The sequence below is a fragment of the Amblyomma maculatum genome, chromosome 4, assembly GCF_055883805.1.
Source record: "Amblyomma maculatum isolate TAMU_Amacu chromosome 4, ASM5588380v1, whole genome shotgun sequence".
Lineage (NCBI taxonomy): Eukaryota > Metazoa > Arthropoda > Arachnida > Ixodida > Ixodidae > Amblyomma > Amblyomma maculatum.
In genome coordinates this window covers 142084119-142151725 of record NC_139347.1, presented here as the reverse complement: position 1 = coordinate 142151725, position 67607 = coordinate 142084119, and the positions used below count along the sequence as shown (strand labels likewise).

At 44.9% G+C, this 67607-nt stretch overlaps 4 pseudogenes; 1 reads left to right on the top strand and 3 right to left on the bottom strand.

The window, feature by feature from the left end:
- The window catches only part of LOC146193216 (uncharacterized), a 2365-nt pseudogene extending 590 nt beyond the window's left edge, over positions 1-1775 (bottom strand).
- An 8646-nt stretch (positions 1776-10421) lies between these two features.
- On the bottom strand, positions 10422-16909 carry LOC146193215 (uncharacterized; annotated as a pseudogene).
- A 309-nt stretch (positions 16910-17218) lies between these two features.
- Positions 17219-27773, bottom strand: LOC146193214 (uncharacterized; annotated as a pseudogene).
- A 283-nt stretch (positions 27774-28056) lies between these two features.
- On the top strand, positions 28057-65344 carry LOC146193213 (uncharacterized; annotated as a pseudogene).
- Positions 65345-67607: the final 2263 nt, after the last annotated feature.

Sequence of the window (67607 nt, the reverse complement as noted above, 5' to 3'; positions counted from 1 at the left end):
GCAGAAGTACTTTGAAACCTGATTTCCATACATGCAAGCTTGGCATTTAGAAGAACTCCTACCCTGTACATTTTGGTACAGCCTGCAATAGCAGCTTATGATTTTTTTTTGAAATCTAGAAACGCAAACTGCGCAATAATTCTGCCAAAACCCCATTCTACAGCCTGCTGGCTGTGCTCATAGCAGCATTGAAATTTTGCTGAGCACTTGTGAGGTGTGCATCACCATATGGCTTCATGAGCAGGGGCCGGAGGGGATAAGCAGGGCCCCCGTATACTACTGCATCATTACCTGGGGCCAGCTGCTCCAGTTTTTGGTACAGGTTGCTCTGTCGCAAATTCCTGAAACAAAAATGTAAAAAAATAAAGCATATCCTTTGTCGCAAGACAACATGGCCAGCACAGAATGCTCTACGCAATACACCAGGTACAATTCTCACTGAACACAACATTTGTCTGCAAGGAAGGTACCATGCTGCACAAGGGAAGCGAATATTTGAAATTTCAAATAGCCAATCGAAAATTTTGACAATTCAAGAAAATGGAATGATTTAGATTCAAAAGTGTTTGTGGTGAATCGAATATGCTCTGAGCTTCTAAACTTTCCAATAATTGGCACAGAATACAAATAAGCCAGGTGTAATTTTCTTTGACGACAGTTCTGAAAACAGCTTATGTTCGCACTAGTAGCGAAAAGTCTATCATTTAGACGCCTATTCTATTGTCTAAAGCACTATTTGATTTGGCTTTGAAAAGGTAGTATTTCCACATCCTTTCTGCTGCCATATCCATTAGAATATTTTTGCTCGTTGAATGGAAGAAAAATCAATTGAGCATACAAGAACATCAATGACCTCATCAAACACTGTGATAGAGTTTTGATATTCCCCTTCATGCTTTCCTCATACTTGCAGTGCAGTGAAATGCAGCAGTAGGAAACATGAATACCCTTAACATGGTACTCACCAGCATCATACCTACTGCTTGGATATGGCCCATCAAGTTCACAGATGAGCCCGTTAGGGCACATCAGTGCCTGGTACTTGAGCGCATGTACCCTCTTGTGGCCGGAAAAGTAGAGCCGCTGGTTCTCGGATGGCCGGCAAATAGGTCGTGTCGTCCCATCTATGAAGGCCCAGCAGTCCTGCAGTGGGGCTTCTTTAAGATGAACTGCCTGAAAGCAAGTAAATACAGAGTGCTTAAATGTTTCTGCATACGTTCAGGTTTATGTCAGCATTTAGATAGCATCAACCAAGAGCGTGCCTGGGTTCTACTCAAACATCGTATGCTGCATCATTTCATTTCATTTTATTGAATTATTTATATACTTACGTTGCCCATGTCCCTCAAATCAGCCGGGGTCAGCCACTGGTGGCAAAGCAAATCATCGAGCAAGAACCTAGTCCTGTTGGTGACACTTGATACGACAGAATAGTGCCGTCCGAAGAAATCTTGCAGGTTGCAAAGCCGGTTCGGATATGCCAGCCGTCGCAAGCACATGCAAAAAGCTTCGTGCCCTGGCACTCGTACTCCCTGTGCGCTGATAACGTATTGAGGCAGTTCTATCCCCTTCACAAGCACGGGAAAGTCTGCCTTTTCGAAACGAAAATGCCTCCGAAATGCATGATCTGTGAGGGTGTCGACGTTCAGCAATGCATACCGCGAGGCATTTAGTCGACGCCGTGGCTCTCGTTCGCGCATCATCAGCGCTTTGATGTTGTTCCAGCACAAATATGCTTGGCAGTACGGGGATGAAAGGAGGCCGGTACGCACCATGACGGCAGTACAAGATAAAACGTACGCGGCAATACCAACGTTGGGCAGCACAACTACAGCGCATACAACCAAACTGCCGCAGCAAAGAAACTGGCTGAAGTCCTGGTGCGACTTGGCTAGTTTTGGCTTCCGAGTAAAAAAAAAAAGCCTGAATGTGTTTTTTTAATTTTAAATCTAGATGTCGCCACCGTAGTTAGCGTTCGCGCTTTCGTACGGCTATCTAAAAGCGCCCATGCAACACACGGAGTGACGTCCCATAATTTGCTGGCGTTTATCGTACGAAAGCGTCCGTACGCTATACTAAAAGTCTCTATTACATTTTTATTCTACTCTTTTACACACAGAGCTTTAAACAGTAAATGCTTTAAGTTTGAACTGGTTTACTTGCGAAGCTCAATAAAATAAATAGAGAACGGCTATTAATCGAACCAGACTATTGAGATCGAATTTAAAGGTTTGTCGATGCCCGGAAAAGGTACCGCTAAACCGTAGGGCGATAAACCACAGACTGCTGGGACTGCTGATAATACCTAAACCTTAGCAAAGTACATATAGGCTGTCAGGAAGTACTGGTGTTACCTTAAGCAGAGACTTCAGTGCGAAATGAGCGAACGCGCCTAACTCGTGGTTGCTTTTGAAAGTAAGAGAGAAAACAAAGAAAAAAACATGTCCGATGGCATTTGTCATGACAGTGACAGCTCTGCCCCTAAACCAAGTCAAGCATGTAGCTACTTAGATAGTGCAAATAATAATAATAATAATAATAATAATAATAATAATAATAATAATAATAATAATAATAATAATAATAATAATAATAATAATAATAATAATAATAATAATAATAATAATAATAATATAATAATAATAATAATAATAATAATAATAATAATAATAATAATAATAATAATAAACAACGAAGGACCCTATCCACTCACTGAAATTTGTCAAAATTGCTGGAGGGAAAGACAAATTAGCAACGAAATGTACGGAAAAATATCACATACTGGCAATTACCATCCAATTTACTGATTGGAAAATACTTTTCTATCAAAATAATAAAGTGAACAATATCCTGAGGCTGGCAAGTGCTAGTTCCCGACAAGAAGTCTCACGCTCACGATTTTGGTGATCGGGCGTGAAGATGAGGCGACACGATGAGGGTGCGATCCGCCTCCAGTTTCTACACAATGGTGAAGATTTGGCCGGGGCCACCCAGGGCAGAAGTCCCGAAAAGCTCAATCGACCATCAGATTCGCTGCCAAGGCAAGGGGAGGCAGCTTCCACCCGCAGTTGGACACGGTAATTTCCTCTGTGCCGAAGGTCAGACTGAAGCTCTTGTAGGTTTTCTGTCGCAGTTTTGTTACATGCGCACAGCTAATAGCGAACAGGCGCTGGCACACACACACACAAACCAGCATACACAACATCCAGCACGCCCGCTAGACGCACCGAACTCCGATGTCTGCCACCGAAAAGGAACGAGGCAACAAGTGCTTAGGCGCACGGAGTTGAAAGGGAAAGGGAAAGAAGCAAACACACACAAAACGGAGAGCTCACGGCCTACGCGGTAGAGCGTGGCAGCTAGGAGGAGAGATGAAAATCGTGTCCACGCAGGGACCGCCGCTGTCTGAGAGGGAAGAGGGGAATGCGGGAGAAGAGGAGTCACTGTCTAGCCAGTGCGGCCCTCGACGCAGCAACCGCCAGCTGTCTCTGAGGGTGAGTCACCGTCCAGACAGCGCGGAGGGGGCCATATACTGAACTGCCATTATTTTCTTGATATTTTGAATCGCTCAACTTAACCGACCATGTTTTTGTGCAGCGGACTGCCGCCGCATTTTAAATGAAAATGCAAGTTAGTAGGCGGAAAGAGGAGCATGTAGCCATAATCCAGCGCCCTCCTGGATTAAGGAACACATGGTATAATTATAGTGCAGCGAAATCTGCAGAATATTTGAAATTTTAGGAGTCGTGGCTATTTTCTAAATTGGATACAATTAACACTAAGCATGCAGGCCGTGCTGAGTGTAGAAAAATTGAAGCTCGACCACATGATGCCAATATTGGATATTTGCAGAAGGTAGACGCAGGCCATATATTGCTAATATACAATCACTATTGCGCCTACATAATTAAGGCCCCGATGAGGCTATATAAAGTCCTGTTGACGCCACGTATATGGCCCTGGTCTGTCTATATAAGGTCATGAAGACGCCATATATGCCCTTTATCAGGCCACATAAGGTCGCGAGGATACCATATATCCCCTGATCAAGCCATATAAGGTCCCGTTACCGGTTCATATATGGATTAAATTTTTATATGGTCAAATCTGAGCCATATAAGGGCAACATTTTGCACATATATGACCTTATCTGGCCTAAATTTCAACTTGCTTTGCCCAGATAAGGTCTTATTTGCTGCCTTATATATTCGTATCTGGCAGCATATGTTCCACATCTGGAGCAGATATGAAATTTCCGTGAGGGAGGAATCTGTTATCTACCGATGTTGTTCAACTTCCCACCGAGGAGGGAAGTTGAATGCGATCTTTAATCACAGTTAACCAATTACGGTAATTAGGACCAACAGAACCATACTTGATATAACCTACCTAAAATATAAGACGATGTTGTAAAATTTGAAATTGCAATGATCTAATTAATAGTAAATAACTAGGGCCTACAATTTATCCAGTGAACAATGGATGATATAAGCTATTCAGTGGCATATGGCTTTACGATGTTGTTCTGTATTGACTAAAATTTAGTCAATTACAACGCCTAAATGGCAAAGTAGCAAGTCATGTGGCCAGGTACCAGTTCATCACAGCACAATATACTAAATGAGACCTGTCGCTAGGTGCGTACGCGACGTCCCACTTCTTTGTTTGAAGGTATTTAGACCGTTTCCAAGCCTTCCCCAGAGGTGGGCCTGAAGCAGTTAAGCTGTCGCTCTAAAAATACCACGTCACACGCTGTTTTGCGCGCCGCGATTGCATTGCTCTCTGACGCTTAGCTGGGTGAAGTGCCGTTTGAAAAGTGACAATTCGGAGCAGGCATTGCATCATGTGTGATACGTACGCCAGTGACTCGTATCTACGCTACATAAAGTCACTCAATGACGTGTCAGTTCGTGGCCGCGGTAGACATACCATCGTGTATCGGCTTAAAAGGGGGATCATTGCAAACACAAGGAAAGCAAAAATGGACAGCACGCTGTATGGTTATTGAATCGTGAGCAAATCTGAGATGCCTTTTTCCAATGAGGAAAAAGCAGTCACGATCCTAGCCCTAGAAGCAGGAGTTGGACAGAGACGCCAGGCTGGAAGAATATTTTGAAGCTGGCACCCTAGCAAACGACGTAGCCCGATGAAAAAAGTGCATCACTACGAGACGCTGAAGTAAACCGGCAGCTTCACAAGACAGACGGGTCCAGCCACATGTAGTTAGGTACGTTCAGACGTTATTGTGATTCTTGGCGACTAATCCACACGCTGTCGTGTGTGACGTCAGTGCAGGGACCGGAGTCCCGAGATTAACAGTGGAATATTTTGAAAACTGCTGGATTGCATTCCTATAATCTACATTTGCATCAGAGCCTTGACTCTAGAGATCTTCAAAACCGGCTCACTTTCGTCAACTGGAGTTTGATTCAGGAGAAGCAGGACTGTGTAAATCTTAGCAAGGTACTGTGGTCTGACTAGGCAAACTTTTCACGAAATTGCCAAGTAAATGTCCACTGCGCACACTTCTGGAACGATCAAAATTCCCACTGGCTAGCAAGACCCCCGCCATCAATATAAATGGTCCTTTGGAGTGCAATATGCGGGGGCACCATCATTGGCCCCCTTTTTTAACAAAACTGATCGGCAAGAGTGAGTGAGTGAGATCCTGAAGGGGCCGGTTGAAGACTTCCGCGATAAATGCCGCTGGCACAGGATGGCGCAATGTGGTTTCACCGCAACGGGGCTTTAGCACATAGCTGTGGTGACGCAAAATAATACCTTGATATTACCTCTCCACGGCAGAGGATTGAGATATTACCTCCCCATGGTAGTGGATAGAGAGGAACGGGCCTGTCCACTAGCCGGCAAGGTCGCCCGACCTTAACCCTTTTGACTTTTAATTGCGGGGATATATTAAGAATCGCGCATACAAAACGCAAACGACTATTCCAGATGCCTTAAGAAGAACATAGTTGAAACCTGCTGCAGCGTTTCACTAACTGAAAGCAGCGACAGGAAGCCTGAGAAGACGCCAGTACTACACAGCAGCAGAAGGTGACCTGTTCAAGCAGGGGCTCTGAAACTGCATGTTGGTAAAAAGCGTAACTCTCAGTGATAGAAAGCGTGCGGTCATTTGAGCCACAATTACTCCATCAGTGGGCGTGCATCCACATTTCAGGGGCTTAATTACGGAGGCTCACACACACAATCACCCTATTGGCCAGCGGCGACAAGGCAGCAGTGGCGTTTCTTTAAGTCATCGACAGCTGAGGTTTACCTCATGAACATACTTGAAATGATGACGTTGGCGACGGGCTGATTGCGAGCGGTGGTTGTGAGTGACGCGAGCCACTCACAACTCGTTTGTGAGCACTCACAGTGAAAATGGACGCCTACTGTGTGCGGTGGCTGGCGTGGTAGTGAGGCGGCCGCGGCGGCGCCGACGCGTACAACGAAGGAGGGTGTACGAAGAAATCTTTGACTTGCCCGACGAGGTGTTTCGATGGACGGTCCGTATCGAGGTCGAGATAGTTCAGTGGCTGTGCGACGAGCTCGCCGATGAACTGAGAAGTGTGCGGCCGGGTGCGCTGTCAGTGCAGCGGCAGGTTCTGTGCAAGGTCCTGTGTGCGCTGCGTTTCTTCGCCACAGGAGGATACCAAACCGCCGTTGGTTATGAGGTATACATTGGCCTCGCGCAGTCGACCGTGAGCAAGTATGTGAGACGGGTGGCGGAGGCTATTTGTAAGGTTTGCGCACATAGGATTCGGGTGTGGTTCCCCGTATACAACGAGAAGGCGGCGGCGACGGAAGCCTTCCTTCGCCACGGCAGCATCCCCGGCGTCGTCGGCTGTGCCGACGGCGCGAACATTGCAATTACTGCTCCCGGGTGCAATCATCATCATCATCATCATCAGCCTGATTATACCCACTGCAGGGCGAAGGCCTCTCCCATATTTCTCCACTTAACCCGGTTCTGTGCTAGCTGCATCCACATGACCCCTGCGAACTTCTTAATCTCATCCGCCCACCTAACTTTCTGCCGCCCCCTGCTACGCTTTCCTTCCCTTGGAATCCAGTTTGTTACCCTCAGCGACCATCGGTTATCCTCTCTTCGCACTACATGTCCTGCCCATGTCCATTTCTTCTTCTTAATTTCCACTAGAATGTCGGTAACTTGAGTTATTTCTCTGACCCACTCTGCACGCTTTCTATCTCTTAATGTTACCCCTACCATTTTTCGTTCCATAGCCCTCTGGGTTGTCCTCAACTTAAGTAGAACTCTCTTGGTTAGCCTCCACGTTTCAGCCCCATAGGTGAGTACAGGCAAGATGCAACTGTTGTATACTTTCCTCTTGAGCGATACCGGTAAGCTGCTAGACATAATCTGCGAGTGCTTGCCAAATGCGCTCCATCCCAATCTTATTCTTCTTGTTATTTCCTTTTCATGGTCCGGATCTGCGGTTACTACCTGTCCTAAGTAGACATATTCGCCTACTACTTCCAGTATTTCGCTACCTAATGTAAACTGCTGTTCCTTCCCGAGGCTGTTGAACATTACCTTAGTCTTCTGCATATTGATTTTCAAGCCTACCTTTCTACTTTTTCTGTCTAGGTCATCAATCATTATTTGCAGTTCATCCCCCGAGTTGCTTAGCAAGGCAATGTCATCAGCAAATCGCAAATCGCCCCGGTGCAATGCTGCACACAAAGCCGCTTTCAGGAGCCGCCAGGGATACAACGCCCTCAACATCATAATAGTGAGTACACTTTTCTTGACCACACTGCTTGTGTACAAGTCTGCTCCCGTGTAGCAGAAGTTAACGATGAGTACGCTTGTGTTGTAGCTGTTTCAGATCTGTGACGCCAACATGAAGATCATAGCTGTAAACCTCCGTTGCCGCGGATTGTGCCACGACGCTTTCTCGTGGCGCTATTCATTGCTGCATGAAGAGGTTGAGGCAGGCCTGCTGCGTGACGGCGAGTTTCTTTTGGGCAAGCAGTGAAGGAACCTTTCGGTCGTCGGGCGATGCATTAGTAATGTCAAAAGTAACTCACTCCCTGTGAAGCTACAAAAAGCAAAGAAATATGGCTTACCAAGATACTTTGTTGGGCGAGTTGGTGCTTATTCATTAATTATTTAAACAGCGCGAACACGAAGACAGGTGTTGTGTACAGGCTTCCACTTTCTTGTGGAGCCTTTTATATAGGACAAACAGGACGATGTATTAATAATTGACTACAGGAACACCGGAACAACTTGGAAAATGGCAAGAAAAAAACGTTCCTGGTATCACATTGCCATTCATGTGAAATAATGAAGATGGAGAAGAAGAGGTGCACTCTTAAGTTTGACCAGGTTAGGATTTTGTATCGCCACAAAAAGAAGATGAGAGAGATAGTGAAATCATATTTTATTTCAACAGACAATAAGTGTGTCAGCAAGACTTCTCTTGCTTTTTTAAACAAAGAGGTGTCTTTTGAGTGACATTTTGTGCAGCAGGTGAACCCAGGGGTTGTTTTACGTGATTGTTCCGTTTTTTTTTCATGTTTATTTTCTGGGCCTTGAAGTAAAGGGCTTAGGCATAGTTGTGAGCCAGTGCTTGTATTGTGGCTTTCTTTTATCTTGTCCATTGTCTTCGTGTTTGGGCTGTTCAAATTAATAATGAAATAGCAAAAAAATGTTAAATTACGAGCAACATGTCTGAAATGCATCAACGTCTTTGGATTGCTTCTATTGCACTTGAAACATAGGACACTACCCAGACAACGTAGGTACATTTTCAGGACGTCTCGAGGATGCTATTTCGAGAACGTTATGTTGTCCTCAGGATGCACTATAATGATTCTTGAAAGGTCACGAAAGGCTCTGTTATCCGGCCTCAGCACGCCCCAAGGATGTCCTCAAAATTACAACAAATGATGTTTTTAATGCATTTTAGGGATTGTCTCAGGATGCACTGAAATGATCCTCAAAGAGCTGTCAGAGATGTCATGTTGGAAAGCCTCAGCACGCCCTGAGTATGTCATCGAAGACAACCAAGGAAGTTCCCAGTGCATTTTGGGGATAAGCTACATAGGCCTGCTGCCCACAAGATACGCAAGATGGCAGGCTTTATGTTTAGTAAAGCTAAGCTGAAGTTGTCTGTGATGTGTTGCGTAAACCTCAGCATTTATTACCATCGACATTTGCACATAATGTTAACAAAACTGGGACAAAAAAAGCCACGTGGTTACACGGAATGTTGAAGTCCAATGTGTTGACATTTTATTAATGACAGCTGTTTTTAAATTTACATCTCTTCGCTCGTCTTGTTGCTTTGGGGAGAATCTTATCGGAAGAGTCCAGCAGCATGTTGTCCTCAGGATGTACTATAATGATCCTTGAAAGGTCACAAAAGGCTCTGTTATCCTGCCTCAGCACGCCCAAGGATGTCCTCAAAAGTATAACAAAAGATGCTTTTAGTGCATTTTAGGGATTGTCTCAGGATGCACTGAAATGATCCTCAAAAAGCTGTCAGAGATGTCCTGTTGGCCAGCCTCAGCCCGCCCTGAGTATGCCATCGAAGACAACCATGGAAGTTCCCTGTGCATTTTGGGGATAAGCTATATAGGCCTGTTGCCCACAAGATACGCAAGATGGCATGCTTTAGGTTTAGTAAAGCTAAGCTGAGGTTGCCTGTGATGATGTGTTGAGTAAACCACATCATTTATTACCATCGGCATTTGCACAGAATGTTAACAAAACTAGGACAAAAAAAAGCCACGTGGTTACACGGAATGTTGAAGTCCAATGTGTTGACATTTTAATAATGACAGCTGTTTTTAAATTTACATCTCTTCGCTTGTCTTGTTGCCTTGGGGAGAATCTACTCGGAATAGTTCAGCAGCATGGTGGAGGCTAGAAGAATCAGTAGAACGAGTTAGAGGCTAGAAGAATCGGCCCTGAATTCTGCACAAAAGGCAATGCGGACTGTTAATCAGCTTCATTTGCCTAAACCTACTGCTCCTAAAAAGTTCATCTACCATCACTGACTACAACACAGGTTACTTAATATGTAATGGTACATATCGAAACATCCGATACCCTGCAAGACTAGGTGTACACCAAACATGACGGCATGTTCGGTATTTACAGTCAATGATTTCCATCAGCAATGTTAACATGAAAGCTAAGAGTGGGCATTTATGAAAATTTGGTAGACTTTACAATGTATTTAATTTGGAATTACCCATGCTCCTGAGCATATAGGTGGTAAAAAAGTTTGCCCTCGAAACTAATGCAACTTAACTTTCCATATGGGCTGAATAAGCCACACACTCTCCTGACAACCAGTACTGCAGTTCCAGACCACATATGCTTGTGCATTTCTTGCTCTGCTTTTGTAAAAACTCACCCTCATGCTGAACATTTGCAGTCTTTAACTGTAGCTTTTTTTTAGTTTTTCACCTCAGTGACGCAGCCACACTTTGATGATACTCTCGACTTCACTCTTCGTAGTTGCAGCAAAATTCTGCGTTACTGCCTCTGGAATATCAAGTTGCAGTTGTATACATAGCAAAAAATAAAAAAGTGCACAAATGATGACCACACACAAGTATTACGCAAGCAAGGTATGTCGAACATGCTGCTTCTATTGTCTGACTGGCTAAATTGAAGTGGAGCAAATACATAAAATTTTCAGCAGAAGATTCTGGCAAAGCCTTGGTAAGAGTAATTTAATATTTTTATTTATTTTAAAATGCTTCAGGTCGATGCTTTATATTCATGTCTCGCAGAATTATATTCAATTTCTTTCTGAATGACACAAATTAACCTTAAGAATTAAAGACGTGAAGAAGCCTGAATTAAATTTCAGTTGAATTAAGCGGTAACTGCATGAGGCGACAATCCTTGGCGACCCGTCGCACGACGCCGCCGCCGCCTGTCGTTGCCGCTGGTGCAAACCGCACGGGAGCGATGGGACTCGGCGACAGAGGCAGGCTTTCGGCATTGCTTTGTTATCGCCGCCTCGTCTTTCAATCGGGGGGGGGGGGGGGGAGGGGGCAGTATATTTGAGCTATATCCCATTTTTAACACTAAATAGCATGAAGTACAATAAAACACTAATGAATTTTTTTGTAATGCATTGCGTAAAAAAGTCACAGCTCAGTGGTGCACTACTACACTGCAATGCGGACTTGCATTGCAAGAAGTCTTTCTCCTGCACCTTTTGAAAATCAACAATATTTAGCCACCCTAGCCTTTGTTTTTTTTAACTACCCACCATGCTTTTACTGAATTGTCTCGATGCGCTCATGTATGCACGAACCAGACAAAGTGAGCGTCCGCAGGTTCTTCGCTCAAACCGGACTAGGAAAACAAACTTTGGCTCGCAAAATAGAAGTAAGAACGGAAGTTGAGCACCCCAAGGCCTTCCGCGATTGGCTGCCTCGCGATTTTCTAAGAACCCAGAACCTGAGCGACAGCGACAATGCTTTGGCGGCCCTCAGCCCATCGCGCAACGGTGTAGCACGGCATGTTGCCGCGAATGGTAGCCTCATGCGGTTAGCGCTTTAGACTTGCCCGATAGCATGCTCCATAAAATTTTCATATATCTGAAAAGGTAGTCGTGTCTTACTGCAAATTATGTTGGCAACATTCAGTGTGGAAAAATTTCTTCTGCCTTTCTGTCCCAGCCAACTGAATTTTTCTGCCTCTGTGGCTGACCAGCATGGCTAACATCCTTCTGTAGCCGATCCTACTGACGTTCCGCCTAGACCAGCAAGCTGATGCAGCTCTAATGAAGGAATCCAATTATTTTCACACCCACTCTGAAATATTGAACTGGTATGTAAATGCGACAAAAGAAAACGAAATGCCATACCAGCCTAGTTTTCATCCTTTCATCAGCTGATAAGTGGAATTCAAATTTCTCAAATGACGCAAAGTCGTCGAATGGTTGTGGTAACACATCGCTAGTCATGTTGCTGCTCTCAGGTATGTTCCTAGTCAACTTCTCCGTAATAGCATCCAGCTGTTGCCCCTGATGCTCAACACGCCTCAAGATTATCTGCAGCATGGCTGATTTTGTTTGCTGGAGCTCTGAGAATTGGTACAAATTCTATTATTTATTTTTAGGGGCGAAACCAGCATAAACAGAAGATGCACAAGATAGAGTTATTGGCAGCATTACCACCCCTTTATTGGCAGTAGTGTATTAAAGCGGGTTCAACGAATGCATGTACAATCAGGCGCAAATACTTTTTTAAACTTCTCACTTCAACCTTACCTGTCAGAACGTGGCTTCGTGCGAAAGGGAATTTTGTGCCATGGTCAGTAGACTGTCGCCTGTGTCAGCAGCCAGAAACTATAGACCATTGTTTTGTGTATTGCCGTGATGGAGTGTTTTTTTTTGGGATATTCTTCAGCGGACTCTCAAAAAGGACCGATATTGCGCTCTATACTATAAGGTTTTTGCCTACAGAAAAAGCTACTGAGGGGCCATGTGACCTTTTTGTGCTCATGGGACTTTTTGGCCTGTGTAAGAGCCGCATGACCGATTGTTACGCAGAGGAGAGCCAGCATGTTCATCGAAGTCTCTGTTCAAAGAACAATGCGCTATGGCTTGGTTGATATATGCTGCGCAGGATCGACCTGCCTGGTTACATTTACTGGATGCATGTATATGTCTCCCGGAATTTTGATGTGTGATCAAAGTGAGAGCTCGATGCTGGTGTACCTGTGTATTGACAGGTTGCGGAATGCAACCTCGTTAAAGTGCTCGAAGTGCTTCCATGCAATAAAGAAAAAAAAAACCTGGGGTGTGGCACAGCGGTAAAGCGCTCGGCTGGGGATCCAAGAGATAGAGATTCGATTTCCGGATGGAAACAAAAATTTTTTTAATGAGGATGAGTCACACACCTCTTAAGCGTTGCTAGGCAAATCCGGCAGAGCTTGGCGAGGGGGCTGCACAGCTGGCCTTGGCTGTGACGTCACTCGGTCGCAGCATACCACATACGCTAAGCTTGGCTCCGACCTCGTAGCGAAGCTTTTAGCTTGAAAATAGTGCTCGTTGCTACCTCTGAGTTCTCTTCATATTGTCAAACTATTCTTCAACCCATACCATAATTTCGAGATTGCTGTGAAGACAGCAGTGAGCGATGTGGCTGTGCTGCCTTTCTTTGCACCCTCTGTCTTGCTCCTAAGAAAAACTTCCCGTGAGAAAGCAATAAAAGACTGAGGAATCGGAACCGAATGTGTATACTTTAATATTTAGGTATCAGCAATCAGAATGCACGTCTAGAAAGCAATAACACAAAGAAAACTCTCACGAAACAGTTGGATGTAGTGTTTAAATAATGTGGGCTCTTTACCCCATCATTTTGAACTACTAGTTTTAAAATGTCCTACCAACTCCACAGTCTACAATGATTACCTGCAAGTATGAATGGTAGATTTAATTATCTGCAGCAACCAATACTAGCTCATCATAGAAATTAGTGATGCCTAACTACCTGCATGTGTGTTCAAGATACTAAAGGCATTAAACTAGGCCGAAATAATATTTTTACATTTGTGCCAGCATTAGATCTCTTGAAAGCAAGAATGCATCGAATCAATGCAATATCTTCAAAACCTGCCATCAAATGTTGTACAAGATAAAGAAAAATTATCATCAATTGCATGCTACGTAAAATATGCTACAAAAATATTGCAATCCACTGACAACGTACAAGCAACCATAGGCATCGGCAGAATTTTGTCTTGGAGGGGGCACTCATTGCATCTCAGTGGAGAAGGAGGAGGGGGGGGGGGGGCAAGTGCCTTTCTGTACTCCCCTGCCAATGTCCATGAAAACAACAAAAAGAATTTTTATCAGGGGCAGGAGTAGGCTCGAGCATTTTGGAGCAACTGCGGGAGAAGCAATAATGCCATTCCGGAGAAGCCCTGGAGCAATTAAATGAGTTTTGGAGCACATTTCCAGACACGATACCAATGAAAATTGCCATTTTATATTCCTAAGCTACAAAATCTCTAATATGATTCCTTTTTACGCAATGTTCAATGCTTTTCTGACTATGCGCGCACCTCTGAAATAACAAGGCAGAGACAAGACAAACAGCCAAAACATGTAAAGATGTTTAAGATAATGCAGGCTGATGTAAGCAACAATTCGGAACAGACTAGCAGCAAATGTAATGCTTATATGCTTCATAACTGAACACCATACATGGCCTACAGCTTTCATCTATTTTGACTTGATAGATTCAAATGTGGAGTCTTTCTTGTGCTCAAGCAGCACCACTAGTTTGGAGTTAATATCAACGGGCACATTTCCATTCTCTATCTTGTGCATATCTTTTCTGACCCCTCGCCTGTGCTGATAAATTCTCAAGCACTGATTAGTAGTGCCTTCTGGAAGGACAGGCAGCACAGGTTAGCCTTTTCATCCTTCAGCTTCTTTACTTCACTGCCTTCTGCCAATCTCTCATTTCTCCTTGAACGATGCTGAGGCTTCAGTTTTAACATTTTGGCAACAGGTCTTCTGTGGCTTTCGAATACCCTTCAGGAGGTTTCTAGTGATTGGCATCTTCGATTCATCACCTCATAATGCTCCAAGCACGTTTTTGTCTGACGTAAACCTGGCATGCTTGTCATTGACAAATAAGCTCGATGGTGAAGCGCCTGCTTTTTTCACAGCAAAAGCATTAGAACAATTCGTGTAGCTTTTGCACCCGGACAAGTTTCCTAATGGCTCGCGGCAGTTTGCACTATGCTTCACTTTCTGCCCTCACTTCCCTATCAAAGATTCAAAAGGTTGGAAATAGGTGCTATGTCACATGAGCAATGCATTTTTCGCAGTTAATTCTCTCCAATTGCTTATGGCTCATATTATATTTACTTGCGAACAAATATTTATTATTCTCCGTACTTCCCTAGTTTTAGAAAATTGCTTTGGAGCAGGATGGAGCAATTGGAGAACCATCTTCACCCGTTTTATTTTTATTCATATGAAATGAATAACTATCCTATTCTACAAGCTAGGTAAATTATTTGGAGGCGTGATGTGCAAACGCTGCATCAATGGGCAAGTGCATTCAGTAAATGAACTATGAACACTTTCCTTGCAGCAAGTTTAACACTGAAATAAAAGAGCAAAAAAGTCATTACTTTCGATCATAGACATTGGTGGTGATGGAGGCTGACTATATGCCTCTTCCTCATGATCATCATACTGAACGAATCTGTTTTTCTTTTTTTTTTTTTTTTTGTCGTCCATGGTCGCTGCCACTTTGGAGGTCGGATGTCTCTTCTGCACTCCTAAGGCGCTGACGCGCTTCAGCATACGTATCTAAAAGAGTATTTCCATTCCTCTATTCAAAATACATTTTGCTGAAATGCTGTGGATGCCTAGCGTAAATTCTACAACCTTGTAGCCTTAATCTGCAGACACGAAAGAGTACCTTCACAAAGTAAACCATAATGCATGCCTTAACAAGTTTTATTCTTATCTCGAAGTGCAATAAACAAAAAGTGTCAAATAAACAAAACTATCTTTTACCACAGAAAGAACTGACATAAAGCAGACAAACTGGATTGCAGGTTTATTTTTCATGAGGAAAGTGAGTGCAGGGCGTGAAATTCAGCGTTATTAGCTCATTGAATATTTAAATTACTGGTAGATAGATACTTATGTCTGTTGGAGAATGATGCCACTCAATTAGAGCAGATATCAAATTTTGTGCAAAACGCAGTTGCCACAAAATGTTAAATACTGCTACCCTTTCGCAGATGACAGTTGTCCATGCTATATCAATGTTCAGCATGCCAAAGGTAACAAGGACGCATCCTTTTCTAACAGTGCCATGACATTCCATATGTAGTATATGCATTCAAGCCTGTATGTTGTGTTTGCATTCCAGTATTTGGCAAATGAAGTTGCTCTCTCACCACGGAACCCCACATGTGGTTTTTCTTGGTAGTGTTGCAACAGTGCTGTGATTTAATGGTGTTTTCAATGACAGTTACTAGCTAATGCGCATCTGCAACCTTGCACAAGCAGTGTAGAATGTTTAACCAAAGAAGGCTGTTTTTCAGATTCAGAGAATTCGACACAGCTGTGCAAATGGGCTATTTAAAATAACTGGTTGTTTTTGTGCTCTTGACATTGAAAATGCATGTCCTGAAATTGGTAGAAAGGTGCATTTTGGTGCCTGTTGGCTTAGCCTGCCACAACAAGTTAGACACTTAGCAATTAATTGCTACTGCTGTCTCATGTCTACTGATTGGCGCTTATTTAGAGGACACATGATTGGCACACATCTAGAGGACACGCCGCCACAAGCAAATACAGTGATTCTTACCGAATGCTTCGACTGTAGTGCATGGCAGTTCCTTCCACTCAGGTCCTGGTGTTGCACCTGCTCTCAGCAAGCTTTCAATGTGCTTCATTTCTGGAGGCCAGAAGCACGAATCATCCAAAAACCACCTATTGTGCACAATGGCCAAAGAGTCATCTTATTCGGGAAATTTTACTACAATGTGTTGACCGACCCTCTTGTTCAAGGAAGAAAAACAGATTTATGCGCAAGCATATATACAAAATGCAAGAGTAAATTAACACTTATACTACCCATGAAAAACAATTATATAACAATCACGAACCAAAATACCACTGCACTCTACACAACAGGACTGCGGGCACAAATAAAAGCACAAGCTACATTTATGGGCCTTACATGCACAATAACAATCAGCTTAAAAGGTTACGAAATGAAGCACTGCAAATACATAAAAAGAATTGCAGTCATGTTTCTGGAGTGAGAATAGGCATGAACATTTTTCAGGAATGGCAACTAAAGTGCTTCAGTGGCATGTAGAAGTGGAAAGATGATTGTGTCACGCTTGAAGAAATTTTTTCGACATTTCTGGGAAATATCCCGAAGTGGCCAATACATCAAGCTGGAAGGCTGCGCTACTATGTAAATTCCCAGTGTCGATGACGCAGAAGGTGATGAGTATAAATCCCTGCGTTGCAAGAATGGGAAGTGTGCAAAGTTTTCTACAATAATTATCGACCCGTCTGCCAGCAAGCAGCAAATGTTTCGTTTGCCAGTTGCAAGAATGACATTGGTGGGCAATGTGGCTTTCAAGAATTGTAGAGCTTGACAGGAAAAAATTAGTGTCCCGGAATCGTATTCCATTACAAACAATGGGCCCCTTATTGCCGTCTTTTCAGCAGATTACTGTCCCTTTCTCAGCTAACCTATTACACAGCTGCTCAAGGGGATGTTCCGGGTTCTTCACCGGGGCTTTCAAGCTAGACATGAAGTTTTCGAATGGAAACGTGCGCTCCACTCATTTAATGTACCTAGGTGCTCCACATCCCATGCCAGATAGGACAGATAATGAACATTGTGTGATGCATGCTCCTGGCCATTGATTTCAACAAAGCTCACTTCACTTGCTGTGACACCATCTGTTGAAAGTATGTTAATGGCGAAATGCAAGGAAAGAAAATTCTTCTACATCTGGGAAGGAAGTACCGAAGAGAGCACCACAGGGCCTCCATATAGCAAGTAGAACCGTAATTCTGTTGCCTTCCAGCGCTTTAAATCTAACATACTTCGTTGCTTTCGGTTAAAATTGCAAGGAATATATTTCGCTATATTAATGTTCCTGTTCGACATTTCAATGAGCGCCTTGCGCCCTACCCTAATTCCCTTAGGTCCACATATCCACAAAAGCAGGAGCTTACGCATTACACCTAGGCAAACCAGGTGCATGTAGTCCAGAGGTACATCCTTTACAAGGTCTAGTGGAAGCTCCTCCAGAATACTTTCCCCTGTCTGGTGCTCTTGTTATGATTTGCAGCGGAAACTTTCATCGGTCCTCAACTGGCTTGTCATTGTAGGAAAACACACTCTGCCTTAAGAATATTTGCCTTTGACAGTGCATTTCGTGCAGCTATAATAGCCTGTACGACGTCTTATGTACAGAACAAATGCCTTTGCTGGCGCATCGCAAATTATAGCATGCAGCCTAACTTGGACTGCAGTTGTACTTGCAGGAAGTCTGGCAGTTATAAGGAATTTCATTTCGTTGACGAAACACCGCATGAACACGTTTGCGTCTTGTGGTTTACTGTCGCCAAAAAAAAAAAAACACTAACAACAAATGGTGCCGCGTCTTTTAAGTTGGTAACGCGGTCAAGAATAGTCCAAAACTGTCCTTTCGCGCTTTTTGATACTGGCAGGCCATCAATATTAAAGCAGAGACTTAGTTCTGCAGGAACCTCTTTGCAGCTTTGTAGGATCTGCCGCAGGCCTACTTCAATGCCAAAATGGCGAAATGCCCCTCCGGCCAATGTCAAAACATCTGAAGTTTTTCTTGGCGTCTGCAGCAAGGCCCTTGCAGATGATGGCAGTGAGGAAAGAGCTTTGTAGGTCCGCAACGCTTTCAGCAGTGATGTAACATTAGCATGGGGTGTTCGTGACTGAACGGCCCACGTTTGCAGCAATGCCTAAGAGACAACACACTGCCCCCGTCGTCACTGTCACCCTCTTCGGCACACGCTGCAGATGACACCGGGGGCTGAACATCGTCGCACCTGATTAAGTTCGGAAGCGGCAAGCTTGGCACTTCGTATTCCGGACCTTGTACACTTTCCTGCACTACATCGTCCAAGCGTACACCCCTTTGACAATGCTCGGAAACTTCATCGCCAAGATCAGGCGGAAGGCATACTTGTGCGGAGGGCCCAGATTCACATAAACCAGAGGGGGCTGATGCTGTATCAAGTTCTGTGCAGCCTGCCAGCTCAAAATCTCACTCACGCGCCGATTTCTTTTTCGGCTGAAATTTCTTTCGCTGTTCTCTGCCACGGTAAAAACGCGCCCACATCCACTTGCAGAATCCATCTTGCCCGCACGGAAAGTTCAGCAGTAAAGCTTGGCTTGATATCTCCAACGGCTCGAAGAAAGCTCATGGTTGTCAAGCGCAAAAAAAAAAAATAATGGCTTTCGCTCGGAAGAAGGCAGTTGCTTCATGGAAGGAGGAATTATGGGCTCTAAATGCTTCGCATAAACATTAGTGTATAAAATTGCCGTTTTTTCATAACTTTCCGTCTGAGCATTAACAGTGACAAAACGCAACGACAAAAGGTAGCTGGATCTCTAACAGGTTTTGCATTCTAGGGAAGAACTGTACCGGTTATTTTCTTTTAAAATGTAGAAAGAAAAACTGATCGGCCATACATTCAATAGCTGTTGACCTTAATAGGTCTCCATCAGGACGTTTCTGGGATTACCTTGTGAGTGGCGTTCTCAGAAGGTCCTCAGAATGTCAGAAAAACTGCGAGGACGTTTGTGTCTTTCAGGACATCCTGAGGACATCGAATGTTGTCTAGGTACATTGTTGAAATGCAATGGTATATAAGGTTTATGAAACACAGGTAGAAAGCGTGTGCGTGGTACTTGTTTTCAGTAGGAAAGTGCCGCATCGCTTACAGCAAATTAAAGTTGCAAGGCTTCCCTTGCAGCGGTGTTTGCTTAAATATCACATTCGCGCATTGTCTGCGTATTTATGGATGGCGTGTTTGGTATATACTCACCGTGGAATACTTTGTGTGATTCTTGCGTTCTATAGTTGAGCATATTGTGGACTGTAGTAGGCGAAGGGTGTACGTTGCTGTGTGCCACGATATGCAGGCGACAGCGGCTACCCGTTACAGTCGTGGCTGCTCACTCCACTCCCAGGACCTCCCAGTCCGAGCTTTCCCGCGGGGTTATTCGGTCTTTTCAGTGACGGTGGCGGCGCCACGCGGCCCTCCTCTGAAGCAATCTCCCGCTGAAAGCATACCCGACGTGGTTGGCCGCCTGCTTGCAATGGACGCCCCGGACGCGCCAGAACAAAAAAGAAAAAAAAAAGCAGCAATCGCTTGTACAGCGTGCCGCAATGCTCTAATCGTCCTTTGTCGGGGAAAGTCTGCACGCGTTCCCCAAGGAGAATAACCTAAAAGATTGGGCGCCATGAAGATGCTCATCGGCAAAAAGGTCACCACCGCCGAGGTGTACGTTTGCAGCGAGCATTTCAAGCAGGAAGAACTCTTCTGCTGCCACCTCGCTAAGTTTCTCGCGTCCCATTGAATCGTTCAGTGGTTAATTTTTCCTGAACGTTTTTGTGACTGTACCATGTTTTCTTAAAAAGGCGCCCACCTAAAGCTTCGTCTGCCGCGTCTGAAGAACGGTGTCGTGCCGTCGCTGAATGTGCCTGTGCGGACGCACGAAACCCACGTAACACACCGACGGAGCAGAAGAAAGGCGGCAGCCACTCACGGCACGCACTGGATTCCTGTGTTTATTTGTTAGGGCAAGAACTGCCTTCTGCACTTGGTCGATTCCTTCTTCATTTCGGCGCCGACATTTACCAGTTTCTCGGTTCAGGGCACTCATGCGCTCGGTAAGAGGCACGTTTTAGTGAAGTTACCGATTTCACTGATTAGAGTGATATACTGCAAAGATGTTGCAAATGTGCTAGTTTTTTTGCCGTATACGACCGTGGGCGAACTGCCAGATTTGCAGGAAACTATTCAGCCGATCATCCAGGTTCAGCCGAGTCCGGGAAGAAGCTTGCGCTTGCACACCTTCTATCCATCCACATGGACATCACAACTGTGGTAAGTACTCATTTCAGAAAGTGTTGAACAGTTTGCTTTCCAATATTTGCCAGTGCGCATGATTCAAATGCTTCAACTGTTCCTTCTCACATTAATTTGTGGTGTAAGCCTCGCCGGGGTGGTGCAGCGGTTACGGCGCTCGACTACTGTGCCTAAGGAAGCGGGATCGAATCCCGGCCTCGACGGCTGCGTTTCAATGGAGGCGAAACAGAGTGACGTCCTTGTGCTGTGTGATGTCAGTGCACGTTAAAGAACCCCAGTTGATCCCAATTTCAGTTGTCCTCCACTGCGACGTCTCTCATAAGCCTGAGTCGCTTTGGGATGTGAAACCCAACAAACCAAACCAAACATTGTGGTGTAACTGTACCACCAGCACTGCACAATTTATTTTCTGATGAGAGGCGGCACGACTGTGTACGTGGTAAGGTAAACAGGAGACCGCACTTCAGATCTCAATTACTGCATGGGTGTATTGTTCATTCGGATTCTGTGCAGTCTGCAAACAAATTTTAACTTTAATTTAAATTTAAATTTTAACTTGCCAAACATCAACTGGGATTCTCTGTGCGATCAAAATTTGTGTGCTAACTCGGATGCTTTGCTCACCATTGCTTTCAACTATAACTTAAACCGGGTTGTTCAGAAACCTACGCGCATTACAGAAAATACCAGTTCTCTTCTTGACCTAGTATTTATATCGGACCCTGTTAGTCAATTGGGCTTTTCGACAGATGTCTTTCCCGGAATATCAAACCATGAAGCGGTGCTCTTTAAAAGCGAATTGCTGCGACCAGTAATTGTTCATCAGGCAGGAAAAGTGTTTCGCGACTTTAACAATGCTCAGGATGAAAGCGTTCTAGACCAGCTTGAACTTACGTATGAATCCTTTGCAAAAAAATACACTGATGGGCGTACAAGTGTGAACGACTTGTGGTTAGAATTCAAAAGTACGGTTCATCAATGTATCAACAAGTACGTGCCGCTTAAACATAAGAAGCTGAAAATGGCATATCCCTGGATAACACGCGAGATCATACAGTTAAAACGTCGCGTGGAGCGCTTATCAAGGTCAAGCAATAAAGTTGGTGGTGCTTTGCCGGCTCTTCGGGCTGAACTGCGTTCAAAAATAAAATCTTCACGGTACCACTTTTTTAATGTCAAGATGCACAATTTTCCAAAAACTGACCCCCAAAAGTTCTGGAGGCATCTGTCACAGAAAAAAGACCCGGTTAACAAACTTCTCCTTAACAACACAGTCGTTACCGACTCCCTCTGCTTAGCGACTGCCTTCAATGAGCACTTTTATTCTGTATTCCTGAGTAACAGCAACTCAGTCTCCGAATCTCGAACTAGCCATTTCAATCTGCCAGACCTAATTATTAACGAGGAGGGTATTGTTTCGGCTCTATTGGAGTTGAACACAAAAAAATCCTCTCGACCAGACGATATCCCTAACGCTTTTCTGTACAGATATGCTGAGTGGTGCGCTAAATACCTTTTCATTATTTTTACTGAAAGTCTCAGGACAGGAGAAATTCCAAACGATTGGAAAACAGCAAAGGTGATACCCATTCACAAATCAGGAGACAAGCTTTGCGTGAAGAATTACAGGCCAATTTCTTTGTTATGTACGTCCAGTAAGGCATTAGAACATTTTATTTTCAAGCACATAAGTTCATTCCTAGAGGGAAGCGGTTTTTTTATTGAAAGCCAGCACGGGTTTCGGCAAGGCTTGTCGACAGTGACGCAGCTTATTCATATTACAAATGAAATTATGATATCACTAGACAATAATGGACAGGTAGATTTAATTTTCATTGACTTCGAAAAAGCGTTTGACCGGGTTTCGCATGGCAATCTTTTGTTAAAAATAAGGTGGTGGTTAAATAATCGGCAAGTAGTACAATGGTTAGATTCCTACCTTACACAGCGGCATCAGTTTGTTCAGATATCTGAATCTCATTCCACAAAAGCGCCAGTACTTTCAGGAGTTCCCCAGGGCTCAGTCCTTGGGCCGCTTCTCTTCCTTATTTATTTGAACGACCTGTCCTTCAACTCACGCATACGCTGTCGGTTCTTCGCCGACGACTGTGTTATATACCATAGTATCACATCAGTCGAAGACCAGGCACTCCTAGCCGACTACTTAACAGCAGTTTCTAGCTGGTGTTGTACTTTGCAAATGGGTATAAACAGTTCAAAATGCGGAAAAATGACAGTAACACGAAAGAAACAACCGCTCCAATGCACATACAAAATCAATGGCCTTCCGATCAACTCAGTGACTCAGGTGAAATATCTTGGGGTAACCATGACATCCAACCTGAACTGGAGCGCACATATCCAGTCCATTGTCTCAGCAGCGTCCAAAAAACTTCGGTTTTTAAAGCACCGCCTAAAGCATTGCACGAGCAAAACTAAACTGACAACATACACATCACTTGTGCGTCCAGTGCTCGAATACGCCGACGCTGTATGGGATCCGCACACAAAAACGGATATAAAAATTCTTGAAGGCGTCCAGAGGAAAGCACTCCGGTTTATTTACCACGCTTATGGTCGGCAGGTCTCGGTATCTGATTTGCTCAACAGATCTGGGCTTCCCACGCTTGAATCCCGTCGAAAGCAGCACCGACTAAAAATGTTGTTCAATATCATACATAATAAAACAAAACTGAATTTTCAGAGTTACATGCAATACAACACAACACGCCCCACCCGTAACAAACACGAACGGTCTATCTTGATGCCATGATGCCGAACAAAACATATTCTTGTTCCTTCTTTCCACGCACCATTTCCGAATGGAACCGACTGCCAAGCGATATCACCAACCTGGTATCTTCAGAATCTTTCTTGTCTGCTGTTTCGGCTCATGTATCGCAGTAGCGCGTCTAGTACACAGTGTATTTCGATTTCCTTGTTTTTATTCTGTTCACTTAGTCTGTTTGACGTCGGATGATTTGCCTGTACTTTTTTGCTTCCCGTTGGTCTTATTGAATTTTGTTCTCGTACTGTAATCGCCCTGTGTTGCTGTTATTTGGTTGTTACTACTTTGTAATTTTTTCTTTTTTTCTTTGTGCACTCCTGCCTTGACCGCCAAAGGGCAGTCGGCATTATTTATGAAATAAATAAATAAATAAATAAATAAATAAATAAATAAATAAATAAATAAATAAATAAATAATATGCTTGTGTTGTGAAATTTTTCGTGCAATAATTCCTTCATGTCTGCATACTACAGATCTACCTGCCCAAGACTGGCTTCGTGCCCAGGTATTCTATCTAGAAAATAAAGAAATGTCAAATGGTAAGTTTCCTAAATATTACAACTGTTACACGAGGCAGATTAATCATATTTCATAAAATCTCTTCGACGTCCTTCTACCAGTGTTTCAGGGTGCCATTCTCTTCTCTGTCACCTCATTCTGCATCCATCATAAAAAACTGACACAAACCCTTTTCACTCTGGCGTTATCTGTACAACTTACGTCTAGATTCATCTTACCCCGATAAACCTTTCTTCTGTTATAACCTGGGACCTTGCCTCAGTTTTGTTTCTATCTAAATTCTCCTCCTTACTGTGACTCTCCCCACGTCTTGGCATTCCTGGCAATAATCAGCCGGAATAGTGAACTTACCTCTTCAATGCTTAATGTTTCAGCAAATTAGGCTGCTGCACTGCTATTACTACTGCAACTATCACTTATACCACTAGTACTACTACTATCTCTCCTCCTAATACTATGCCATTACTACTGCTGCTATTGATACTACTGCACAATTACTTATGCTACTACTACTACTGCTACTACACTGTCTCTACTATAATTACCACCACCGTTACCACATCTTTCATTTCAGGACAGAGAAGAAGAAGAGCTGTGCTACCTTTTCCATCAGTTAAAGAAAGAACCAAATGGGGACAAGGAAGTGCAGGCTAATGTGCTGCATGACATAGCGCAGAAGTTCACAATCACAAAACTTTTCACGACATACTCCAAGCTGAATGCCTTCACTGGAATTCCTATATGAACATTCTCAACAAGATTGTTCAGCTTATGGAGAGGCAAGAAAGAGATAACAATATGGAGGCCACTGCAAAAGACAGAGTACTGTTAGTGTTTATTATTCTGAGGCAAGCCATTTCTTTTTGTTCAGTTGGTGTGCTCTTTCAGTACAGTGCATCATCTGTGTACTGGTATTTTGTGCATACACTTCCCTTCTGGCAGAGATTCTTGAATCAGCCATTGAATAGTCTTCAAAAGAGGAAGTATCAACAATATGCCCATTCACTTTGAAAAATACAATAAAGTAAGAGGTGTTGTAGACTGCACTGAAATCGCAGTTGAACGTTCAAGTTTTACGTGTCGGCTGCTAACCTACTCGCAGTATAAGCCAACCAATGCCGTAAAATGTCTTATATCTCAGCGCAGGCAGCAAACTCACTTTTATTAGTAATGCTTTCTGTGGACGAGCATCCGACAAAGCAATTACAACGCACTGTGGCCTTCTAGACAGAACTGAATCTTTCACTAACGACATCATGGTTGATGGAGGTTTTTTTATTACCTATGTGCAACTCGCTCTGTGGGAATTATTAGCCCCCAACCCCACCTTCCTAGGAAAGGAAAGCCAGTTCTCTCAGAGTGAAGCCCTGAAGGCAGCTGACATTGCAAGGGCTAGGGTGCATATGTTGAAAGGGCCATACAGAGAGTCAAAATATTCAAAATGTTTAATCACAATATTATGGGAAATGCTGCCCACATCGACCAACTCTTTATACTAGCATGTGGCATGACAAACTTTTGTTCACCTGTATTGTCTGATGATAATTTTTTTAAGTGAGAGCCTGGTTTATTTAGGGCTAAAGACACACGGAAGGCGTTCCATATTTTAGCCTCTCGATTCTTTTCAGCCTTCCAGCCATGGCACTTCAGGTTCAATTATGAGATCAAGCCTGAGTATTTTGCATCTGTTCATACATGTGAATTACAATGTATCAAATCACAAAACACTTTTATTACAATTTTTCCTAACTTTTTATGTACGCAATATTACATAATTAAAAAAAACATATCTGTCATAGGTCACAAAATGTCATTTGCTCTTTTTTTATTAATTATGCTTTATCTGACAGGAACCATAGCCTCGCTGAAATCAGTGTGAACTGTTATTTTTTGCCCATGTTGGCAAGTTTGGCCAGTATGTTTTTAAAGTATACATAGTGCAGTTCACCTAGCATTTCGCGCATATGCTGTTCACGTTTCACTACAGGAATGACTAGGCTTTCTAGCTTTGAACGCACAACAAAATGGCGAATATCATATTTTAAAAGAAGGCGGAGCTGGACTTGAGAATAGTAGCACTTGTTGCACTTTAGTGAACAAGTTTCTTCGCATTTTACAGCATATGTCAATTTTTTTTCTTTTTTACAAGCTCAGCAATGCTCTGCTGCTTGCCTAATACAGGTCATTCCACTTCAACAAGGGTTTTCTTTCAGCCTAGAATTGTTACACCGTCTGAACTGCAGCCGAGCCATGAAACCTCGGGTGGAACTATGAACCCGAGCCTGCTAACATGGGTAAATTGCATCTGTTCATACTCGTGAATAGCAAGTGTATCATAGCAAGTGTATCAAGTGTTTCTTTTCCAGCAAAAGTGCGGTTTTGATACAGTCTCAATTTTTGGTTCCCATGTGCGACTTCCTCTTTCCATCAAACGGGAAGAGTTCTACCCCGAGTGGCTGCCAGTTATTCTTTTTGTCTTTCAAGTGCATTGCTAGCTCAATACTTGATTTGCACTCTGCTTTCAGGCATACCTCAATCTCGTAACATTTTTTTCCTTATGTACTCAGCATTTCAAGAAACAATCATTTCACTGACATTTTCAGTCCACTGCAGAGACTTAAAAAAATGAAACTCTGTATAATCTTACAGAATAGAGTCCATGTGGTCCTTTGAAAATAAGGTGTCGACTGTGCAAAAGCATCTCTGGTGGTTTGTGCTTGCAGTGGTTTCTGTTTCCTGACCCGTGTCTTGTGCTTGACAAGTAAAAAGTCAGGCGCTGCTTCTATCAATTGCTTTAGGGTATACCTTTGCACGTCCTGAGAGAATCTTTTATGCACGCAAAAAATTCGTTCGCTGGCCGTGGCTGCAATAAGTTGGATGAGGAAATATGGCCCCACTGCTTCTGAACATCTGTGCAGGAAAGCATATCCAGACTATCTTTGCTTGCCCTGAATATGAAAAAAAAAACAATGAACAAAAGTGAGCGTTTAGAACTTGCTGCTATTCTTTATTCAAGCATACAAGCTCTTCTAACAGGACACCAAATCAAACAGATTATGCCCTTAAGATATACTTGTGTCTGATATATAACAATTTTGACAACGTAGGCAATGTGTGGGAGGCATACCCAACTGCATGAAACTCCCAAATGATACAACAAAAGTATATATTGACTGGTTCAAATAAATCAGGGCAGCAAAAAAATGCTTGCACTGTTCAGAAAGGCTTGCCTTCCATGTGCTTGTTCCCTGAAATAAAAATGGATATGAAGATATCACATGCAATCACAGCGAAATTTGTAAATGAAACTTTTACATCAGTGGCTAGTGAGCACCGCTCAATTTTTTCTAAACATCGGAACCAGTTACAAGCGCGCGTGTCGTTCGCATGACACTGAATTATTTATGGTAGGAGCTTTACAAATAAGGCAGCTCAGACTATAAGAGACAACATAGTAGATAAGACTGGCCATTTCGACCAATTGGGGTTTTGCTCTGGCATCGTAAAGTACGCTGGCATTTCGCCTTCATCGGAATGTGACTGCCGCCGCCGCGATTGAATCCATGTAGTTCGGGTAACAGAGAATCATAAGTACCGAGCCACTGTCACAGCCGTTTTATTTCTGCACGTGATTGAGGATCCAGATATACATATGCATGGTTACAAATGAATCTGTTACTGGCGTGCGGCCGCGTTAACTGAAAAATAAAAGTATGTCACTTCGTACCCATGATCAATTTTAAGCTGTTATCAGCATACTCACCTTTACGAAGCCTGAATCTTGGAACACTGTGACGTTTACGCAGTGCAGAGGACCCTTCATCACACTCGTCTGCAGACAGCGATTCAACGTTGACCACGATGTCTGCGATGTTCTTGATGCCGCAGCGTACGATGTGGCTGGAGTTGAATGTCGCTTCGCCTTCGATTACGCACCTTAGCCTCTCTTACTGAGCGAAAGTTTAGTGTTCAACGAAACGTGTGAACCTGACGCACTTTGCTGCTCGAGACGCGCGTGCTTGCGGCATCGTGCTATCACCCTCTCGGTCGCGATGTTGAGCTGCCATCGCGTCCCCTACAGTTACTGGAATGACCGAATAGGCTTCATGCGGTCAGTGGTGGATCGTTGCATAGGCTTGCTGAAAAGCCGCTTTCGGTACCTGCAAAGGTACCGGGCGCTGCATAACCTACCGGAGAGTGCAACATACATCATTGCAGCGTGTGCCGCGCTGTATAACCTCAGTCTGGATTTCCCTACGTCCTTGGAGGAGGAGGATGCTGCTGGCTTCGACGACAACGGGTCGCCTCTAAGCGCCGGCTATTTGGTGAGGTCACGGTCACGTCATACGTTACCTTCAAGATAAAGCCTTGCACAGTCGTGTTGTGAGCCTGTTCGCGAGAATCCCTCGTCAAAAGCTTGTACATTGCGCATGCTACGTCAAAAACTGCGGCGCCAAGCCCAGCGTAATAGCTGGCCGTGACCTACTTCTAGTAGCTGGCCAAGTCGTAGGCAGCCATGGGTCATCTTTGCCTCAAACATGTTCGTATGCCAGGAAGCCTGCCATGGCGAAGAAGCACGTGCCCACACCAGCTGCTGCTTCACTGACAACGTACTGACCTGTACAACTCCAATTTCATCGGTGAATTTGTTGTAAAATCAGTGTGCTTTCTTCTTCTCGAGACAGAACATCCGTCCAAACACCTTGTTGGACAAGTCAAAGGGGTCTTCGTACACCATCCTTCGGTGTTGCCCGCACCGTTGCAAGCCGTATCTGTGCGCGTGTTTGTGAATGAGAGAGGTTCAATAAACGAGGAACGAATCACAAGGAGGCAGCAACTGCTTGCAATGTATGCTTGATATGCAATCAGTGTGCAGCTTTTTTTTTTGCCGCATTTAGTACATTTGAATATGCGGCAGCTAAAAAATATCTGCACTAGCATTGGCGGCAAATGCTACAAACCCTAATATATTGCACACAAGATGTACTGCACAGACGCAGATAAGGAATTAAAGATTTTATTATCACCAGTGTGTAGCGGTAGTCAAAAGTTCTCGCAAATTTTAGATGGATAGGAACAAACGCTACAAGAATACCGGATATTGGCTAGAAGGCCACACTACTTACCTGCTCGTTACACTTAAAAGCAGGACCGCAAGCATTGCATATGGAAATGTGCAACGCAGAGCATAGGGTTCGCAAAATGAATGGTTGTAATTGGAAAAGCATTCCTCACGCGTGGTATCACTCCATTGTGTGGACAGTCATCAGAGCACGCCCACATGAAGTGACACTTTGCAAAACAGAATTGTGCCAGAAAACATTTCCCACTAACCGAAACCACATCATTTCCTGGCCAAGCTGAGCGTGGCAAGTACTAGTTGTGTACTGTGGTACTGGCGTTCCAACTGTGTATAATCCTGTATTTTGTCTGACCTGCGCATCATATTTCGCCCAACGCCTCGCCCTATATTCGCGTTGCTCCTCACTCTTGTCATGTAAGAAGCTACACGAGGACACTGAGCTCGCTTGGCTGTTAAAATGAACAGCGCTTGTACTGTGGCTTTCTTTATTTTGTCCTTTGTCTTCGTGTTCGCGCTGTTTATATTAATAATGAATAAGTACCAACTGGCCCAACAAAGTCGCTTGGCTGTATCTCTCTCTATCACGTGATTGTCGGTCCTGCTCGTATCCTTCTGCTACAACGAAACAGTTGTGCTCCACACTCCTACTGGAAAACATATGAAAAATGAAGGACGATAGAGACATGAACTCTGTTTCAATTTTCTGGAAACCTTCGAAACCCTGAAAACCAGACTAGAGAAAATTGAAACAGAGTTCATGTCTCTATCGTCCTTGAAGTCCGAGTTGACCGATATGCATTCGGGAACCAATGAGTGCGTTGCCCAGGTATCTGCCCTGATGCTGAATATAGGTCCCGCCGCAACAGTCTAGTGTTATACGGTTTAACAGATAGCCCAAATGAATCTTGGTCAGAAAGCGAGAAGCTAATCATTGACCACTGTCATCAGTTCCTTGACGTTGACTTGCAGTCACTTGATATTGAACGTGCTCACAGAATGGCTACTTACTCAAATGGCAAACGCATGCAAAATGTCAAGTTTGGCTATTACAAGGACAAAGGTCAGGTATTTTCTTCGTGCAAAAATTTTAAGGGAACGAATTACAGTGTCAGCGAAGACTTCTCGCCTGAAATACGTCTTACACGGAAAAAGCTGTATCAGTTTGCAAAGGAACACGACTACAAAATCAAACTACGACATGACAAACTGATCGCGAACAGCATGACATTCATGTATGATCACGTCGCACAAAAAGCGGTTGAAAAATCATAGCGCGAAGTGCAAGTACTACGCAAATTTCCCAATGTTAGTCATTCCCGATAAATTTTTGTACACTAATATCCGCAGTACTATAGCAAAACGTGATGAAATTTGCAGCCTCATATCTTCTTCTTGTGACTTGCTGCTTCTTACAGACATGGCATAATTCATCAATAACTGACCTCGAGATTTTGCCTTCATTCCCCCATTTCGATATTTTTCGCAAAGATAGACCTGGAAATACACGTGGCAGCGGTGTTCTTACCGCAGCTAACTGATCATTGCACTGCACACCGGTCAGTGTTCCTACCCCGCCAGAAATGGCTTGGATTTGTTGTAATACTACCTTTCCGCGCCTGCTAATTGGTGTTTGTTATCGCCCTCCATCTAATGACGACTCCTTTATATCTTTATTTCATGACCCACTGCAAGCGCAAACGACTATGTATCATAATACCCCCCGTCGTTATTTTTGATGATTTTAATTATCCTTCCATTAACTGGATCAATCCCGTTTCTACCATGTCAAAGTGCAACAGTGAAAGTGAATTCGTGAACACGTGCATGGCTTTCGGTGCAACGTAGCTTGTCAATGAGCCCAGTCGTATTACACAGTGCTCGTCTAATGTTCTTGACGTAATTTTAACAACAGATGCCGATATCTGTTCTTCGCTTACTTTTCTTCCCTCCCCTAGCGATCACGCTTTAATCAGTGGCTCGCTCCACTGCAGCTTGGTCTACACTCTATAATACAGGTGACTACACAAGTATGAATTCTGAGCTAGAGTCTTTTTGGGACACGTTTGCAGCTAATTATCAAGAGAGGCCTGTTGACGTTAACTGGCAACTTTTTAAAAGCGAAATGCTCCGTCTAATCACAAAGTACATCCCCACTATCACAATAACAGAGTGCACAGTCGCCATGGTTCAACTCGCCACTAAAACGTTTAAACAATAAGAAAAAAAAAGACTTTTCCGATCTGCTAAGCGCTCAAGCAATGCCTCTGCATGGGATAAGTATTTCTGCGCGGCTAAAGAGTATAAAAGACAATTACACTCCTCTAAACACAATTTTTTTAATAACACTCTGCCATCTATGCTGTTTAATGACCCCAAAAAGTCTTCAAAGAGAATCAGTCCTTCCGTCTCAACCAATATTTCTTTTTTATTCGTAGCGACGGCAGCAATGCACAAGATCACGAAGTTGCTGACATGCTGAATAAAACGTTTTGTGCTGTTTTCACTAAGACCACTGTCGACCTCCCTTCGCCACCTGAATACGCTCATCCCCAAATGTATCCTCTGACGTTTGACCCGAACGGCATTTCTAATACCATTGATAAACTAAAGAATTCATATTCGGCGGGAACCAATGGCATTAATGTTAAGGTGCTTAAGAACACTAAACATGCCAGTAGCCTTGTTTTATCGCTCATATTTCAGCAGTCGCTAAGCACCGTGCCATTCCCATTACTGGAGGATCGGGAAGGTACTTCCTCTCTTCAAAAAAGGTAATCTCTCGCCACCCAGAAACTACAGACCAATATCTCTTACTAGTGTTGTTCAAAAATTATGGAGCATGTTATTCATTCCCAGGTTGCAACATTCCTTTCATCCGTTGGCTATTTCCATCCTAATCAACACGGCTTCCGTCAAGGCTACTCTTGTGAATCTCAGCTTGCTCTTTTTCTTCACGATATTCACACGAACCTCGACCTTAACATACCCACAGACGTCTTTTTTTTTATATTTCGAAAAAGCCTTCGATAAAGTTCCGCATCGCCATTTGCTGCCTAAACTGTCTACCCTTAATTTAGGCCCTTGTGTATTGAATTGGATCAACAGTTTTCTAACAAATCGTATCCAGTCTGTTGTCGCCAACTCCCATTCATCTACCCTTTTCCAAGTCCGATTAGATGTTCCTCAAGGTACTTGGCCCGTTACTTTTTCTAATTTGTATTAATGACGTGCCAAATTACATAACATCTTACATACGTCTACTTGCCGATAACTGTGTAATATACCGCCCCATAATTAACCAATCTGACATTGCTATCCTACAGGATGATCTGCGTACACGGTGCGACACCTGGCTCATGAAATTAAATGTTAATAAAACGTCTCAGGTCTCTACACCGTCGACGTAACTACTTACCTTCTACCTATCATCTTTACGATCTTCCTATAACTGAAACTGACACTATCATATATCTAGATATTCATATCTCCAGTGACCTATCCTGGTCCAGTCATATTTCTCATATAACCAACTCAGTTTTTCGCGTTCTTGGCTACTTACGCCACAACATTTCATTAGCTCCCCCTTCTGTCAAACTAATTGCTTACACTTCTCTTGTCAGACCCAAACCTGAGTACGCTCACGCTATATTCGATCCTCACCAAACTAATCTGATCAATTTACTAGAATCTACTCAAAATCAAGCTTCACGTTTCATTCTTACAGATTACTCCTACCGCACCAGTGTTACCGTACTAAAATCCAAACTTGAACTTCACAATCTAGCTTTGCGCCGGAAACTAGGTCGCCTTTCTCTTTATCATAAGTTTTATCACATCTTGCCACCTGACAACGTGTTAATCCGGCCAGCACATTGGTCATCTCGTCATCTCCACTCCAATTCCGTCCATCCGCAGCGCACCCATACGACAACATTCCAAAAGTCATTTTTTCTCCGCACTGCCCTGGATTGGAACGACCTTTTCGACCACATCGCCTCACTAACCGACATTCATCATTTCAAGACTGCCATCGAAAGGCATTTTTTATTGTAACCGCCGTACTCCAAGCCCACCCCTCATGTAATACCCCTTAAATGGGGCCTTTGTGGATTCCATAGATAAATAAATAAATCCCGGGGACAGGAGTCACTCCTGGTTCTCATCTCCTACCGCGGCCACTTGACAGATGCTGTGCTTTAAGACGGCAGGACATTGCTGTGATACCGGGAGATATGACGAGCCGACTACAGCTGCTCGAGTTGTCATCAATAACCATTTAAGGATAATACCACCTTTTAAATAAGTAGTCCCTGTGTGCCGCCATATTGCTCGCTGGACTACATTTTGCGCTTGTCGCTAGCACGCTGCAAGCCACAGCAAAACGGGTTTTTGTACGCAAAATGCAGTCTAGCGAGTACTATGGCGGCACCCAGGGACCATTTATTGAATCTGCTCAAAGCAGGCTCTAAGATTTAGGAGGAGGAGGACAAACATTTATTAGACGCAAGGGTATTCGGGGCCCCCTGGCCCCCTGGGTCCCCGCACGGCCCCACCGCACTCAAACGTTCATATTCAATCTGTCCATGACGTCGGCAGCCCGGCGAACTGCGATCTTTTGCTTCGCCGGGTCCTTGGAGCGTAGTGTGGTCTCCCAGTCTTCCCAAGTCAGTAGTGGCACCTGTCCGCCGGGAGGAGGAGACGCCGGGCAGGTTAGTAGGATATGGGTCAGTGTCGCTTTAGGGGCTTGACAGAGGGGCAGGTTGGCGGGATTGATTGGTAGTGAGATAATAGAGAGGGAGTGGGTAGGGCCCTCGTTTGCAGTCGTCGCCAGAGATGATGTTCCCTGGTGGTAAGGGAAGGAGTGTGGTGGTGGGTATTGTTGCCGTTCGGCGCGGAAGTGTGCGGTGAGCTCAGCGAAGGCACGCATGCGCTCCTTCGAGGAATCCCCCCCCCCCCCCCGAGTTCCGCCTGTGCCCGGTTTCTAGACCCTCGGGCTAAGGAGTCGGCGGCCTCGTTGCCGGGATTTCCCGAGTGCGTAGGTACCCAGATTAGCTCAGCGCGTCGGGGGAGGTGGGGGGTTGGTGTGGCTAGCAGACATTTGGCAGAGAGGTGTACCCTGCCTCTAGAATAATTTAAGATTGCGGTTTTGGAGTCACTGATTATGTAGTTGGCACTGGTGTCTGTCTTAGCCATGGCGATGGCGGTTTCTTCAGCCTCTTCTGCTGTGGTGCCTGGTGGCAGTTCGAAACTAAGGGGGTCGGCATTTGGTCGGTAAACTACGGCCGTAGCTCCCAGTCGTCTACAGCTGCATCTACCCTGACCGCCTGAGGGGCGTCCCCGTAACACTTGTGTAGTGATTTCGCCCGTGCAGTCCTGCGGCCTTGATCCCGTAAAGGGTGCATGTTTCGAGGTAGCGGTTTGACGTAGAGAGATTCCCTGATGTGGGATGGAAGCGTGCTTAGTTTTGGGTCGTTGGTAGGGATCCAGAGGTTAAGTTTGTGCAATATTTGTCTACCAGTAGGTGTGGCAGCAAGGCGTATGTATTGGGCTTGAAGGTGTGCTTCACTTAATTCGCGTATTGTATTGTGCAGCCCCGGGCAAGCAGTTTGTCGTTCCTTACGTTACCTGGTAGATTCAGAGCCGTTCTTGTCGCTTGCCGAATCATGGCGTCTAGATGCTGAGTTTCGCCTGCGCTAAGCCTAAGATAAAGGGTCGCGTAGAGGATATGACTAACTGTGTAGGCGTGGATTATGCGGAGAGTATTAGCTTCTCGGAATCCGTGCGCCTTCCCCGTGACTCGTCTTATTAGTTGCGCGGTTGCGGCGAGGGTTTGTTTCAGCCTTTTTAGTGTTTCTTAGTTCTTCCCGTCGTTCTGCAGATACAGACCAAGTATACGCAACGTGTTTGCACGAAGAACGCGTCTACTCCGGATGCTTATCTCAATGTTCGTGTGGTAGATCCCACCTTTCGGCGGCAGGATGAGGAGCTCCGATTTCTCTGGAGAACATTCGAGACCGATGTCATGTATGATGGAAGATATAGGAAGGTTGTAGGGTAGCACACTCGGCTGAAAATGTAAGCCTGTACTAGCTTCAATAGGTTTCTCTTTTTAAGGCCTCTGCCCCTATGGGAGATCCCCCTAAAGATGCCTAGAACTTGCGATGCGTAGTCTTCTAGCTTTTTTATGACGCGTCATTGTATCCGTTTTCCTTTATAATCCCAGGATTCTGATTTGTTCTACTTTAGGAACGGTTTTACCTTCGACTTCAATTTCGAAATTTGAGTCTGTGTTTCTTCTAAGGGATTAAGGATTGCAGACGATTAGTTCCGATTTTTGCGGTAAGCACGAGAGGCCCCTATCAGCGGCGTAGGCAACTACCGTGTCCACTGCCTGCTGCAAACACTCTTCTATGCGGGCGTCGCTCGCCTGGTTAAACCAGATGTTTACGTCATCCGCGTATATGCTGAAATTTAGACGCTCAATTTTTTTGAGGGCCGTGGGGAGTCCTCTCACTGCCACATTAAAGAGGAAAGGCGATAGGACAGAACCTTGCGGCGTGCCCTTGCTCCCTAGCTCCACTGCGGGGGACTCGATGCCTTGGAACTTTATGCAGACGTTTCTGTGTGACAGAAATTCCGTTTTTTATTTGTAAGTTTTCTCGCCTACACCTGTGTCGATTAAACCTCGTGCTTGACATTATCGAACGCCTTTGGCAAGTCTAGCCCCAAGATTACTTTAGAATCTTTTGATAATGCGTCCAAGAAACCGTATTTTAATCTGAGCATCATGTCCTGGGCATTCTGTAAGAGCGATGATGGAGTCGTCATTTAAGTTCCTGAGGATCTTCTTTGTGATACCATCGGGGCCCGGGACAGATTTGGTTTTTAAGCTGGAAAGGTCTGCCCTCACCTCTGCCTCCGCAATGGAAGTATCGAGTATCTCGTTACGTGTACACCGGGAGGGCGCAGGAGGTGATGTCTCCCATGTACATTTGCTTTAACTTATCCTTGAATTCTGCGTCTGTGCTCTCGTACGCGTGTCTAGCTTGAGCCAACCTGATGCCCGATTGGGTTTTGGACTTCGTGTGATCTAGTGGGTGGCGTAGCTGGCCCCATGTCTTGGAAAGGCTCATACTCCTGTCCATTTCATCGCACCTGTCGCACCAATTTTGTCGCATAATTTATTTGCGTAATTCTCGATTTCTTTGTTGTGTCTAGCTAGCCTTCTGCGAAGGTTCCTGTTCCATTTTTGGTTTTTAAGCCTACGTTCCAAACAGTGTTTCGCCTCCCACATGTGGAGCAGTTTGCTGTCTGCAATTTCTGGGGCGTCGTCGCCTTCTAGCATTTTCGTTGCCTCTCCAACGTATCACTTGAGGACTTCCGCCCATTCCTCGATATCCACAATTTTGCATCTGGCCTTCTTTTTGGCTCTAATTTCTGGAAAGCTAGCCCATTCCGTACCATTTGTTTGACGGTTCCTGCGCGACTTTACGCCATTTCTAAGGGTAGAGACCAGGATATAGTGATCGCTACCGAAGTTCTGTTCTGTATTTTGCTAGTTTAAATCAAGTGCGTTTGTAGAGAAAGTTAGGTCTGGGGAGGCGTCTGGGCCGATGCCATTTCCCAGTCTCCTCGGACAGTTGGAGTACGTGTGAAGGGTTAGTCCTAGCTCGTGCGCGTCTTCCCATAACTGTCTGCCTTTCACGTCTTGTTTAGCGCACCCCCACTCCTGGTGTGCGGCGTTTAAGTCTCCTGTTATTAACATGGGGCTTATTCCAGCCGCCTTGATCGCTTTGCGAACGAGGGCTCTGAAGCGCACCTTTCGCTGCCGCGGGGTTAAATTGTTAAATTGGTTCACAGGAAGGGAAAGGCGCAGTAACTGTCACACTTGCTCTGTGGACACCCGAACCGCGCCGTAAGGGAAGGGAGGAAGGTGGGAATGAAAGTGGAAAGAGAGAAAGAGGAGCCGTAGTGGAGGGCTACGGAGTAATTTCGACCACCTGGGGATCTTTAACGTGCGCTGACATCGCACAGCACACGGACGCCACTTCGTTTCGCCTCCATCGAAACGCAGCCGCCGCGGTCGGGTTCGAACCCGGGAACTCCGGCACAGTAGTCGGGCGTCTTACCACTGCACCACCCCGGCGGGGCCGCTGCCGCGGGGTGGAACGGGGTGGAATATAAATTTAGGAGGGAAAGGCTGGGTACCTGGCTTTATAATTTTATAATTTATGGCTTTATAATTTATATCGTGCTCTATAGCCGTGTTTACATGAAGGCGACAGTAGCGCATCGCATCGCATCGCATTTCGTAGCGCCTCACGATAATGCGATGCACGGTAATGGCTGCAATGTTTTTCTTAATTAGCGTAACTACGCGAGGTTTCGCTCCTCTATCACTAATGCATACTGATACCCCGCTAGTTTAATGTCCTTGCCCGTCTCTTGAAGAGCAATGGCTATCGGTTTTTAATCTATGAGCTTAAGGTGTTGCTGGACAAGAGCTCGCTTGCGTTGGAAGCTACGGCAGTTCCACTGCCAGATGAGAGATTCATGTGTTTCTCCTCTAGTCATCTTGGAGCTGTTAGATTTTTTCGTGTATGATTTGCTGCCATTCTTTGATGGCAACCAATTCTGCTCTGTCTCTGGACCTCGATTGTAAGAGCTTGGATCTGGCCTTGAATCTGATTTATTCGACCCATGATCTGAGTCATGAATGCCTGTAATTTTTTTCTCGATTTTGGCTTCTATTTTGTCTATTCTGGGTTCTATTTGAGTGAATTTAGCTTCGAACTTAGTTTCTGGTCTCTTTTCTAATGCCACCAATGAATCGATGTCTCCCCTTTGCGTTTCATCGGGGTTGGTCTAGCTGGTTCTATTACCATTACCTCCTTCGAAGACGACGACAGAGTTGGCGTCATGGGAGGCGGCGGGGGAGTCGGTATTGGCATAGTTTTTGGCTGCGAGTTTTGTGGAGAGGAAGAGGGGATCCCACGTCTGCAGGTTTTTTAGGCTCTTGTAATTCTTGAATGAGTTTTTTAATTACTTCCTCAAGCTCGGAAATTCCATCTATAAGTTAGTCGATTTCCTCATCTTTCTTATCTTTAGGCTGGGAGGGCCCGCTAGCAAAGCTTACATTTTTTTCCCTGTTGGGGCTCCGACGCTTGTTCCGGGTGTTGGCCAGGTCCCGGGAGCTTGAGCGTCGCCGTGTCTAGAGCCGGAACGACCTGTGGTGCTGGAGCGTGAGCGGCCCCAGCGCTGCTGCTGCGGGCGCCGTCCCTCGGTTTCCTACAGGCTCGGGAAGTAGTATCTTGCGCGGTAACCCTCGTTGTCGCCGCGCCTGTCCTTGGGGCGATCCCGGCGGAGAGAATCTGGTGTAGTGCTAGATTTGTGCTGCTGCTCGTCGTGCTGTTGTTGATGCTGCTGCTGTTGGGCGATTTTCTGTTCCCATTGCCGTTTTTTCAGTATTTTAGGAAGTCCTGTACAGTTTTGCATTTTCTGTCGCCGAGCGGATGATCTTTGCCATACAGCTGGCATTTGACTTCACAGGTATGTTCAAGGTCCGGGCGTTCCACTCCAAATCCTCTGCACTTAGTGTTCTTGGGATCTGGACAAACATATTCGCGGTGTCCTAGGCGCCCGCATGCGTTACAAACTTCGTACTTCGTTCTGTATAGAGTACATCTTTGCCATATAAGTGAGGGTTTCACCCATCTCGGAACCTCTGGTTTTTCAAACAGAATGAGGACTGTGGTTGAGCTCTTACCTGGGCGCCTGGTTCTCAGGGGGGGAGGGGGGGGGGGCTGCCCTTGATGGTGCGCTGCCGTTGTACTATTTCTTTCTCGGTTATGCGAAAGGGCATGTGATGTACTACCCCCTTTCCGCTATCCTCGGGCATAGCGACATACGACGTGATTTCGATTTTCTGGCCCTCGAACTCGAGGACGTGTAGTGCGACGTATTTTCTTTTCCGCTCTTCGCTGTCTGTTGCGGTGAGGATGGACTGCTGTTTTGTGTTGACCGAGAAGGTGTATTCCCCAGCCTCTCTGATGCTTACGATCGCGGTGCTAGCAACAACTCGGCAAGTTCTATGTTGCCGTACTTAGGTAGGCGGGTGACATTTCCCCGTGGGTGGAGAATTATTTTATCAGTTCCGTCTGGTATCTTGACTGATGATTGCTTTTCAACCGACTTCGCTGCCATTCTCATTCCGGCGAGCTTAGACGCGTCTCACTCCCTGCCTTGATCTTCGGGGGCGCAGCGCTGCTCGTTTTCGAGTGGCACCGCCTTTCCTCTTTTCTTGCTGACGAACCACTGACCGGGCTCATTCAGCTCCGCAGGGTCTATGCTTGTTCCCTCCACGGTTTCCACCATTTTCGTTGATCTTCAAAGCTGCCTCGACCGCAGGAGTGATTTGGTCTGCCGAGGCCTAACTAGGCCTAGCGTCACCCGTGGCTTACCAAGCTCTTTAAAGCCTCAAAAATGAAACATTCAGCCCAACTTGGAAACTTGAGAATGCGCGGTGAGCGCTTTCTAAATAGAGCCGATTCCCACAGAAAATCCGAACTCCAGTGACCAAGGTAGAGCGCGAACGTTCGTGGTCGATGGAGCCCATTGATTGCACGTCCGCTCTCCAGCTTGATCGGCGTCCGAATCCCCTTCGTATATGTATGAATCGACTTCCGACGTCATGTCTCGTCGATCGAAACGGTACATCGCGCACCCTTTGTCGAACACAACCAGCATTTCATTGAACGCATTAAAGGTCACCGGCGTTTTGTAATTCGTCTACTAACATGCTCACTGTAGACAAGGGGAATTGTGAAGAGCGTTTCACGTGGGGAGCACACTGTTTAATCTGTAAGCAGCCGGAAATAATAGATGCTTTTTTTTTTCATTTTGGGAAGGGAAATATTATTGGGATGTATTACAACGGACCATAAAAAAGGGTTTTCTGCTAGACTCGCCCGGCATTCAATATTTGAATTGAAAATGAATTGAAAAAAATTAATTTCTAGTAATATACAGGAAATGGGCCTCGGTCGAAAAGCTGCAACGATAGCTTGAAAGATGCCCGAGGTTCAGTAAAGGCAGAGCAATAAAACGTGTGAATTTAATGCAAACATACACATATAACAAATTATGAAGCACAGAAAGAGCACAAATATACAAATGAAACAGCAGATTAAAAACTAGCACAGTAAATTAACGGCCCACAATCATCTAACAGTATGCACGCAAATATGGCAAAACAAAATGAAAATAAAGTGCCTATTCTTATGGCATATGTTCAAGTCAAGGAACGGAAAGTACAGAACGACAGTGCGGAGTTGATGAAATACAGTGTAAAGTCCTCAATTAAGGCGGTAAAGATGTTTGAGTTCTGTATGCTGTAATAATTTAGTATGCATGGTAATGTAAAACGAAGGCTCTGGGGCTGAATCCACGAAAAAGTTCGCTTTGGAACGCGTTCGCTTTCTCTCTCGACGCCTCGCTTCATTGGCCGCGTGTCGCCCCCGCTGACGGTGACATCATTTCACGAAAGCGGGACCACGGATTTCGTTGACGTCACGAGACATGTCAATCAAATGAAAGCGAACGCGTTCGGTCGCTGTGTGTAGAACTCGGGTAAGTGGCGTTAGCTTCAGCGCGAGAATCATGCTATACGTGCCCCCCGTCGCCCCGCTGTTGTTCGCAGTGCTCAGCGAATGTGATCAGCGGCTTCGGCGGTCGCGAGCACATGACAAGCCTTTCGACATGTCTGAAGATGCCTTTCGAAGGCACTTCAGACTGTCGAAGGGGCTTGTACGCCGGCTATCATCATCATCATCATCATCATCATCATCATCATCATCAGCCTGATTATACCCACTGCAGGGCGAAGGCCTCTCCCATATTTCTCCACTTAACCCGGTTCTGTGCTAGCTGCATCCACTTGACCCCTGCGAACTTCTTAATCTCATCCGCCCACCTAACTTTCTGCCTCCCCCTGCTACGCTTTCCTTCCCTTGGAATCCAGTTTGTTACCCTAAGCGACCATCGGTTATCCTCTCTTCGCCCTACATGTCCTGCCCATGTCCATTTGTTCTTCTTAATTTCCACTAGAATGTCGGTAACTTGAGTTATTTCTCTGACCCACTCTGCACGCTTTCTATCTCTTAATGTTACCCCTACCATTTTTCGTTCCATAGCCCTCTGGGTTGTCCTCAACTTAAGTACAACTCTCTTGGTTAGCCTCCACGTTTCAGCCCCATAGGTGAGTACAGGCAAGATGCAACTGTTGTATACTTTCCTCTTGAGCGATACCGGTAAGCTGCTAGTCATAATCTGCGAGTGCTTGCCAAATGCGCTCCATCCCAATCTTATTCTTCTTGATATTTACTTTTCATGGTCCGGATCTGCGGTTACTATCTGTCCTAAGTAGACATATTCGCCTACTATTTCCAGTATTTCGCTACCTAATGTAAACTGCTGTTCCTTCCCGAGGTTGTTGAACATTACCTTAGTCTTCTGCATATTGATTTTCAAGCCTACCTTTCTACTTTTTCTGTCTAGGTCATCAATCATTATTTGCAGTTCATCCCCCGAGTTGCTTAGCAAGGCAATGTCATCAGCAAATCGCAGATTACTGAGGTATTCTCCATCTACCCTTATCCCTAACTGCTCCCATTCCAAGTCTGAATACTTCCTCTAAACAAGCTGTGAATAGTACTGGGGAGATTGTGTCTCCATGCCTAACACCTTTCTTTATGGGAATTTTGTTGCTTTCTTTATGTAGAACTATGGTTGCTGTGCAGCCACTATATATATCTTCCAGCACTTTCACGTACGGCTCGTCTACCCCCTGATTTCGCAATGCCTGCATCACCGCCGAGGTTTCAACTGAGTCAAAGGCTTTTTCGTAATCAATGAATGCTATGTATAAGGGCTGGTTATATTCCGAGCATTTTTCTATCACCTGATTGATGGTATGGATATGATCGATAGTAGAGTACCGTTTCCGAAACCCTGCTTGATCCTTTGCTTGATTGCAGTCTAAGGTTGTCCTGATTCTATTAGCGATTACCTTAGTAAATGCCATATACGTAACAGACAGTAAGCTGATTGGTCTGTAATTTTTAAGGTCCTTAGAGTCCCCTTTCTTGTGAATGAGGATAATGTTTGCATTCTTCCATGCTTCCGGTACCGTCGATGACGCCAGGCACTGCGTATACAGGGTGGCCAGTTTTTCTAGCACGATATCTCCCCCGTCCTTCAGCAAATATGTAGTTATCTGATCCTCTCCAGCTGATTTCCCCCTTTTCATAGTTTCTAGTGCTTTCTACGCCGGCTATGCGAAGAGCTAAAACCCCACCTTCGCCCAACGAGGAAAAGCGCGCTCACAACAGAGCGGAAAGTACTCTGTGCGCTGCGGTTCTTCGCTACCGGAGGCTTCCAGGCGGCAGTCAGCTAGCACTGAGGCAACTATAGGGCTTCCGCAGTCACCGGTGAGCCGCACGATTTTGGCCGTCTCTCAGGCAATCCTAGGTGTCGGCACGGAGAAAAACAGGTGTCGTTGCCTTCGACTCCTGAGGAGAAAGCCCGCGCCAAGGCAGAGTAACCGAGATGGGACCGCCCAGCAAAGCCTATTGGCTGTTTTCTGCCCTCAGCGTTCATCCCACCCTTCTCCCCGCGATGCCTCCGTCAAATTGACGCCACGGCAAAGCGAACGCGTTCCAAAGCGAACTCTTTCGTGGATTCGGCCCCTGGTTACTATATGATGCCCTAGTTCGAGAAATGTTCCATATTTGTTTACGTAAGGCTTGAGTTCAGCAACATTCTTCAAGAAGTCGGTTAAGCATTCAGGTGACAATTTAAGGCAGTGAAGTAATTGATACTAATGTTTCCGTCTGGGTAATGTAACATGCACCCGCAATCAATCTAATGGCCTTCTTTAGAGACCGTGTATGGCGTTCAGATTTGTTTTGGATGGTACCCACACGACGTGACAGTAGTTTATGTGTTTTTGAATTATACCGTGGCAAATAAGGAGCTTATGCATTGGGGAAAACTCGTTCCGAAGTCTCGACAGGAAGCTAACAGATCTAGTAAGCTTGCTTTCTATATACGTTATATGATCAGACTACCTCATGCAAGAGTCGAATACAACAGCGAGCGATTTGAACTTGTCTACAATTTCAATAATGTTATTATTTAGATGCAGGGTATTGTTTACAGTAATATCCAGGCTAAGGGGTCGAAAAAAGACGGCTTTTGTCTTTTTAGTGTTAACTACCAAACCATTAGCGGTGGACCATTTGTGGAGAGCACAAAGAACCAGATTGCCACTATTGATTAGTTCGTTGGCAGAAAAGCTCCTAAGAAAGAAACTTGTGTCGTCAGCGTACTGAATACAACTTGTACAATAGGCTATGCTCGCAAGATCGTTAGTATAGACAATAAAGAGGAACGGGCCGAGAACGCTGCCTTGTGGGACACCACAATCAATGAGAAGGGGGCTAGACCTGCTGGCGCATGTTTAAATAAGAACCAAAGAGCTGGAGGGAAAGACCACGGACATCATAACCTTCAAGTTTAGAGAGTAGTATTTCATGATTTAGAAGGTCGAAAGCTTTTGTAAAGTCGATGAAAATACTAAGAGTCAAACTTTTAGTTTCAATATTATTTAAAATAATTTCCTTTTTGCAAGAGTAGAGAAGATTCCGTGGACTTGCTCTTTAGAAATCCAAACTGATTGGAGTTTATTAATGCATGTTTAGAAGAAATTCCATCGATTTTTTTAGCATTACTTTTTCAAGCACCTTTGAAAAAGCAGAAAGAATAGAGATTGGCCTATAGTTTGTCATTTAGTTTCTATCACTTCGTTTGAAAATAGTTACTTTTGCATATTTAATTCGTGCAGGAAATATTCCTGATGTGAGTGGCAAGTTAAAGATGTAGCTTAAGCATGGTGCTAAGAGATCAGCAACAGATTTAACTGGCATTATTTAGAAACCATCAGAATCGGTGCAACTTGTCGATTTTAGGATCATTATAAGGCTAAAAACTACCGCACTAGCAGTTAAATGAAAAGCAAAAGTCTCTAAACCTTTATCTGGGATAAACTGAAGACCTTCGACTGCGGAACCACTCGGTCTAAAGCTTGTAAAGAAGTCAGTGAAGTTTTCTGCCAGCAAAGAGAGGGGATAGAGCAAGTCATCGATTGCAAGCTGACCCAAGTGCGTATTTTTATTCTTGTTAAGAAACAATTCATTTAGGAGTTTCCAAAATGCTTTCGGACCTGTCCTGCTAGTGAGGATACGCGATTTGTAAGCATATTTTGATATTCGAAGTTCGCTAGTTAACTTGTGGTACTTTTTTTAGTTATTAGGTGCTCAGAGTTTCGAGTGGACATAAAACGCTTGAAGAGCCTAGACATATGATTCATCATTTTGAAGTGTATCGGTGTCACCCAAGGTTTGCGGAGTTTCGTGTTTGATTTCGTAGTTTTCCAGAGAAAGCACTTATTGTAAATGGCTTTAAAAGTAGTTAAAGAAGCTCATAATATTCATCAACATTAGGAGAGGCAAGTACACAATTTCGATCTGCAACGCGTATAGACCTTTTTAGTTTCTATGCCTGGGTGCAGCCATCTTAGTTTGTTGGTGGCGCCCCGTATGGGCCAAACTGGAAAAGTCCGCTCTGGCTCCTCCTGACGCCATCTTGGGCTGTGCTGTTCGTGTTGATGCTGCGGTGCGGTAGTGTAAAAGTGCTGTTTCGCGGGGCTCGTGAAAGCTATCCGACACCTTGTTGTATTTGTGCTTTGTTTGAGCGCGCGAGCAAACCGCAATCCGTTTGGCATGGCGGCAGCTGTTGGAACTGCGTAGTGACTGCGAAGGATTGCGCTTCACTTCCGCAGCGAGGGTGTATCCGTTGTATCTTTCACGATAAATGTATTTTAAATTTATTTTATTATCGCAATGGTAACTGTACATACAAACACACAGCGAATGAACCGTACGGGCAGCTACCGAACGCGGAATGCAGATATTACGAAAGACGCTTTCCCATTTCTATATACGACCGAGCTTTTGATCTTCAACAATGTATACTTTGAAGTTAAACCATGGTTCAAGACCAGCACATAAAAGAAGTAGTGTCTAAAGTATTATCCGTCGACGTTTTTATGCAGCCTTAGTGTTTGTCCTGCAGCGCAACAACCCTCGTCCCGTACGTCGTAGCAGCATCGTTTCCACGACGTATTGTTGAGCAAAACGTTGCGAAACCAGCACTCTCAGCTGCACCATGAACGAAGACGACAAATTCGCAGCACATACAGCAGCACATACAGCAGCTCTTACGAAAGCGGCGCCGCTCGCTGGCGCTGCGGACTACGGCACTCTCGTCAAGCGCTACTCCCTAGTCGTCGCTAGGCCTACATTGTTTCGCATCGAAGGCACACCCGACGGCGCTTTGTAATTGCTCAAGGCTACAGTAAATGGTCTCTCATGGAACTGCCTTACCGCTGATACCATAGTATCAGTAAAAGAAAGATGTAAATTTCGATGACGGCTTAGCAGCGGACCAGTGTGCAGACGATGACCCGTGCGCTGCACCAGCGGAAATGTGTTGCGTAATTTATTTGTATTGCATTCATCAATAACACAGTATGGGTCAGAAATCCGCAAGAAAGATTTTTTTTTTGCTATTGGCTTATTGTTTAAGTGAAGAACAAATTTTAGCACGCTCTTCTTGCGCTGGCGGAAGCGATCCACCGTATCGTTGGCACGGAGGGCTTGGGGGAGGCACGGCCTGCCCGGCGTGCGTGGTTACTACGGCGTAGGAAGTGAAATTGGCATCATATTCGTGAGTCCGTCATTGGTACTAAGTCTATCTGGCTTACATAAAACGTTCATAGGCGAAATTAATCAGGATAGACTTGAAAGCGGTGAAGCAGAAACATATCACAGCCTAACTCGGACTGTCGATGCATGCTTCCCGCATACGCTCTCGGCAATCATGTTGCGATTTTTTTCATTCTTTGTGCATTTCGGGATCACGCATTGCTGTCCAGATTACATTAGCACTAAAATGGATGCTAATTAAGGTATTTAAGTCTCTAAGACTACAATATACCGAGGTGCAAGGCCGCTCTGCTATGCATGAAACGTGCGAATGCACAACCTACTCGGTACTGGCAACAATGGGCCGGCGTAAGGCATCTGTTTAGAGAGTACTTTCCTCCTCTCCTGCTCGCTCTCGGTAAAACGGTCTATAGACTCGCGAAATCGGGTAAGTGTCACAACAGTTATACATTGATAAGCAAAACTATTCGATTGTGCGTAACTTAGTGGGCAGCCATGTAGCACGGACACGAAAATGACACAGTGGTCACTAAGGAAATAGTACCAGCAGAAATAACGGGTGAGACAATGTCTACTATAAATACGTCAATTGTACTGAATGACGTCGGTGTTATTCTTGTGGGTGTAGTGATACGATTGGTTAAACGATTGGAAGCAATTGTGTAATTCAACTGGCAATTTGTACTAAAAGGTTCAAGTGTATTGATATTGAGGTCACCACCAGTAATAGTAGAGTATTGAACTTCAGAGGCAAAATCAAGAAATTCATCGAGATGTGTTAAGAACTCATCTCGGTCACTTGACGGCGGCCTGTAAACAATAGAAACCATTTTGCCTGCAATCTTCAGAGCGAGCATTTCAAAGTCAGGGGTCATTATAGAGAACTCAGGTAACACTTGACTATTATAAGGCCACTGTTCTTTACGTAAATGGCAACATCCCCTCCACGACAAGGGCGATTCAGGAAACTAGGATAATATCCGGGCAGTTTCACAGTCAGCATCACATACAGCCCATGTTTCAGTTAGCAGAATTACATCAAAATTGTGCTGCAGACTTTCAACAAAATATGAGGTCATCAAACTTGTTACGCAGAGACCGGACATTAATATGCAAGGTGGAGAAATTATTCAGGTCGAGGCAACCGTTGACTTTAAGTGGAAGTAGTAATTCGTGATACTCCATTTTTAGGTTTCATTTTAGGGCAAGTTAATGGGCTAGCAGATCAAGGTCACTCTCTGACCGAATGGCAAAGGCGGAGTCCCCTTCCTTCCTTCTAACGAATATTTTGCCATTGACATGCCAAGCAAATTGGAAGCCGCATCGTTTTTCATGCTCTTTTACAATCCCAAGGAGGTCTCGCGAATATCATGTTCATGCTGTCTTCGATAAAGACAAAGCAATCTACATCACGGAAGGCGCTTTTTTTGGCGAACAATTTGTCCCTCAGATCCTGACGAGAAAATCAGATACGAATGATGGGAGTTCTGTCCTTTTTTGCAGGCAGCCTATGCATGGTCATGACATTCTCTTGCATTAGTGGTTCACTTCATTAATCTTAGCCAGTAGGGCTTCCTGCTCACTCTGAATAACACCATGAAATTCCAGGTTTAAACGCCGACTACGCCATTCCAGGTCATTAACATTTGACTTGATCGCGGTCAGTTCAGACCCAACAAAGTTGCTTTCCAGCTCTGTAACTCGAACTTTGAGCTCTTTGTTAGTCTTCAATTGGGCACCGAGTCGTTCTTAGAACTTGTCGCCGACGTTCGTTCAGTTTATCCTGGTCGACCTCCTTATGACACTGACGTTCGCACAGTTTATCCTGGCCAACTTGCTTATAACTCCGACGTTCGCAACCTTTATTCTGTCCTACCTGCCTATGTTGCCCAGCGTCGACGTTATCCAGACGAATGGCGTACATCCGATTACCTACCTATTTGTTTTACTTGCTCCTGCGTCGGCCATATCGCTCGTTATTGCCAAAATCGGTGGTTCCAGCCACAAAGGTCCCGCCTGCCACCCTCTTATATCTATGATGACCACTCGCATCCCTTCTCACCTCGCCACGACCCTTCAAGCACAGCCGCTGATACCGAGTGTTCACGCCTCAACCGATCACCCTCCCCCCACCGCCGTCACAACCGTTCATCCCAACGCCATCGCTTTTGATCTCCCAATCCATATGGCCGCTCTCCGACGAAAAACTAGGCGCTGCAGCGTCTAGAGGTGATGCTGCAGTAGGATCTCAAATCCTCGTCAAGCTCTTCGTGCGCGCCGTAATTTGCTCACCGTGCCGGTGGATGGCACAGACGTTCAAACCCTCATTGATACCATTGCGCAAGTTTCTGTCATGAGCCCAGAACTCCGTTCTCGCTTGAGAAAAGTGCTGATGCCTTTACCTTTTACCTTTTATTATTCCTCTCAGAATATTACGAAAAAAATGTAAAAGAAAGAGAGAGGGATCCCGGACCAGCAAAGCTTTGCCAGGCGTAATCCAATTTACGATAAAAGAAAAGGAGCTAAACGCCCAAAATAAAAAAAAAATAATTTAGATGAAAAAAAAACAGACATAAAAATGTAAAAAATGTACATTAAAGATACAAAAGGAAACAAAGACCACAACTGCCTATTTACAATAGATGGATATATGAAATGGAAAAAGGATAAAGAAAGAGAGAAAATGCCTGCCCCTATACAGGTTGTGCGTGTTGCAGATGGAGCAACGTCAATGGTCACTGGCATGTGCTCTGCCGTGTAACGATTTTTGGCCGCCATACTACCGTCTTCTTCACAGGTCTGCAGCATTGTCCTCAAGACATCATCCTTGGCCTCGACTTTCTTTCTGACCATGCAGCCATCATAGACTGTGCTACAAGCGTCGTTGAGCTTGACCCACCTTCCCCTGTTCTGCACCGCCTTTGTAGTGTCGCTTTTGTTCGCCTGCCACCTGAAACCGCAACTTATGTTACATTCTGCTTTGTACACTCTAGTCCCGATGGACACTATATCGTTACCCCAATCCTCGACCCTCCCTTAACCCGACGCGTTGCCCTTGCTCATACCGTCGTCACAGTGATCACGAACCAAACATGCCTCCCTGTTTTGAACTTTGCGTCGCGAATCCAGCCCCTCCCGAAAGGCATCTCGCTCGCCACTCTGTTCTGTGAATGAATGTGATCTCTCAGTTGTGGCCACCGGTTTAACGCCCTTCTCTGACTGCTTTTTATCTGAAGTTTCCAATCAAGACTACGCCAAGATGATCGCTTCAGACGGTTATCTTCCACAAGCTCATGCACTCTGTCGTCTGCTGGCATCTTTCAGAGATATTTTTGATTTTGATCAGCGCCCATTGTGTCGAACTTCTCTTGTGCAACATCGCATACACACCGGCGACGCTGTTCCTATTCATCGCCGCCCTTATCGTGTATCCGGTGCTGAACGCCAGGTAATCCAAAAGGAGGTTGACAAGTTGCTCGCTCAAGAAATCATCGAATCCTCGACGAGCCCGTGGGCGTCCCTAGTCGTTCTGGTTAAAAAGAAAGACGGCAGCTATCGCTTTTGTGTTGATTACCACCATATCAACAGTATTAATAAAAAATATGTGTACGCTCTTCCCAGAATTGATGATGCCCTAGTGTACCTCCATGGAGCTAAATACGTTGGTCCGGGTTTTGGCAGATCGCTGTTGATGAGCAAGACCGTGAAAAAACAGCCTTTGTCACACCAGACGGCTTGTACCACTTTAAAGTCATGCCGTTTGGTCTCTGCAATGCACCGGCGACCTTTGAACGAATGATGGACTGCCTTATTCGCGGATTAATGGACAACCTGCCTGTGCTACCTCGACTCTCGCCGACCTTTTCTTCGCACCTTGAACAATTTACCAGTATACTCAATGTATTCCGTACAGCCGGCCTCCAGCTCAATTCATCGAAATAAAAGTTTGGTCGCAGCCAACTCACCATTCTTGGATACATGGTTGGCGCCTCCGGAGTACGGCCTGATCCGTGTAAAATTCAAGACGTCAAAGACTTTCCGCGTCTTAGAAGGATGTGCGCAGCTTCGTCGGCCTCTGCTCTTACTTTCGCCGCTTTATCAAAGATTTTGCCCGTATCACTAGTCCTCTCACCGACCTACTTAAGAAAACACCGCTTTCGCGTGAGGCCCTGACCAGCAAGGTGCGTTTTTAAATCTTATAGGCTTACTGGCGTCTCCCCCTGTCTTGGCTCATTTCGATCCCTCAGCTTCCACTGAAGTTCGAACAGACGTCTGCGGATATGCGATCGGTGCAGTGCTGGCTCAACGCCAACATGGCAATGACCGCGTCATTGCATATGCTAGCCGCCTTCTTTACAACGCGGAACGCAATTATTCGATTACTGAGCGCGAGTGTCTCGCGCTGTATGGGCTGTCGCTAAATTCCGACCTTACTTATTCTTTCTCAGCTCTCACTGTCCACTACGCGCTTTGTTGGTTGTCATCTCTGAGAGATCCCTCCAGCCGTATTGGTCGCTGGGCTTTGCGCCATCAAGAATAATCCTACAACGTCGTTTACAAGTCTTCATCAAGATGCCGATTGTTGCCTCGCTAACCTGTAGAGCCCCCTGACTTGATGACGCAGAGGCAATGCCCCGTGTCTTCGTCCTCTCCAATCTCGCCAACATAGCAGGCGAGCAGCGCAACGACCCATCTTTAAGAGTCATCATTGAAGGCCTGGCATCTGGAAGAACAGGTTCTTCTCTGCAGCTTTTTTTTGTACAGGATGGTATCCTCTGCCGCCGCAACTTTCATAATGAGGGTTCTCCCTTCCTGTTGGTCATTCCCAAAAAGCTCTGCTGCTCTGTTATTGAAGAAGTCCACGACCTGCCCACAGCTGGCCATCTCTGTGTGTCTCGCACTTACGACCGGGTACGGCGTCCTTTTCTTTTCTTTTTTTTGGCCGGGACTATACTGCAGCATCCGGCACTACATCGCAGCGTGTGATGCGTGTTAGCGGAGGAAAAAACTCGCGGCCACCAGCTGGCCTTCTGCAACCAATTGACGTGCCCTTGGAACCATTTTTATCGGGTTGGGCTTGCCCTTCGTCACGGTCGGGTCACAAATGGATCGCAGTGGCAACCGATTATGCAACACGCTATGCCATCACCCGAGCTCTACCCACGAACTGCTCTACGGATGTCGCTGACTTTCTTCTACACAGCGTCATTCTCCATCACGGCGCTCCTCGTCAATTAATACCGACCACGGTCGCTACGTTTCGTCCCGAGGTGTTGTAGACATCCTGCGTTCATGTTCTACGAAGCATAAGCTCGCGACCACGTGCCATCTCCAAACCAACGGCCTTACCGAGCGCTTCAACCGCACACTTACGGACATGTTATCTATGTATGTATCACCTGATCAACACGACTGGGACCTAGCGCTGCCATATGTGACCTTTGCTTAGAATTCTTCCAAGCACGACACGACGGGTTATTCACCCTTCTTCCTGCTCTTTGGCAGGCACCCCGCTTTACCTTTGGACATGCTGGTTCCGCCTGCTGGCCGCCCCATAACTACCTATGCACGTGATGCCATTGCGCAAGCCACTAAAGCGCGCCAAGTAGTCCGTAGTCGGCTCATCGCCTCTCAGACTTCTCAAAAGTCTGCCTACGATAGGTGCTATCGCCACGTAACCTATGACCTTGGGTCATTGGTTCTTTTGTGGTATCCTGCACGCTGCATTGGTCTCTCGGAGAAACTTTTGTCCCCCTACAGTGGCACTTATCGGGTGGTGCGCCAAGTCACTGATGTGACGTATGAACTTGCCCCTCTTGTGCCCGCGTCCTCCTCTCACCTCACTACTGACATTGTCCATGTTTCGCGCCTCAAGCCATACGACTTCATGCCTTCTTTGCCAGTTTAGCGCCGGGACGACGCTTACACTGCCAGGGGGTCATGTTACGCGATGATGACGACGGAGTGTGTCCTCTTGCCGCGCGGAAGGGACAAGGTGATGACGACGAAGTGGGGCTAGTTCCGTGTTGCTGCTCGCTGCTATGCCAGTTCCAGCTGTTCTGTAAATATACTGTAAATACATGAACTTTCCACGTAACAATAGATCAGGAAAATCTTCTTTGTTATCTTTATAGTCTAATTTTACCGCTGTGCTTGTGCATTGTCGGTTTTCTTTTGTCTTGTTATTTACGGAGTCATCTTTTACCATTATCGTGTCGTGGCGTTTTTTTTTTCATGTTCGATTATTATGCAATGTAATTTGGACTAATATCTATAACTATTCAATTGTTTGTAAAAGAAAGTGAGTTTCTTGAACTTATTTGCCAATAACAAACCGAGACACATATTTTATGGGTTGACCGGCCTAACTTCTGTGTCCTCAAACCTCATAGAGGGACGGCGGGTAACCGTGAAGATATTCCGCGCCTTTGTTGATCGTAAAGGCGGGGGTTTGTGACAATGAGCCAAGGTGAATAAATAGATCACCATTGTTTCACTTCCAGCGCACGTTTAAGGAACCTGCGACACGTGAAAGAACTCACCAGCGCACGCCGAGGAAAGATATAGATATCAGCGGAGGTGTAAGCTCGTAACCTGGCATATGCGGTGTGTTGAGCAATTAAATGCCAGCCATAGAATGCTCTTCCCAAATAAACCGCGGCGTCCTCCATCTAAAATTTGGCAAGATTTTTATATCAAAATTTGCGGCGCAGCATACCAAGCCATTTTCCCTGTGATGGCCCCAGTGGCGTCACCTCGTTTTGTTTCTAGCAACACTGACAGGGATTCGACGAAAGAAAGTAGGCGGACGGTGTTGCGTTGCGGATTATTTAAAAAGGTTTATCGACTATTTTACGAATAGCAATAAACTTTCGCCCGAAACTGCAGTAAATTAGAAGTTTTTTTTTGTGTATCGCAATAAATCTTTTCGGAATTGAGGACAAAACGAGGTGGCGCCACAGTGCCATTGCTGGGAAAGCAGCTTGGTTTGCTTCCATGGCGCCACAGACGATGCGAACAACCGACTTCTAAGCGAATCAGGCAAATATACCAAATAAATTTGTTTTACTGAAGACCGAATGCAATTTCTGTGCTAAATGGGAGCTGCAGGGATTCATTGTTCTGCTGGGAGTTGCATCAGAAGGCGCTGATGTTATTTTGCAACGCGCGATTTAAAAGAGCAACTTTGAGTATTTTGGTGAAGCTCTCTTCATTGCACAGAAAATGAAGACGACTATCATGTCGCACTGACTGTAAAGTGTTTTGCGAATAGCAATTATATCGGAATCTTCTGCAAGGACTGATAGTGAGAAAGCCACTTGTTAATCGTGCATACGTTCCGTCGGAAAGAATTAATTTACACCTAAACAAATGGAAACTCAGAGCTTCTGAGAATTCAAATTTCAGGTTTCCAGCGTACATTCACCACGCTGAATATGTTAAGGGAATAGCTAAATTTTACATGACATGTAATTTCAGATGCAAATAGGAGCGTGGAAAAGCTCCGCCTTTCAAATAAGCTCCTGAAGAACCTTGCTGAAAACTTTGATGATGCGCATCGCGCTTAAAACTGCGAAACAAGTATGAATGTATCAATTGGCAGCAACATCTCTGCTTAAAATGATTAACAACATGTACACAACTGCTCATAGGTTTGCAAAATACACTTGTTTCAGCGCGTTGCGTCATAAAAGATGCGACATTTACCTCGAACAAAGACCTCACTGCTTGCAATTGGCATATTAAAAAAAAAAGGTTCGAGATTGTTTTTTGGTACGTAGAATAGAAAGGGTTCAAATAGAAGTACCACTGGATTTCTGGCGGCCCGTTTCCGATCATGCATTGATTGTCAATATCTATTGGTATGCATTTGCAACAAGACTGCAGGTGGGACCTCCCATGGTAATAGATTTGGATAGGCAACATAAAGAATAATTGTATTGTAAGGAAATTTATGAAGCAACACTGAAAATAAATAACGAAATACATAGTAAAGAGTGCATTGCCGACATATTTAGATACAGAAATGCAATACAGAAAAAAGTACAAAAAAACTTACGAATTCCGCGACACAAAAGATAAATAAAGAAATCACAAATTAAGAAGAAAATTTTTGAATTTCAACTTGAACAAAGAAAGTGCATTAGTTTGCTCAATGTCGAAATTTAAGTGGCTGTGGACGAAAGCGTAGCAAAGTGATAGTAATGTGTGGATTGGGAAAAAGGATCGGGTTTTGATTAGTGCGCGTAACCCAAATGGAATTTTCTTGCAAGTTTCAACTATATGATAATGGAGTTTTAGGTGAGGTAATAACAACGCCTAGAAACTAAATTCGGCCTTGCGACGCGATGGCAGTGGAATTGAAGTATAGCAGTGGCGAAACGGGCAATGGCTTCTGAGAGGGATGGAAAATCTGAAAGCAATTCTTAGTAACATTCACAGTAAGGTGGTTAATATGGAACCAATGCTCAAAGAATGAATGTCATTTTGAAGTTTAGATATGAGCTGGTAAATGTCATGGTGTGATGTTATCATAGTAGAGTCATCTGGGTATAATATACTATTACAATGCCTAAAACAGAATGGTAAATCGTTAATATAGAGTAGAAACAATACAGGGCCTAGAATAGAACCCTGTGGAACCCCAATGTTAGTGAGAGCTTTATTAGATGCATGGTTATTAATACAGACTATGTGCTCTCGGTCACGAAGAAAGCTCTTCAAAAGCAGTAGTGGAGGTCCTGATATGCCGTACAACTCAAGTTTCTGAAACAATTAAGATGGAGTGTTCGATGGAATCAAATGCTTTGCTGAAATCAATGAAAGCTGCGCCTGAAAACTTTCCTTTATAGATAGCAAGCCTGATATAATCCATGAGAGAAGTTATAGCAGTAGTTATAGATAGTCCGCGTCGAAAACAGTGTTGAGTATCTATCAATATGTTGTATTTTCAATATATCCTGACAGCCTTATTTCAAATAATTTTTCTAAAATTTTGTCAAAAAAAAAGAAGAATGGCAATTGGTTGATAATTATTTGGCATAGCGGGATCGCCTTTTTTGAACACTGGTATTATTTTAGCTATCTTAAGCTGCCGCGGATAACAACCACTTAAAAAAACAAGATTGAAGATGTGGCTGAGAACAGCTGGGAGCATAGATAGGATAATGTTCACCTGTTTTCCATGGATGTTGTCAATGCCGGAACCGGTCATCTTTAAGGTATTAATTACGGATATATATTCTTCTGGGCAAGTGGGGGTAAGAAAGAAGGAAGGGGGGCAGCGCTCAAAAGAAGGTGTGCACGACGAAGAGGAAGGATAATTAGGTTAGTTAAAAAAAGAATTACATAATGTGATCGCTATTACTTCAGGATTAGTTAAAAGAACCCCATCGTGAAAAATAGACTTAACTACATTGGGTGACCTTCCAATGTTCGAAAATTCATCAAGAAACTGCCATTTTCGTTTAGAATCATTAGATTGTTTGGATAATTGGTTTTCATGACAGCTTTGTTTAGATTTTTCAGAAGAGATGATAGTATACTAGAATACCTAATATATCGCGATTTAAGATGAAGATTAAATGGCTAGCGTTTAGTTTTCTTATACATGTTTTGTTTTTCCGCAGTGAGTTTAAGAGAGCAGTAGTTATCCATGGGGAACGAGGGGTATTATACTTTCGCGAGGATGAACGAAGTGACGAGTATTTATTAATTGCTGATACTTTTATAGTCGACCGCTCGTGAAGAGCCACTTCTGGATTCTAGATACCCAAAATGAATGAAAAATCGGTGTTAGATATGATTTCAATGTATTTATCACTATTGAAAACTAATTTCTGTGTAGACTTGTGGTTAATACCATGAAGTTATAGTGCGTAAAGAAATACCGGAAAATGATCAATGTTATCACACTATCATGCCAACCTGAGGAGCGGTGGGAACATTGGAGAAAATGTGATCAAGTAAGGAATGCGAGCCGTGGTCAGTAAAACGTGTAGGGGTGTTAATCAAATTTGTGTAACCATAACTGTAGAAACAGGTCTTGTAGTCGATACTGATAGGATTGGTCATGTCAAGAAAATTAATGTTAAAGTCACCCATGATGAATACATTATTATTTTCGAGGGATAGTTTATGAAGTGCTTGGTCAAAAGCTCCGCAGAATTCAGACGCAATATTGGAAGGAGATCTGTAAATAGTGCCGCATATAATATTGTTTGTGTGACCAGTAGACAATCAAGTTCGATCCAAACAGATTTGCATTTGGGAACATTCAAGCATAAATCAAGGCGTCTTTTGTAGGCGATGTGCTTTGAAACGTAGATAGCAGAGCCGCCATAGGCATTATCAACACGGTTTGCATATTCGCATGAATAACCAGGAAGAGCATACAAGCCTTTATAAGGGGATGATAGCCATGTTTCCGAAGATGATATGATGGAAAATTGATGTTGAATGGAAGTAAGCGAAGCAGTTATGCTATCGTAATTCTTCCGTAAACTACGGGCATTGATGTGGATGGGAGATAGACCGCTTGATTCGGACAGAATCGAGGAAGCGTCTTTCGGTGAAAATGAAGCCATGGTGGTTTGAAAAAGTGTAGAAAGTTAGCAGCGATAGGAATGTTCATTCACGGAAAATATTTAGATCATCTACCTTACTTATGCGATAGATCGTGCTGTTCTGCTCCTTCCTAGCCAGAATAGCGCAGTTTGATGTCCACAAGAAGAACACACATTTTTCCTTCTTGAGCTTATGCGCTTTTGAAAAAAGGTGTTTGTTGTCGGGGGAAAGGTGCTCATTGACATAAGCGGGAGCATCGTGCGCTTCAGGGAAACCCAGGCATGTCATGCTAGGGTGAGTTTTCCTAGCCTTGGCAAGGAATTCCGCCTTCTTGTTTCGCGAGAGGAAACGAGTAATTATGTTTTTTTTTTCATACTTGTTGCGGGTGGGAACTCTGTGCACTGTATCCAGATCCTCTAAGTTAACGGGGCAGTCAATCTCACTGCCGAGAGCCTCAACGATCTTGGTGCAATCCTCGCCCTGGGTCACCGGGACACCTCTGATTTCAAGGTTGTTCAGGCGCGAATATTGTTCCAGGTGGGCAAGCTTGCGCACGAGGACCTCATTGCTCTCCAAGAGTCTTTTGTTTTCGGCAGCAAGACCGGCGTTTCGATCCCTTATGGTTTCAAACTCATCGCTCATGAATTCTAGAGATTTTTTCAACTCAACGACCTCATTTTGAAGTTCCTTGATGACATGTCACCACTACATAAGACCACGGAAGATATCACAGTAACAAGAGGATCAGTGAGCGTTTGAAGTTTTGCTTCAAAAGACAATTTAAGTTCCTCCAGTCCCTTAGCGACAACAGCAACAGTGGGAGCCACAACGCAAGGAGCAATCTGAGACTAGCAGCCCAAAATAGTATGTGCAGAAAAATGGGTACAAAGATATTATTTTACCTGGGCAAAAGATGGGTTGCCGGTTGCACAGAAAGCCAGCCAGACCGCAGTCACAGATAACTCCCCGCTAAATTGACACCAGAAGAAAAACTTCTGCTGTCCAATACCTAACACTATTTGATAGATTTTGGATCTCATACAGGCCATGAGAATAATACATTAGGTTACCTGCTCTTAGTGAGTGCCGGCTTATTCATTTTAATCTCTGAAACCTCGAAATATAGTCCAAGTTTTAAGCTATTTCCGGCCATTGTCTCACTGAAAGGGTTACAAATTGAACTCCATTTACACTGATAATGAATTCATCCCAACCCCAGACTCTGTACACGTCAGAGAAGAATGCAATGGTTTGTGCTGTTACCATTGGAAACGTCTCGTGGTTTGCACATAAACCAAGTCATTGCTCTTAAAACGAGCCTTTAACCCATGGGCCTTGCGTTTGCGCTTCAGTGCAGTCGAATATGCATGGTGTGCGTTTGTACTCACTGCTATGAAGATCGCTGGCATTCTAGCTTGTGGATTTGAGCGAGGAATCCATACTAGAATATGCTGTTTTCACGGGTCCAGTACTGATTAGAAAGATGCATCGATGAAATTTAGTGACACTTCCGATTTTTGAGTCAGATATGTACAAGGTATGTACAAGAAACAGCAGTTTACGTTAGGTAGCGATGCACTGGAAGTAGTAGGCGAATATGTCTACTTAGGACAGGTAGTAACCGCAGATCTGGACCATTAAAGGGAAATAACAAGGAGAATAAGGCTGGGATGAAGCGCTTTCAACTCGCAGATTATGAATAGCAGCTTCCCGGTATCGCTAAAGACGAAGGTATTCAACAGTTGCATTTTACCTGTCATACCAGAGGGGCTAAAACATAGAGACTAACAAATATGGTTGAATTTAAGTTGCGGACAACGCAGAGGGCTATGGAAAGAAAAATGCTAGGAGTAACATTAGAAGATAGGAAACGTGCAGAGTGGGTCAGGGAAATAACTCAAGTTACTGGCATTCTAGTAGAAATCAAGAAGAAATGGACATGGGCAAGACATGTAGCTCGAAGAGAAGATAACTGATAGTCGCTTAGGATAAAAAACTGGATTCCAAGGGAAGGAAAGCGTAGCAGGGGGCGGCAGAAAGTGAAGTAGGCGGATGATGTTAAAAAGTTCGCAGGGGTCAAGTGGATGCAGCTAGCACAGAACCGGGTTAACTGGAAGAATGTGGAAGAGGTCTTCGCCTTGTCGTGGGTACAGTCAGGGTGATGATGATGATGTACAAACGGCTGTTAGCGGAAACTAATACATGGAACTGTATTTGAACACCTGCAGTAATGACCCCGCCGCAGTGTTGTGCCTCAGGGGTTGTGGAGCTTGACATGTGAACCCCAGGACGCGAGAAGACAAAATGAATATGTTTAAAAAACGGCATCCAAAGCACAGCGTTAACAATTGGCCGATTAGAACACGAACAAATTGGCTGCCTATTTGAAACTCTGGTCTGATGATGATGGACTGATTTTTATGTCGCAAGGGCATCTTAGGTCAAATAGCGCCAAACACAAGGTGGGGGGAACTCTGGTCTAAAGCAGTAACCAGCGAAGATGATCTGTGTGCTTTGGCATGGGTTTGAACGACCATCGGACTGAAATGTCAATACTCCCTGTATCTCCCAAAGATAAAAAGTTCAAATCGTCTTCGCAGTTATACGGCCGATCGGCCTTTCCAAAAATGCTAGCGGCAGTGCTGACGGACTACGCCTACGTGCCTATTTATCTGTCTGAATTCCTTTACAGATGCTGCGCAAATTGGCGATTCTGCTTTTACACTTCAATATGTCTAGATTGCTCATTTTTCCTCATCAAGGTGGATTCACTCTAACGCGATTAAACAACTCAGAAGGCTATGCGTACTTTATGGTGATGCCACAGTCTAGGATGACGTAACTCCATTGCTCTAGACCATCCTATCACTCAAGTTGAAGTACACCGTGGTGCAGTCCAAGAGAATGGACCTATTCTTAACAGCCGAGCTGCGACACAGTTATGCTTGGCAATATTTATGCTGATCTGGCCAACATTAGCCACTTACTTCACTTTTCAATGTCCGTGTAGTGTTTTCTCACTATGTAAATTCTTAACAGCAGAAGTAGCATTGAAATCTGCAGCTTCGCCCAACTACAAAACAGAAAAGTGCTCCGAATTTAATTTTCTGCTGCTACAAACGCCCATCCGAAATGTTCGTTACTTTTCATGCTGTTGCCAACTGAGCCCTCGAGCTAGGGATTCGGATATGCATTGTGCAGGACGTAGATGTAATCGGGAAGGTGCAATTCAGTGACCACAGGATGGTAAGGTCTCGAACTAGTCTGAATCTGAAGAGGAAACGAAACAGATTAGTAAAAAAGAAGTTCATCAACAAATTCGCGGTGAGGGGGAGGGCAGAAGGGTTCAGGATCTCGCTACAGAAAAGATATTCAGCTCTAACCGAGGATGGCGACATTACCCTAGAAGCAATGAACAATAATTTCAGAGATATCATTACTGAGTGTGCTGTAGAAGTAGGCGGTAGGATAGTTAGAAAGGATACCGGTAAGTTGTCTAAGGAAACGAAATGTTTAATTAAGAAACGCCAGAGTATGAAAGCTTCCAATCCAACAGACCAGGTAGAATTGGCCGAGATATTAAAGCTAATCAATAAGCGCAAAGTGGCCGATATAAGGAAGTATGTCATGGAGAACATTGAGTATGCTGCAAAGAACGAGAGAAGCTTTAAAGCGACGAAGAAGAAATTAGGCATATGCAAACATTAGTGGTATGCGCAAAGGGACAAGGCAGGCAATGTCATCACAAATATGAACGAGATAGCCAAAATAGCCGAGGAGTTCTATACTGATCTCTACAGCAGCCAAAGAAGCCACGACAATAACGAGATTTACAGTAGGGAAATGCCATTGACGAAGGACGAATTTAAGAAAGCATTAGAAACTATAAAAAGCGGTAAAACAGCTGGAGAGGATCAGGTAACTATAGATTTGTTGATGGACGGGGGGAATATCGTGCTAGAAAAACTGGTCACCCTGTATACGCAGTGTCTGGTGTCATCGACGGTACCGGAACCATGGAAGAACGGAAACATTATCTTATATCATAAGAAAGTAGACGCTAAGGAGCTGAAAAATTACAGACCAATCAGCTTACTGTCTGTTACGTATAAGATATGTACCAAAGTAATTGCTAATAGAATCGGGAAAACTTTAGACTGCAATCAAGCAAAATATCAAGCAGGTTTTCGGAAGGGATACTCTATTATCGATCATATCCACACCATCAACCAGGCAATAGAAAAATGCTTAGAATATAACCAGCCCTTATACATAGCATTCATTGGTTACGAAAATCATTTGACTCAGTAGAAACCTCGGCTGTCATGCAGGCATTGCGAAATCAATGTGTAAATGAGCCGTACGGGAAAGTGTTGGAAGCTATATATAGAGGGTACACAGTAACCAGTTCTGCATAAAGAAAGTAACAAAATTTCTATAAAGAAAGGTGTTAAGCAAAAAGACACGATCTCCCCAGTACTATTCGCAGCTTGCTTAGAAGTATTGAGAGACTTGGAATGGGAGCAGTTAGGGATAAAAGTAGATGTATAATACCTCAGTAATCTCCGATTCGCTGATGAGATTGCCTTGATAAGTAACTCGGGGGATGAACTACAAAAGAATGATTGATGGCCTAGACAGGAAAAGTAGAAAGGTAGGCTTGAGACTCAATATGCAGAAGACTAAGGTAATATTCATTAGCCTAGAGAAGGAACAGCAGTTTACGTTAGGTAGCGAAGCACTGGAAGTAGTAGGCGAATATGTCTACTTAGGACAGGTAGTAACCGTCGATCCGAACCTTGAAAGGGAAATACAAAGAAGAATAAGACAGATGGAGTGCATTTAGCAAGCACTCCCAGGTTATGACTTGCAGATTACCGGTATCGCTCAAGAAGAAAGTATACAATAGTTGCATCTCCCCTGTACTCACCTATGGGGCTGAAACGTGGAGGCTAACCAAAAAGGTTTTTACTTAGGTTGAGGAACACACTGGGGCTATGGAAAGAAAAATGGTAGGAATAACGGTAAGATATAGGAAACGTACAGAGTGGTTCAGAGAAATAACTCAAGTCACTGACATTTTAGCGGAAATCAAGAAGAAATGGGCATGGCCATGACATGTAGCGCGAAGAAAGGGTTACCGATGGTCGCTTAAGGCAACAATCTGGATTCCAAGTGAAGGAAAGGGTAGCAGAGGGCGGCGGAGAGTTAGGTGGGCGGATGAGGTTAAGAAATTCGCAGTGGTCAAGTGGATACAGCTGGCACAGGACCGGGTTAATTGGAGGATACGGGAGAGGCCTTCGCTCTGCAGTGGTAAATTCAGGCTGAGGATGATGAAGAGTTGCCCGCCCATCCTCCACACACCTTTTAGACCATCCTGCAGAAAATTGTTGCAGTGCTTTTGGAAGCGATATGGTAACAGGCATGCCTGAAGGGCCCCGAAACTAACACTAAGACCGCTAAAGATAGCTGTCTTCCGAGACACCACCTTATAGTTCGAGGTTTTCATATGGGTAGTTTTCATACGGAAAATTTTCGGATTTCCCTGTCCTCTTTTCCCAAACTAAATTCATCTCTCCTCGTTTGGAAGCTGGCATAGAAAAAGAGAGCGAGGAATTTCTACTCGACGAGCACAGACATAATTTAAAACAAGAGTTTTATAAGTGGTATTTCTGTAACAGCAAAGTTATGATGGAGCTCAAGATTTGTTGAAACGTCAGATGATTGAGAATTTCAGATAAACATTATTCGTGAAAAGAAAAGCACTAGCAAATAAATATGCTACAGAAGAATCAATATTTTCTCATTCGGGATGTACGGCGTGTTCATTACGTCTAAAATGCCTCTTCTCGGCAAATGCGGCACATGTTGAGATCTTTAAATGATTTTTTAGGGTCTAACCAACAATAAGTGCGTATGTGTACTCGCCGAGAAACTTATGGCATGAAGCACAACTGAATAAAAATAAGCAAGGGTCACAGCGAAAATGCCCATAAAACGCCTAGCTCTTATGACGCCTGGGGCCGAATTACGGGACTCGCTCTAAAGTTATAGATCGTGACGCCTATTTCGACTCTGGCCTGTTGTAAAGTCATGACCAAAAGATTGCTAGATGCAGATTTGCGAAACATTATTTTCTCTTCGCGTCGCCAGTAAAAGCTGGCATTCTTGAAAAAAAATAAACTTCATAACTCCCGTCGTTTAAAAAAAATTGCCGACGTTTACGTCACTTCGTAATACGAAATTTGAGTGCAATTTATCAGCTGTTTCAACTTTTCGATAGATTGAGGCAAAGATTTCGAGCAGGACACGTATTTACAATTACAGACAAGGTTTTTAAATTTTTCACACGTATCCCTTCAAGAAACACTCCGCTAAAAGTTCTTGGCTATCATGAAAGAAGCTTTGTGGCCGGGGAAATGAAGATATCAATTAGGTTATCAGGAGTTGCGCAAGGCAGCGCGTGGACACATAGCAACGTCGGGCGACGAACAGATAGCAACGACTGACTGATACCGCAGACGCCGCTAGCTAGTGAAGAGAATGTGACTCTGCGTTTCGGCTTGGGATGCACAAACCGCGAACCGCTTATAGCGAGCCGGATTTTCGGCAACGAGAGCACCGTCGCCGCCACTCAGAAGGAGGGCCGCCACTCAGAAGGAGGGGGTGAGGGGGGGGGGGGGAGGGGGGGCGTATAAGCAATGGCGAACGGGGGAGCGCGCACAGCAATGAAATAACACGCGCTGTGGGCGCCACGCAGGAAAAGGGGGCTGAGCTGGGGGTTGAAAGGGGGCGGAGCTGGCTACGAGGCCGACGCCGACGCGAAACCAAGGAACGGGCGCCAAAGAGTGCGCTCTAAACATTAGTAATGGAACTGTTTCCCGCGACCGCGCCAAAGCAATTTCATCAATTTACGTCACGCAGTCAGTTTTCAATGATTGTCAGTGTCATATTCATTTGAAAAAGGGTATAGAAAGATTTCATTGTATTAGCACATACAACAACCTCCCCGTTTTTGTTAATGACTAATACTTGGCGACAAATCACAGAATTGCCATGGGGAAAAATCTTGCGCGAAATGCGCTTCAGATATAAGAACTACAAAAACTGTAAAACACCACCAATCTTCACTCGCAGTGGAGAGGATAACCCTGAATACACCAGATCGCGGCCTTCGTAGGAGAATGGTTGACAAACAATCAAATGAAATATGTTTCATTTAAAGAAACGAGTAAATGTGTCCATGCCACTCCTGTACACGTTTTCGCTCACTCAAAACGAGAACTTGAGCGATATGATGCGACGGCGCTACGCTTCACACTATTCAACGGCACACACAGGCTGTGGCAGATGCGTTCTTGGCATATGTGAGTCTCGTTTACTTCTGAATGAGCATTTATTAGTTCAGTAATCTTGCTGCCTTTATTTTGCCTTATTTCTGGCTCTTGAATTTACGCCTATAATTCTCATCACCGTTTCACTGCGTTTAAGATAATTCTACATTGAGACAAGGTCTCTGGATCTCCGTTAGCCAATTTGAACCGTTCTGGTTGCAATTGGGTCTTTTAGTGGCTAGGTCGCTCGACTGCTTATTCTGAGGACGGGGATCGATCCCGGCACCACCATCCAAGCTTCAGTCGAGGTACGACGAATAGTGCCACTGTAGAGTGCCTTGTGCTCGGACGTTAAAAGGCCACGCGACACTGAAATATGGAGAACCCCACATGCTAAATCGTTTGTCAGCTACACTAAACCATAAACCGAATCTAAGCTATTCGTGGCGATCCGGGTCTCTAGTGTGTACATTTTGACCCCGTCGGGGTGTCGCAGTGGTTACGGCGCTCGACTACTGTTCCCAAGGATGCGGGATCGAATAACGGCATCAGCGGCAGCTTTTCGGTGGCGGTGAAAGAGCAAGGCGCTCGTGTGCTGTGTGATGACAGTGCACGCTAAAAACTCCAGGTGGTAGAAATTTCCGGAGTCCTTCACTTCGGCCTCTTTGATAGCCTGAGTCGCTTTGGGACGTTAAACCCTACAAACCAAACCAAACCAGTTTGTACATTTCTCATCCGCATTCAATTGCCATACAAAACCGAATAACTTTCATATATTTACACGTGAATGAAAATTCCCTTGTTTAACATGCTTAACTGCTTCACCCAAGGATGCAGGATTGAATTCCGGCCGCGGCAGTCCACCTTCCATGCAGGCGAAAGGCCACTGGACTGTGTGATGTCAGTGCACGGTAAAGAACCCCCGGTAATCGAAATTTCCGGAGCTGTACCACTACGGCGTCTCTCATAGCGTGACTCAATTTGGGAAGTTAAACCCCACAAACCAGTCTCGAACAGTGTGCACCATTTAGCCCAATTTGACGTTTTTCCAAACAAAGCGCTTCCCGATATTTTACGAAGTCATGAACCATTGGCACCTTGCCATGGTTTCCCCACTATTGTGACTATGATGATGGTCGCGAGGTTGTGATGATGGTGATCGTGAGTCCGAGTGGACCAGTGAAAAAAAAAAAAAGGAAAGTGCGGCAGCGTGCGGGGCGAGCTAGTTCGCGTCATTTCGTTCAAGGCAGGGGGAAAAGGCCGCATGTTCCCGAGCATTGCTGGGCGGTTTTCTTAACCGTTCTGGGCCTGGCGTCTAAAGGTCGGCTCGCCAGAACCTGTCGGACACCTGGTCCGGGGTCTGGTACCGTACAGCGCTCCGCCATTTTGTGGACTACTCCCGGAGGCAGCTCGCCTGCACTAACGCGCCTAATCGCCGCACGTGTCCCACCATAGCACCTGGGTGTGACCCGCCGCAGTACTTGTGGGACTTGGACGCCTGGAACTGACCCACCGCAGTGCCGAGCACTGGGAGCCGTGCTACCTGGTACTTGGACGCCTGATGTGAAATGCTAGCGTCATATCACGACCTCCGGTCTCTCGGAATCAGATCCAGGGCTCGGTTCCTGCACGGCGTTGCACGAAAGGAGACCTCAACCGTTGGCCGGCCATCACATCAAACGAATATAGAGCAGCATCAACCTCACTGCTCCGGCATATGACCACGAAACAGTGGGACGTTTTGAGGTGAAAAACTTCACTAGGCTAGTCAACTCCGAGTCTCGCATGTGCTACGTCGTTAGAAAAATCCACAGCTGCGCATGCGCAAAGAACGTGACGTCACACGAGAAGAAGAAGAATTATGCACTGCGCTAGGTTTTAAATCCCTCGGCGGGGCACCGTGACACCGTATGCCGTGAAAGAAAAGAAGGAGAATGACAAGAGACGAGGCGTCAGGTGCTGCTGCTCAGGCGGAAGCCACTGCTGCACGGCGTAATGAAAACAAGAGGAGGCAGTGGGCAGAGGAAAGCGAAGAACAGCTTCCGAGCGGTCGGAAAAAAAGAGACGTGCGAGTGACGCAGCAAGACGGGCGCGTTTTACTGCTGAGAAGAAGACTGGATGTGACGATGATGTTACCCTTTACGAAAAGTGGGCCTTGACATTCGGGTGAATGAGCTTCGCTATGTTACTCGTGAGTTCCAGGCTTAACCTAGCAAAGCTAACACCAATTCTTTTGGACATTCTCTATTAGACATTAGAGGTTAGACTGTGTATGTGCATTGATGATGGTTTACTGGTAAAAAAAAAGAAAAGCGGAGAGAAACTGAAGTTGCGGACGCGCGAGCGACACATGACTGCTCACTCCGGAGTAACACACGCTTTTGAAACGCTGCCCAGTGACGGCCGCCACGTCTGCAAATGATGCGCCCCTTTCTTAATGTCTACTCTCTCATTGGGTACATCTATGCCCCCGCTCCGCCCACTCAGTGTTAAGTCCCGTGATGCAGGTGTCGCCGCCATTTTTCCTTACTCCTCCTCAAATTCACAGAGAGACGGATGGACAGAGAGAGAGAGTGGCTACTACTGCAGCTATGCGGCCGCTCACCCTCCTCAATGCTTAGCCGCGCGACGCGCGCGTCGCCACCTTCTCTTTCTACACTTCATGTTCACGAAGAGAGAGTGAGCGGCTTCGGACAGACATCGGCGAAATCCATGATATCGGCTAGTATTACTATATCCACTAAAAAAACGTCTGAGCGAGTTAAACGTCGCCTTGTGGTTTAAGGCTGCTGATGCTTTGAAAATGTATGTGTATTTTCCAGTGTTCGCAATTTTGAACTTGGTGAATAATTTGTAGGCCGCGGAGCTCATGCACGACGTCTGACAAGATATCAGCTTTGCCGCGAGACTAGCGGATAGTGGAAATGTAGGGACGCGCGCCAAAGGGCAACTTTAGCCCGCTGTCGATAGATTTTGTTTTATATCACAGTGTGATGAGGCTCCCGTTCTCGTTAAAATCCGGTTCAAAGTTATCGACGCCGCATCAAGAAAAGATCGGTCGAGATTGTCGTGACATCACACAGAATTGAAAGCGATTAAAACGCCTCACAGAATTGATAACAGTCCATCTTTGGCATCTTCTGGTAACATTCCTGCAGAGATACAACCAAGTGCAGATAAGGACCTCTTTCGTGTAGCGCTCACGGCTGTATTGCTGTTAGCAATAGAAGGCACTTGCAGATGACGCGGCGATGGTATCCGTGTTCTGCCGCTTCTCACAGCAGGTTAGCGTAGCAGGTAGATTTGAGACATCAGCACATCAGGCCCGTAACTCAGGTTTCAAAGATGCTACACCGTACAGTATTATAACTTACAGATAGGAATCACAGCCGGAAGCAAACCTTGCGCACAGGGGAGAGCCTAGGCAACCCAAGCCTGTTTAGTCGCCCACTTATATGTGCTGTGCTACGCCGACACGTTTGCGGCGACCAGGTTCTCCTGCAGAATTCCTCGCTGTTCAGCGTCGCATCGCAGCTTGTGGTGCGGTTACAAATCCCACCACCGGGCACATCCTACTTAGAAGGTAAGTCATCGCTTGTACGTCAAGCATTTTCTGCAGTCTAAAAGATTTTTGTTAAGCGATAATGATATGGGACGAGCACATCGGCGGCCACTTTCCAGGCTTGCCTGTCGTACAGTCAACATGCTCGTATAAAGGGCTGGACGGTTATGTAGGGGCACAAAATGTGGAATCTTGCCTCAGCTGTTAACTGATACCCCTCACAGAGCGAATTCCGTGACCAAACCGTAAGTCTGTGCTCATTCGCTCC